Raw genomic sequence first — 72,089 nt, 5'->3', positions numbered from 1 at the left:
TATAGAATCAAGTCTTAATAAACATCTTATATACTTATTTTTAAATGACGCTTTAGTTGAAAGTTTTCCATTACACTTTAATATGCATGATCAGTTAACAATTAGACCATCTATAGATTCTGATTTAAAAGAAGGTAAGTTATTATTGATTATTATGTATATAGAAATAGAAGATGAAGGTGAAAACGAATCAAGTGATGAGGATGATAATGTTAAAAGTATAGTATTAGGTAGTGATAAATTTTAATTTTTTTTCGTTGATTTTCTATACAATAAATAATGATGATGTATTAAGTGTGAGAAATTGACAGATGCGGAGAAAGATACCATTAGGATAGAACAAACAAAGAATGGAAGATATCTAAAGAAAGGTAATTGTTCTGTATGTGGTGTTACTAAAACTCAATTCGTTAAAAAGCCTGATTGACTAGAAGAAGGTAAAGGTGTTAGAGAAGACATTATAGAAGAAATTCACAAACCATCTAGAAAAAACTTTGACAGATTAAGTGTAGTTATAAAAGGTATCGATGATCTTTGGCAAGCTGATCTTGTTGAAATTAATAGTGGAGTATTAAAAGGTGTTTCCAAATTAAATAAAGCTTATAAGTATCTGCTAACGATTATAGATGTGTTCTCTAAATATGCGTTTGTTGTTCCTGTTAAAGATAAAAGTGGTAAGAATGTTACAGAAGTATTCGAATCCATATTAAGAACAAGAATACCTAGTAACTTACAAACTGATCAAGGTAAAGAGTTTTACAATAAAGAGTTTAAGAAGTTAATGGAGGAAAAGATGAATAATCATTAATCAACCTATAGTGGTAAGAAAGCTTCTGTTGTTGAGAGATTTAATAGAACACTTAAACAAAACATGTGGAAAAGGTTCACAACACAAGGGAATTATAAATGGATAGAGATATTACCAACATTGGTTAGTGAGTATAATAATAGAGTGCATAGAACAATTGGTTTAAAGCCTATAGAAGTTAATAAGAAGAATGAGCGAACAATATTGGAGAAAGTGTATAAGAAAGAATATAAGCGTGTTAAACCCAAGTACAAATTAGGTGATCATGTTCGTATAAGTAAGTCGAAAGGGTTATTTGAGAAAGGATATAAACCTAATTGGTCAACAGAAGGATTTGTTATTAGAGAAGTTATTCCATCTAATCCACCAACATATAGAATTAAAGATTTAGAAGAAGAGGATGTACAAGGTAGATTTTACGAACCAGAACTATTAATGACGAAACATAAAGATGAATACTTGGTGGAAAAGGTGTTAAGAAAGAAAGGTGATAAAGTATATGTTAAATGGCTAGGATTTGATGATTCACATAATAGTTGAGTAGATAAGAGTAATGTTCTAGTGTAAATATAAATGTTGTCTTTTATGGTTATTATTCCATAAAAGGCTAAAAATCAACATTTTCTATATAATAAATATGAGTACTATTGATAATTCTCTTAGTTTAAATAATATTTGTTATGAACATATTAAAGATAATTATTGGTATGGTGTTTTTGGAGATTTTAAACTGATTATAGATAAGAGTACAGGATATTTCAATGCTACTAAGTTGTGTCAAGATGGTGGAAAAGAATTTAAACATTGGTTAGAAAATAAAGAATCGAAAGAACTCATAACATATATTTCCAGGGTCGGTATTCCGGCTGTGGAAATTATTAAAAAAAGTAGCAGGTGGTAAAGGAGAAATATGGAATGAAATAAGAGGAACGTTTGTTTGTAAAGAATTGATTCTAGATATATCACGATGGTTATCTCCAGAGTTTTATCTTAAATGTAATAAAATCATTATTAACTACTTTGTTAAAGACTTTCAACAGCTATACCTTACTAACAACGATCAACTTCAAACAAGACTACAAGAAATAGAACAACAAATGAATGAATTACGTATAAACAACGAGAAACAAGGAAAGGAAATAAATCATCTTAAAACAATCGCAGCACCATATACAGACGATAATTTAAAAGATAATTGTCTAATCATATATAAAAAGAACAAACCTAATGATCCTTTCCCTTATTATGCTATCAGATGCCAAAAGAGAACTCTATATAAGCCTCTTAATGAAGCAGAAGAAAAATATCCTAGTCATGTAATAATATATGAAAAGTTTAGAGATCCTAACAGTATTAAGCTATTCAACCTAATGCAGCAAGAACTAGATATTCGTAAAGGTAAGGGTAATGAGTTTTGGACATCACTATCAGAAGAAGAATTGATTAAGAGTATAGATCAATTGTATGATAGGTTATTATCTGATAATTAAGGTTACGACTTTTATGATATAATAATTAAGGCTGCAACTTTTATGATATAATAATCATAAAAGTTAATTAGTTAAACATTAAACAAACCAACCGTTGTAACATCGAATGCTAAATTCAATATACCACCTAAATCAGGATTATTACGGTATTTCCATATTATTACTCTCCAATCTACGTAATGTCTAAATAAATATATAAACTCTACAGAGAGGTGTTGATAAATTGAGATGTTATGTCAATGAACTCTGTCTTTGAACTCTGCAATAAATCCTTCTGTTAAATTTTGAAATATTGAAATTATTTCCCAATCTACTTTGTCAGCGTAATCTCTTATAAAGTTTTCTGATAATTGTTGAGTTCCAGATAAGCGTCCCCAAGAAACTTTATCTGCATGTTCTCGTATAAAGGCTTCAGAGAGTTTGTTTCCATAAGATATAGCATCAAAATCAACTTTATCTATAAACTCATTAATAAATTCTTCAGATAGGTTTTGATTATATGATACTTCTTTCCAATCAACTCTATCTGTAAATTCTCTTATAAAGTCTTCTGATAAGTATTGGCTTCCTGAAATAATCTCCCAATCAACTTTATCAGCTAATTCTCTTATAAACTCTTCCGATAACTTTTTCCATGAACATATTTCACTCAAATTAACTTTCTGCAGATATTTGCGTATGAAATCTTCTGTAATGTGATCATAGTTATATTCCTCCTCATAATCATCATAACCTATATATAACCATTGTTCATCAGTCAGTGAATCTAATATTTCATCAGACAAATTCATAACATTTGCATAGAGAATGTTTTGTATAAGAAATGAGTTGTTTTCTTTAGTGGCTTTCTTGAACAAATGATCTAACATACCTATGGAGATGCTAAAATTTATTTTGTCTTCATCATTATAACCACCAATATCTAAATATTTACATACACAATCAAATATAGGTTTGTAAGATAATATTTCCTTAGCACTAGTCATATTTACCCGTTCGTTTTTTTCTTAGATTTTTTAAATTTATCTCATTTTCGTTGGTTTTCTATATAATAAATATGGAGAATAAATTTGATTTATTACATGATAGACTTAAACTAATTCATCATGATCTTAAACTCTTAGCAGCACTACTAGAGAAAGTTTACAAAAATGATTAAATTTTAATATGCGTGTATGTGACTTTGATGGGTTATTCTCATCAAAGTCGTGTTCTAATATAACGTGTAATATGTAGACATTGGCATTAGTGTACAATGTTATGTGTTTTATTAGGATAAATGGAAGTAAAAATAGTACAAAAATGAACAGAAATAATCCAGCGAAGATAAAAATTGAGTAGTAAGATTTTCTATATAGTAAATAAAATGAGTAATTATAGTAAATTTACGGTAATAGAGTTAAGACGACAATGTAAAGAAAAGGGAATCAGAAGATATTCCCGATTAAGAAAAGCAGAACTAATAAACCTTCTTAAACAATATGATGATGAACAAAGCAGAAGAGAGATTAGAGATATATTCCCATTTAAACAAGAAGTAATTGAAGAACCGAAACCAACACGTATACCTATAAAAGTAGAATTAGAAGAAACAGCATTAAAGAAGCGTTTACAAACCATTAAAGTTGAAAACACAGGAGGATATAAAGACCCAATAAAATTTTTAGATACAAGTGGAAGAGTTCCTATTAACAAAATCAAAGAGGAATTAAAATTTCACCCTGTTAAAGTTAACCTTGTTTTCATTTGTGACTATATTAAAGATAAAGAAATACAAGAGCGCAATTTTAAAACATCAAACGAGAGAATATTAGAATCAACTGACTTAAGTGAATATATACATCATGCAAAACATAAACTTCGTAGAGAAATGGAAGAGTTTGAAGGTAGAGGATCAGGATGGACATTGCATCAAATTAAATATTTACAAATCAGATTAAACAAGTATGTACCATTAAGAGCTTCTTCCTATATTGAACTTCCTAAACCAATTAAAGATAAGAAAGCAGTGATTAATATTAAAAATAAATACAACAAATGTTTCTTGAATTCTATTGCAAGCTATTTAAAACCTATAGACAGATGTTCTCAGTATCAAAGACCTTCACATTATAAACAGCTTGTTAATGAGTTGCAAAAGAAGTATTGTGATAACATTGAATTTAATGTACAATTAAAAGATATTCCAAAATTTGAAAGAAGAAGTAATATTTCTATCAATGTTTACAGCTATGACAAGAACTATAATGTATATCCACTTCAAATCACAAAAACAAAGCAAGAAAAACATGTTAATTTATTATATATAAAAGATGATCAAAATAATAATCATTTTTGTTGGATAAAAGACCTATCACGATTAATAAGAAGTCAAGTGACAAAACATACCGAGAAGTTATACTTTTGTGATAGATGTTTAACAAGACACTTTCGAAATGAGAAGCAGTGGAAAAACCATATGCTATATTGTAAAGAGCATGAGGCTGTTAGAATAGAACTTCCAAAACCATACGACAATCAAATAGAGTTTCAAAACTATAACCGCTCATTAAGTTCCATTTGTCATATTTGCCGAATTTGAATTATCTTATGTAAGTTAAAAATAGAGCATAATTGTAGTAAAACAGTAAAATATCAAAAGCATGAACCAATGAGCTTTTGTTAGTATGTCAAATATTCAAATGGGAACTATAAAGCCCCTGTTACTTATATAGGTCCAGATGCTGCGAAAGTATTTATTGAAATGTTGCAAAAAGAAGCAATAGAAATTATGGAAATATATAACAGGGTAGTTGATATGACTCCGCTTAGTGAGGAGGAAATAGCAGCTTATAACAGTTCGGATACTTGTCATATATGTGAGAAAAACTTGAATGAGTTACCACCAGCTGTTGAGAAAAATAAATATATTAAAGAGGAAAATAGAGTTCTACAAGGATAGAGATGATATGAGTGAAAAAATAAAAGAATGGAAGCATGACTTAAGAAAGTGTTTGTATAAGATAAATAAAAATAAAGCAAAAGTAAGAGATCGTGATCATTTAACTGGAAAGTTTAGAGGTGCAGCTCACAGTTATTGCAATTTAAATTATAAAAATCCCAACTTTGTTCCTGTATTTCTTCACAATTTAACTGGTTATGATACCCATTTGTTTATTAAAGAGTTAGCTTATGATACACAGAAAATTAAACTAATCGCAAATAATGAGGAAAGGTACATAACATATGAAAAATATGTAAAAGCAGGACCAGAAAAAGATGGAATAAATTTAAGATTTGTTGATTCATTTAGATTTATGCCAAAGAGTTTAGCAGAGTTAACTAGTAATTTAAAACCAGAACAATTTCGAGAAACGTTAAACTTTCTCCCGATTGATAAACTTGATCCAGTTAATACTAAAGGTGATTATCCATTTGAGTTTGTTGATTCATTTGAAAAATTAGAAGAACCCGTTCCACTATCTCCAGACAAATTTACAAATAGATTAACAGGAGAAAAAATGAGTCCTGAACGTCATAAGCTTCATGTACGAGTTTGTAAAGAATTCGATCTGAAGTTAGTGAGGGACTTAACTGAACATTATAACAAAACAGATGTCCTCCAATTAACAGATATATTTGAAAACTTTAGAGATGTGTGTTTAAAGGCATATGGATTAGACCCTGCTTGGTATTATACAGCACCTGGCTTATCGTGGGATGCAATGTTAAAGATGACTAAAATTAACTTAAAAATGTTAACTGATTATGATAAAATACTAATGCTAGAAAAGTGTATACGAGGAGGAATCTCACAATGCAGTAAAAGATATGTAAAGCTAACAACAAATATATGAAAGATTATAATAAAGATGAGTAATCAACATACCTAGCATATCTAGACGCAAACAACTTATATGGATGGGCTATGAGTCAATACATGCCTTATAAAGACTATAAGTGGATTAAACCTTACATAGATATAATGAACATTCCAGATGATTCAGAAACTGGTTACATATTAGAAGTAGATTTAGAATATTCGAAGTATTTACACAACAAACATTCTGATTTAGCATTAGCACCAGAAAACATGTGTCCACCAGAATCTAAACAATCAAAATTATTAACGACACTTTATAATAAGGAAAGATATGTAATTCACTATAGGAACTTAAAACTATATATGTCACTTGGAATGATATTAAAGAAAGGGCATAAAATATTAGAATTCAAACAATCAGACTGGCTAAAGAAATACATTAATTTAAATACAAATATGAGCTAGTAAAATGAAACTTGGCATATAAACTTTCCTGTTTAAAGAAAAACTGAAAATTTAACACATAAAAGGTAAAGAGCAGAGGAACCACTTTTTTATATTCGAATTCCCAATTACTTACTCAGAAAATATGTAAATAAATTAAGGAAGGATTTGTTTGAGCTAGATGCGTGAAGCTCGGTATTTGAACTTTTAACTAATAGTAATAAAATATTATATGTTTCAGCGTCTTAAAAATTACACTTCTAAGGGGGAGGGTCAGTTTCTATAATATTAAAATATCCCACTGCTTATGAGATTTGGGCAGAAAACTCTTTAGCCCTCGGTTCATCCACTTAAGTTAAACCTAACGATAGTACTAAGTGGCTGATTAATTAGGTTCTTTTAATTATTTTAACATGTTGACGTAGTTTAATTCTTTTAAAATTGTATTCTTTCACATTCTATTATAAACATCCTTCCTTTGTTTTAATTATTAAACACGTTTAATAAACATAAAACAGACTAAACCCCGGTACCGGTCAGGAATGTGTTTTTGGTGTTAAGCCATCATTTGCCGTCCGTAACATAACCTTTGATTTTAACTTGACGTAATATCAAGACTCAAGTCTCAGAAATGTAGCATATATGAAATGTACTACTACTACTACTACTACTACTATACTACTACTACTACTATTACTACTACTACTACTACTACTACTACTAATAATAATAATAATAATAATAATAATAATAATAATAATAATATTAATAATAATAATAATAATAATAATATGTACTTCTGAAATACGTATGTATCTATGTGTTATTAATTCTTTCATAATCTTGAAGGAAACTTTTGATTTGTTTTTAGTTTGTAAAAATCAAGGCCCTCTAGAATAACTTCCTGGCTACTCCCTGAATGACCATGTATTGGTTTCTGTACACGTATTGTGTTATCACTTACTAGTCTAGTGTTATTTGTAGAACAAGACAATGGTGCTTGTCTTGGAATATTTCTAGTTTGGTGTGGCAGTACAGTGATGGAGTGTGACCTATAATTTAATTTCTCTGATAAGCCCCTGCAATTCCATTACAAATAAAGACCTTTGTTAATATAACGCTATTAGTTCTTACAACCTTTTGTTAATCTTATTTAACAATTGCAAACTGGAATAAGGGAGAAAATATATAATGATGATGATCGTTTATTTACATAAGGTATACATACAACAAAAGGGAATCTGTTGGTCACTACTGCGTATCTGCTAAACCAGGGTCAAACTCTGTGTGTCACAAAAGTTAGTTTATCAGAGTTTAAAATAATATATATTTTGTTTGATTTACAAAGATTATCATATTAGCAAAATGATTTAAAATAACACGCCAGGCATAAGATAAGCCTTAGGCTATATCGCTTAGAACTGTTTTAAGAGTGAATCTATCATTTATGCATTAAATCTCATTACTGGCTACTTACACGTTTCGGCCTCATATTGGAAGTCAGCTTCTCGTGTTCTTTTCCTATCTCACGATAACTGTTTTAATTGCACACTAATTATAGGCAATACATTTCATTAGATGTATCACGTATTCCTCTTCCAAGCCTAGAGTAGCGATCAGGTTTGAGCCCACTACAAACCTCTTTGTGTGGCTACGTAGTCGGGATCGAACTTTTGACCTCTAAAGACAGCTTCAGTGGTAGCCCACAACAAACCTCTTTGGGTGGCTATATAGAACTGTATGGATCTCAGGATCTCTGAGGTAGGCAACAGTCACAGCCCTTAGCAAACCTTTTAGCGTGGCGTATGGAGCTAAATAATACTGAATTTAACTCTGGGCCTCTCTCTTCCGAAATCGAGGCAGCCTGTTAATCAAGAACTCCTCGGCAAACGTGCAGCACCTTGGCCTTACACTCCGAGAAGGACCTCCGTGACCTCAAAACCCGAAGTTTAAATACTCCTTACTGTTCTTGGTTTTTCAGGTCACGAACTATTTTCTGTAACTAAATTTTACTGGGTGCGGAATTGATTAAACGTAAAGTTCTTGTATTAAATAAATTTATTTTAATTATATATCTTTCTCATTAATTACAATTAAGTTGCTTTTCAAAGATCCTCTAAAATTTCAGTGACGCACTATGGGCTATAAGCCATTAACTTCTATGGCCACCCTGCTACAAACTGCAAACTTAAATAATCGATAAAGCATTTCAGTAGTATGTAGTTGCCACAATACCAATATGAACGTATTTAATTCCAATGGTAATAACTATCTTAGTAACACTAAAATTATTATTAATAATGATAATGAGTAAGGAGTAGTTAATTTCGAGTATGACAATTATTTAGTACAGAAAGACTTCTGTACAAGAAATATATGTGTAAAAATAATTTAATTCAAAACAACACAAGGAAAGCAAAATTTTTGACGTACATAAATAAAACAATATTATGTTACTAATATGAGGTCAATGGTGTGGGAATAGAGAAAAACAGACATTATGAAAGATCTGGGAATCACATTTGCTAGGAAGTTAAAATTTTGTCAAAATAGAAATATATCATGGAAAGAGCCAGAAAGGACAGTAAGTAGTAGAAAATGGATCGATCTGGAACAGACCTGAGCCAGTTTTAGCCAACTCACAAGCCACTGAGAAAATGACCACCGTGCACCGTGAGCCCACGGTCTTTTACGACCTCCATTTTAGGGGTGAATTCGTTCTCTTTTATGACCACTTTTTGGGGGGTGTATTCATTCTCTTTTACGACCTCCATTTTAGGGGGTGTACTCATTCCCTTTTATGAGCATATTTTTCAACTCATATGTTAATTACGAACACATAGAAGAGCACATAACACTACGTAACACACAGAAGATCAGATAACAGATAAGAATATGAAACATAGAAGGGGTGTACTCGTTTTCAACCCCTATTTTAATTACGAACACATAGCAAAGCAGATAACACAGCAGAGCACATAACACTTTTTCAAGGGTGTATTCATTCTCTTTTATGAGCATATTTTTCAACCCCTATTTCAACATGACAGAGACTACGAAACATAGCAGAGGTGAACACACAGCAGATACATAAGACTTGTTCCACCCTTCCAACCCTATTTGAACCCATCATTTTAAGGGGGTGAACTCGTTCTCTTTTACGACCTCCATTTTAGAGGGTGTACTCGTTCCCTTTTATGAGCATATTTTCCAACCCTTATTTTAACATAACATTATTTTCTTTTACGGGGGTAGCAAGACCCCCAACCCTCCTCCTTTCTCATCCAGGGCTTGGGACCGGCAATGGCGGAGTTTAAAAAAATAACATCATCATACTCTCATAAATGAATAAAGCATAATATCATTAGCATCAATAGTAGTGAGTGAGAATTTGTTTAAAAAATCCTGCATCGAATAACCAGATGCACGACATGCTAAATATAGAAAACAGTAATGTCCACAAAATTGAGATAAATCACCTTGAATACGTCTATTATTCCATGTATAATACAGACAGTTTCGTTTTAAAAACCTTATATGATGTTGTATATAGGGAGGTATACCATAGCTATCGAAATACTCTCCCACACACATATTAGATATATAAACAGCAACCCAATGTTCACCAGGCTTATCACTAGAATCAGTGTTTATAATTATGGCGGCTGGAAATGTATGAATAAACAGAGGTAACTCATCGGCGGCATACACACCAATAAAATGATCTTTAGGCAGATTTTGTTGTAATGCTTCATAAAGCTCAATTGTATTTAACATTTTCTTTAATTAATATATACTTTTCTCTGGAAATCAATTTCTAATTCTGAAGAGAATTCACCATAAATAATTGTTGTTACAGGAGATGGCAGTGCTTCTTTAAAATGAACCTCTAAACGTACACTTCCTTGCCGTTGTGGGCTAGTATGAAATCCAGCACTAGCACTAGAATCGGGAGTTAAATCAAACACCAGTAGAGTATAACCATTAGGATATTCGGCTAGTGAAATATTATTACCTTGATTAGAATAATAAATACCTGAACCTGTAAATAACGTGGAATATGCTTGTATATATAGCTTATTATCAAAATCAGGTTGTAGTGGTTTGGAAGGCACAGCTGTTCCATCAACATACAGTGTAAAAAATGACATATTAAAATGCTGAAAATTGAACGGATTTGTCTGATAAGTACCATTAAAAGCAGTATTAGTAACAAAACCAATAATAATACGTTTAGGCACTATGCCTGAAAATAGATCTGGAAGTGTACTATCCATAATTCCTTGTGGCAGCGTTTCAGTCTTCACTTGCACTTTTGTTATAGGATATTTTACTCTAAATTTAGGATTTTGTAATACTTTATTTTGTGCTATTTTAACTGCTGGTGATACATCAACCTTTTTCACAAGCAATGTTGCATCGGTAATTACAACTTTTCCATCAGCATCTGCGTCACCCATTAGACAGAATGTAGGTTTAGCTGGAATTAGTTTAATGCGCAGTTGTACACCATTCAGTAAAAATTTCTCCTGATTAAATATATCAGCATGAATATAACCCAATAATTCAAATGACTGACTTAAAGTAGTGAGAAGAAAACGTTGTTTAAATCCTACATTAGCATCGGCCACACTGTCCATATGTCCTGCAGTATCTTTAAACCACATTGATGTTTGAAGATGCGTTGATTTAGCTTCAGCATTATAATTTAGTAGTTTTTCAATATACGCCCGATATGGATATGTGTGTGAAGAGTAGGAAATAAGTTGATTATTTAAATATAATTGCAATTCACTGAACATTGCATTGAGAAAATCATTTACAGGGCCGATTTTCTTATCGGCAGAAGTTAAATTAGAACCATCTGATTTAGTAATTTTACCTTTAATATAAAACATTGTGTGCGATAAGTCAATATAGTCATCCCCATGACCGGGGACAACAAATTCTATTGGTGCATTATCAGCTATCGAAGCCACAGGCTTATATGTTACTATTTTATTACCTATAATACTGGTTTGAGTGGGTAAACCAGCAAATAAATCTAATTCTGATTTCATACACTCACACTGCATTTTTTTTCTCTCTATTAATATACACACATGGTAAAATTTATAATACCGTATTACGTTTGCGAAAATGTAATTTTACACATACACTGCCATGTTGGAAAGGAAGTGGATTACCTGTACTATCTCTTAAATCAATAATAATTTGATCAAATTGTTTACGTTGCACGGAGACATAGTGAGGATTGTCAAAAATATGTACATTATTAATACCATACTCTGTAATATTTGTATTTATAATACGTAACAATGGAGCTACTGTGTCACCCACCATTTGTGGTTCTACAATATCACTGTAAATATACATAAGTGTAGGTAGCGATTTTTGTAAATCAGGTGGATAACGAGCATGATGCACAACTGCAATATCTTCTTGTTGTATGTGATCAAAACCTAGTATTCTGGCTAGTTCAGGAGATAGACGTACTTCTATACGCCTCTCTTGATCTTTTATTACTCTACTGACTTCAATTCGTTTTACTGATGCTTTAACTTTTAATTGTAAATTTAATATATCACTTTTATGATTAATTTGAGATAGAATATCATCGACATTATAATGGTGTCCTGGTAAGATTTTAGTTATGTTCCAGCTTTCTGTATTCATGAGCCAGTAATAAATATTATTAGTATATTTGGAAACATTCTGAAATGAATTTGTATAATGTACTTCAACAACTGCCGTCTCCCACTCACCTTTCTCTAGCACCAATGGATGATATAATTTGGTGGTATAACATGACAAAGTATTTTGTGGAAAATACTCCATAGAACTGTTACTCGGTAGTGTAAGATAAAAGCTAGTCTGTTCCATATTAATCAAAAATATCACTCTTCCTTTTCTTTGTACCACCAGTCGTCTTTGCAAAATGAACTTTTCTCCGTTTTCTTCCAGATCCTACCAACACTTGATTTATTTTATTTTGAGCTTTAGTTTTTAAATTATTTTTAGCTTCTTGCCAACGTGATGTTAAAGCTTCGTCAATAGGTCTATTATCACCTAATACATCTCCAGCTACATTAATTCCTGTACGTAACAATTCTTTACCAACAGTTTTTGCTCCTTGTTTAATTAACGGAAATACACTTCGAAATAAACCACCTAAAAAACTTCCAATACCATAACCTTCTTGATATGGTGCACCTCTATACACGTTATAACCACCTCCTGCTTGGTGAGAATAGTATTTAAAGTATGGATCATTCATTATTATTATTTTTTCCTATATATACAGATATAACAGTTGTTTATAATATTGTATTGTGGCTAAATGTTTTTTAAATGTGACACAGGAATCCATGAATTAAAGGAAGGGGGATATCCCCGCCAACGAACAAGTACACGTTTACCTTTAACTTCACAAACTTTAGGCAGAGGCACTCCTTGTAATTCCTCCTCGTAACATGTACCATCAATTACTTCACCATTTAAGTCCTCCAACACATAAACCACTTTCTTTTCCTTATGTATCACCTGTTTTATTTTAAATATTTCTACAGTCCACTTTTTTTTTGTACCCTTTTTCAAAATGCGCACAGTATCACCTTTTTTATATTTTGCAATGTTAGTATGTGGCATTGGTTTTATTAATTTATTCCAAACTTGTTGAAAAGTGTCCTGGTTCACACTGGCGGGTGAGCCCTATGTGGTCTAGAATTATATGCCTGAACAAGTTTCGATAGCACATCTATGTATCGGTAAGTCTTCTTGGCTGTAAAATATTTCCACATTCGTTCCACTACACTTGCTTTAATATCGGCGTTCTGTGTTGTGAAGAATTACTGAAATGGTCTATTAACAAACTCTGTTTGTAGACGTAATGGTCTACGACGTGTAGATGCAAATATCTGCTTAAATGTTTTCACCAGTTTTTGTACGTACAGGCACAGCCCAGGCATAACGACTAAACAAATCAATCACTGTTAAAATATACTTTTGCAGACTGTGCATATCGTTTAAATCCGCTTGCCACTGATCGTCAATATTGAACACTAAATAGGAATTACGTGGAAACTTTTTACGTACTGGCTTATGCAGAGTATAAGCCGACTGTTCTTTTACCCACTGTTGCACTTTGTGTAAAGGAATAGATTTCTTCACAGCTCTCCATAATGACGTTGCGGTTGAAAACGAGGCAGGGTGTGAAGGGTTATAATAAATATCGGCCAGCTTCTTCATATTTTATAATCACACCATCTGTTGACAACTTTACGTTTACGTGGTGGCTCCTCCTCCTCCTCTTCTTCTTCTTCCTGTTTTGGATCAGCAGCAGCGGCAGATGATGATGTCAGCTTACGAATATATTCTATACGCTGTGGGTTGCCTATATACTCTAAAGGTATATTGGATTTTGCTAACAGTACAGCGAAGGGTTCCCAGCCTCTAGGGGGAATATTTTTCTTGCGATACCTGACAAAATCTGCTATTAGATCTACTATATTAGCTCCAGGAATTAATTTATTATTAATATTCACATTTCCATTATCGTCCCAATGAATGTTGGAATTTTGTTTTAATCTACGTAATAAAGGTCTTGCTTTACGCAGACAATTTTCGGGAAGAGTAGATAGTATTTCATCCTCTTCCTCCCCGTCCTCCTCCTCCTCCTTCTTAGTACCAACACTAGTTGATGTTGTTGCAGTAGGTTTTTGCACAATGTGTAAATATTTTTGTAACACCTCTTTATAGCGTATCCATTTTTCTTCAACACTCATATTTTTATTATTTAAAATATTTTTCATCTCATCGTCTAAATTAGATATAGTTTGATATTGGTGCAATTTTTCTGGTGCAATTAAAACAAGCTTTTGTGCATGCTGCATAATTATTTAATTAAAGTAGATAGTATACCTCCAATAATAGGTGCAAGCAAAGCAGTAAGAAACCCACTTTTTGTACAATTATTCGTTTTTTCTTTTGTTTTAACGATGGCCCCTTTTTCGCTAAATACCTCAATTCCTTTCTATACCTTTTTAATCTATTTTTCTCTTTTTTATTTAACGGAACATTTCCTTGTAATACGTTATAGGAACATTCACAAATAGAACGAATTAATTCGGGATCAGCATTTTGTAAAATTGTTTTGCGTACTTTGGGTTTTGCCTTTGCTAAAAGTTTTAGTAAATGTGCACTCTCTTTGCTAATCATTTTTTTCTTTTTGTAGCTATTATATTAAAATTGAGTATTAAGATATATCAGTTATTGAGATTATTTTTTTTACCGGTACATAAACATAATTGTAAGAATCTGAGGGGAAAATTTTTGTTCGAACACGATGTTCGTCGGGAGTGCCCTGTTTTAAATCAAAAACCAAATAACTATGAGGATCTTGTGTTGCGTCCTGATAGGCTTCCTGTACAAATTTTGTGTTACCAGGATATAATTGGCGTGCTAGATAATTAATTTGAGCCTGGTCTCTGGGGTTTTTAAAACATATTATATAATGGCAATTTAATGATATGTCTCGCATACCTTTAGCTTGATGAAACATATTTTGTGTTATAAAAATAACACTTAAATCTCGGTGGTGGCTACCTTTAGTAAAAAAGTCAACAATTCGTGTATCACATTCTCGCATTAAATCGTCAATAATTACCAGATGGGGGCCAGCTTGTGCTGGAAAATCATCTATTTTGGGGAGCCCTTCTTTAAATGTACAACCTGAGGATAGAGTTTCATACAGAGGTTGCCACTCACCATAACACCATACTATATTTTTCCATTTTTCGGCATAATGTTTTAAAAACTCTTTTACAAAATATGATTTACCACACCCAGTGGGGCCAGCTATAATACAAGTAAATGGGTGTTGAAACTCCATATTCTGTTACACCACAAAATAATTATGAATATAATAACATATTATTATTATTACTTTTCAGGCATGTTTACAACTTTACATAATTGAGAACAAGTAATTATGGTTCGCTGAATGCACGGCAAATGAAGCTGGAGTTTTCGCCATGTACAAACACTGAAATTTACCTGACCATTACTATCGTCATCTGACGATTGAATAAAACACTGACGAATACCGTTAAGAGTATCTGACAATGATATTTTATAATTTTCACTAATGAAAAATTGTGTAGGCAATGAAGAATTTGTATCAGCATTAAAGTAGTTTTCAATATATGAATAATATGAAAGAAAAGTATACCACTCATCAGGTGAAAGACGAATACGATCATAGTAATTATGTAAAATGATAATAACAGAAAATTCTCCCTCACCATCGTATGCTAGACCAACACATACCTCGATTTCATCGAAATAATAATAATAACGATTTAAAATTGGATTATCCATTTTTTTTACTCTCTACTTAATTAAAAACTATCGTTTCTACTAATACTGTATTTACCCTATTCGATTTCTTTTATAACCGTAGGGAAGTGTATCAAAATTTTCTATTCCATCTCTATTACAGATATATTGCATTTATTTTAAATAGCGTTTTTAAATATTTTGCTTTCTTTTCTCCTTTACATAAAAAAAACAGCGTTTGTGGAAGAACAAATTTGATTTAATATACTTTTTACTTGTGATACTGATAGACCTCGTGATGATGATGACAATTTAACTAAGCAACGAAAATTCACCTTTTGAAATTATAAAATCTACAAGAAAAACTTGTGACGACATGCTTCACCTATAAATTCTTGACTTCTCTTTTTTTTACAATATAGTATGTTTTAAATCAATCCAAGAATTTTCACTTTTTGGCAGACCTAACCATTTCACATAGGCCTTATTATTTTTCTTTCGCAACACTTTTTCAATTAAATATGTGTTTGGAAATTTCGTTAATTGTAATTCGTGTCCGTAAAATCGTCCTTCAATAGGTTTATTATTTGAGTCTACTAAGTGATATGTCGGAGGATTAGTGAAGAAAACTTTAGCAATTCGAAAAATTTCTGTACTCCAATTGCGTGTAAAACCTCTATCAAAACCAGGACGCTTAAGTTTACTAATTCTTACATATTCACCTATCTTAAATTTACTTTTTCTTTTTATCACAGAAAACTTTTTGCAATAGATGTTTGTCAATAGATGTTTTTCATTTTCTTTTTTAATAGCGTCGATAGGTTTCATTTTAATAGTGGAATGAATAGTATTATTATATTTATGTAGTAATTCCGGCAGAATGCCAATCCATTTATAATTTCCCTGCAGTGTAAATTTTCTCCACATTAAATTGCGTAACGATCTATTAAATCTTTCAATAATACTTGCTTTCACATCACTGTACGTGGAATAATGTTTAATGTTATTTTGGTTCATCGCCTTCTGAAACTCTGAGTTATAAAATTCTCGACCCCTGTCAGTTTGTAAAAATTTAGGGCTTTTGTTTGCTTTTCTCATTACTGTTATAAATGCTTGTGTAATTTCTTTCCCAGTTTTATTTTTCACAGGAATAGCCCAAGCATATTTAGAGAATGTATCTATCACAGTTAATAAATATTTGAAATTTCGATTAATTTTTGCTAGACCTTTCAATTTTCCACTATTCATTTCAACTAAATCAGCTTGCCATAAATCATGAATCCCTTTCGTTATAACAGGTATTCGAGGATAGTTTCGTCTTGCACTTTTATGTAATTCTGCAACTATTTGTTCTCGAACTGATTGTGACATATTTTTTTTTTAATACTAATATATCCAAAAAAAATTTATATCGTATTTACAATATACAAATCGTACATTTTACATCTTTATTATTATAATATCCCCAAGGAACAGTGTGTATATTACAATTTAAAATTTTTCTTTTGTCATCATACGGATCTAACGCTAATTTTGTCACCTGATTTGTTGTTAAATTATGGTATTTACTTTTAATTTCAAATTGTGTTTTATAGATCGTTTCGTTTTTAAATATACATGATTTATAATCGTCAAACGTAATTTGTTCTTTAACTATATTTTTCTTGATCCCTTTACATTTTTTCAATTCTTTATTTTCACCAGTTTTTATAGCATAATTTTTTGCTCGTAACCCAACATATTCAATCATAGGAACTCCACCTAATTCGTCTTTCATTTTACCCAAAACGTGTTTATTTTTTGTGCTATATAAAGAATTATTTTCAGGATAATTTGAGGTGTCAAAATACTCATTCATATCTTTTATATCGTTATAAATATTGTTAGTTTTAATTTGGTAAATGAAAGAGTCAGTATCCATATATGCAATTCTAATTTTATCTCCATATCGCGGTTTCATTATATTATAATGGAATTCATACATTGCTAATTTTGATAATTCTAAAACTGTTGCTCCTACGTAAATTGGTTTATTAAGGGTTACCGATTTTTTTACCATATGAAACAATGCCAAATTATCAGCCAATTTTACCCAATTTTCAAACTGATTTTGCGCTACTAATTTTTTACACTTTTTTTCATTGTTAATTAATTTTATATCAATTCGTTTTCGTACATTCTCCATTGTCTTTCCGTATACCGAATTATTTAATAACTTATAGAAATCTTTTTCAAATTCAATTGTAGCATTTGCACGGCGTTGAGTATTTTCTTGAATATAAGATGCAAGCCATTTAGATTGACGAAACCATAATATTTTATGTACTTTTACCAATATTAAACCTTGTTTTAGATAAAATTGTAATACTCTATAATGCAAAATATAATTCGATTTCGGTTTAAGTGTCAATAGTAATTTTGAATATTTACCATTCGGTGGAACTTCATTAGTTGGAGCACACGGAAAATCAGAATGGTATTCGTGTAAATCAGTTGGATACTCTAAGTCCATTTCTAGAAAAAATCCCCATTCACTATCCGTGGGCCAATTGATAATTTTATGTTTGTCTTGCCAGTTGTCAATTTTATCATCCCACCGAAAACCACCATATGGTAAATAGTCAATCATTGATAGTCCGTACAGATTGTTCATGTCAATATACAGTAAATAAGATTTTTCTTTTTCCGCATCAAAATCATGTACGTAAGGATTATTAGCTTTGGCATACCTTAACACAGCTTGAGTAATACCTCCGCGAATCGATTTTTCTACAAACATATACATATTGATATCTGATAAAAGTTCAAGTTCAATTTTTGTTCTATATAACATGGCTTGCCATGCCAACCCAGGTGCAGTAAAACAATTAATCGGATCAATACAAAAAGCATTTAAACATGTCTTTCTAAAATTCTCCAACACATCTGCTGTGAGAAGTACATCACATTTTAAATATAGATCGTGGTAGTCCCCTAAATTTTCACATTTAAACACACGCCAAATCAGTTTTGCATATTGATAATCAGTCTCGGAAATTTGTGTTCCATTCAATTTGCTACTAAACGCCTCTCTTCCAGGAAATTCAGTTTCTTTAAATGTATCTAAATTTGTTATGTATTCATAAAAATAAATTCCCTTACGGAGAATTAAAGGAAACTTTTCATCGGAAAAATATTGCTTTGTGTAGACAAATTGCTCAGGTTTTAATTTTGACACCAAATTTTCGAGACTATACGGTAGGAATTTAAATAAGTCTACAAAACGTAACTCGATAGGTCTACCATTAAAATTAAAGTGCTTAGAGAATGTTATGTATTTCTCAGTGCTTTCAGCAATTACAAAAATATTTCCCGGGGTGCAACCTAATTCTTTCACAAATAAATGTGCATCATACCCAGACAAATTATGGAAAAAGACAGGGATAAAATTACTTTGACGCTTAATTTGTAAATTACACTTGTTGCACACCGTGGCAATAAATTGACCAGTTAAATGGTTATGATGTTTAACTTTTCTATTGTCACTCGTATATTTACTATCACAAACTGAGCATTCAGTGGATAGGTTAAACTCCTGTAACTGAGAACTAGTTAATGGTATTAATGGTTTTTCTTGATCTAATATGTTTATGATTTTTCTTAATTCATTCTCCATAGCAGACATAAACTTCATCGATACATTTTCTCCCCGATAAATAACTAAATCTGATTTCATATAGTTGTTACTCCAACATACAATATAACCAAAACTGCATGGTATATGTTGGTGAATTTGTACTGTATGAGATCCACTTTGTTTATTTATAGGTTTTAATAAACTTTCCATATCTGCAATTATTATCACATCATTCTGTAATAACAATTTCAATTTTCGAAATTTTAAAACTTCTCCTTGTTTCGGCATGTTAATTTTGGTTGGAGTGTGTTCTTTACATAATTTGTCATGTTCATCTAATTTTGATTTGTTATAAAAAGATATTAAACATCGTCTACAAATAAATGTTTGATGACTACCTAACTGATGTCTGACTAAACCATTTAAATTTGTAATTAAACAATAATGAGAGTTTAAATATAATAAATCAATATGTTTACCTACAGCTGCGTTTTCGCTTATATGTAATGGGAAAAAAAGTTTCATGATCATAATTAATGCCATATATATTAATGGAAATTTGTTCTTTAGGAAATACGGAATTATACATATGTTCAAATTTCCTTATGTGTGCTATTTCGACTGGAAATTTTTCAAATAACGGTAATAAAGTATTACTATATTGTATGTAATTATTCACACGATGTGGATTATCTTTTGTGGGATGCAATGCAGCTAGAATACTATACATAAAACTTCTATTATCGTTATTTTGAATATTTAAAACACATTTTGTGGATAAAATCCATTGAGGCAATTTTATATGACTCTTCAATAACGCATTGATATTTTTTATTAGACAATAATGAGAGTTTAAATATAATAAATCAATATGTTTACCTACAGCTGTGTTTTCGCTTATATGTAATGGGAAAATAGTTTCATGATCATAATTAATGCCATATATATTAATGGAAATTTGTTCTTTAGGAAATACGGAATTATACATATGTTCAAATTTGCTTATGTGTGCTATTTCGACTGGAAATTTTTCAAATAACGGTAATAAAGTATTACTATATTGTATGTAATTATTCACACGATTTGGATGTTCTTTTGCGGGATGCAATGCAGCTAGAATACTATACATAAAACTTCTATTATCGTTATTTTGAATATTTAAAACACATTTTGTGGATAAAATCCATTGAGGCAATTTTACATAAGTTTTCTCTTTATGACTCTTCAATAACGCATTGATATTTTTTATAAGACAATAATGACTATTGCAATTTTCTTCACAATACAGTAAATCAATATGTTTACCTACAGCTGTGTTTTCGCTTATATGTAATGGGAAAATAGTTTCATGATCATAGTTAATGCCATATATATTAATGGAAATTTGTTCTTTAGGAAATACGGAATTATACATATGTTCAAATTTGCTTATGTGTTCTACTTCGACGGGAAACTGTATATTGTTTTTTTCAAATAATGGTAATAAATTATTACTATATTGTATGTAATTATTCACACGATTTGGATGTTCTTTTACTGGATGCAACGCAGCTATAATGCAGTACATAAAACATCTATTATCATTATTTTGAATATTTAAAACACATTTCTTTTTGGATAAAATCCATTGAGGTAATTTTATAAAAGAAGAAGCCGAAAGCGGATCATATTTACTGATTTTAATTTCTAATTGATGGTTTGGTTCAGAACATAAAGACCACCCTGATTTCTTAATTGCCCTATTTTCTTGTTCAACTAAAATTTTATTAAATAGTTTTTCAATTATAGAATTCAAATCTGTACTCGGCAAAATAATTTCGTTACCACTATTTACAAAGAATCTACATGTTTCTAAATCTACTGGTTTTACAAAAGTTGTACCCAAAGAAAAATTTACTTTAAACGATGTCTTAGTTTGTTCTTGTTGTAATATATCTAAACAGTCTTTTCTTTTATTCTTTAAGAAACATCCCACTATCCTCATTTAATTCAGTATCACATTTTAAAATAATTTTTTTTAAATTATTATTAAATAGAGTATCAGAATTGATAATATTTGATTTAACCTTTTTTGTTGCCATTTTTTTAAAAAAACTAACTCCTCAAAGTTACTATAATAATTTTGAACTGAGTTTTTATAATATAATATGAATACTATTATTATAAAATGTCTTACTTACAAAAGAAAACAAAACCACACTATTAATAAACCACACTACTAATATAAACGCACACACATAAAAAATAACTGAACTTTACGCTTCGGATGCTGAACAGGAAGTGATTACAAAAAACATGTCGGGCAGTCTTTTATACCTGTCTGACAGCATTGCGCAATAGTATGAGTCATCCTCTGGGGGATTCCCCTCTTTTTTTTTATACCTTTGTGATTGATTACATTACGTTCAGGGATTCCTATCGTTGAATGACAAGTTATTGTCTGTTAAAGAGAAAACTAGGTCAATGTTTTTTAAAATCCGGATAAATGACGTAATGAGAATTATCTACATATGACGGAAGTTATTATGTAACTGATAACAAAACACAGAAGTTTCGCATTCTTTAAATAATCATCTCTGCTATGTTCAAATATAGGTTAGAACCATTGCTATAGAGGTCGAATGTATTATCTGTAATGTTCAAATAACCCAAGCCCTGGATGAGAAAGGAGGAGGGTTGGGTTGAAAACGAATACACCCTCATTCTCTGCTATGTTCAAATAAGGGTTGGAAAATATGCTCATAAAAGAGAACGAATACACCCTTGTTGTGTTATCTAATCTTCACTATGTTTCGTAGTCACTGTCATGTTAAAATAGGGGTTGGAAAATAATCCATGTTCTTTTATTAACTGTGCTATGTATTACCTGTTCTGTTGTGTGTTCATAATCTCAGTGTCATTTCTGTTATGTTAAAATAGGGGTTGAAAATAAGCCATGTTGTTTTATTAACTGTGCTATGTATTACCTGTTCTGTTGTGTGTTCATAATCTCAGTGTCATTTCTGTTATGTTAAAATAGAGGTTGTAAAAGGGAACGAGTTCACCCCTAAAATGGAGGCCTGCTATGTTATGTAGTCTTCTGCTCTTATGTGTGTTCGTAATCTTATGTTACCTACTATGTTAAAATAGTTCTATGTGTTATCTGCTATTCTATGTGTTATCTGCTATGTTCAGAATAGGGGTTGGAAAAGGGAACGAGTTCACCACTTAAAATGGAGGCTGTTGTGTGTTACGTAGTCTCAGCTATGTTAGGAAATAAACCATGTTCTTTTATTAGCTGTGCTATGTTAAAATAGGAGGAGTTGAAAAATATGCTCGTAAAAGGGAATGAGTACACCCCCTAAAATGTGCTCGTAAAAGAGAATGAATACACCCCCTTAAAAGTGGTCATAAAAGAGAACGAATTCACCCCTAAAATGGAGGTCGTAAAAGACCGTGGGCTCACGGTGCACGGTGGTCATTTTCTCAGTGGCTTGTGAGTTGGCTAAAACTGGCTCAGGTCTGTTCCAGATCGATCCATTTTCTACTACTACAGTAGGCTCCTTATTTATTATTTCAAAACGGTAGAATATATATTTATACAAATAAGTTGTAAGAACTAAGGTTCTGTAGTATGAAACAGTACGGTATATCTAAAACTTTGACTAACAGATTGACACCATCTAACAAATCAAACGAGCAGTCTATAATTGAAGGAATATTAAAATCACCAACTATAACAATATTAAATTGTATTTCAACTATTTGTTTAATTTTTTCAAAGAATTCAAGATATTTTTCCACTTTAGAATTCGGTGGAAAGTATACAACAATGACATAAATATATTTAGTTGCTATTTTAACTTGTATGCATGATGCTTCAACATAATTTATAGCAATTGGAATTTCAGTAACACTATAGTTCTTTAAAATTGCTATAAGTGCACCTCCTCCATCTTTGTGAATTCTATCATATCTAAATACATTATACTTTTCGTCAATAAATTCATTATTATATATACCGTCACACAACCAAGTTTCGGTCAAAAGTATTATGTCGAAATTAGTGGCTGCAATACCCGTGTACAGTTTATGTAATTTGGTTCGAATACCCCTAACATTTTGATAATTTAAAAGTAACGTCTGATCATTGCTGTTCATATTTTACGTTAAACTTCTGACTTCATCAATAGTAGTGAGAGTATATACAAAGGAGTCATCAGGCTTTTTCCTTAATTTGATATTACCCGCATAGTCAACCCAGAGGAAAACAGTTTTTCTCTCTCTTAACTTTCCTGGCCTCACTAAAGATTATTCTACGGTGTAATGTTAAACCCTGGTTGACATAAATAGTCCCACCCTCTGACAGACCCACATCTTTACAATTGAGATTTCTTTTCACTTTTCTTTTTGCAATAAATTTATCCTTATCTAATCTCCTAACAAATCTAACAATAATATCTGGTTCTGGTTGGCTGGGAGATTTCTTCAACCTATGACATACATCTATCATATCATTAGTAACAGTTATGTCCAATGCAGTACCTACTCCCTTAATTATATTATTAACATCTTCATTTGGTAAGACAGGTATACCTTGTATTTCAATTGTGTTCCTTCTACTATACTGGTCCAATTCATCTACTTGAACTTTTAATTTGTCAATTGGTTTTTAACGATAGATTTTGATTCTTTAATTCGTCAATTGTATTCATGCATTTATTCAATTCCTCAGTTTGATATTTGATGAGGTTACAATTCTGGTCAAGTTTTTCATGGATGGTGTTTAAGGAAGCACCTAACTCATCCTCCAATCTTTTATTAGAGCCTTAAATTTCGTCGACTTCCTTTTAGATTGATAGTAACAAATTGTGTACTACAGACAAAGTGGGGAGTTTTTCAGCCTTATCCACAGAACTGTCACCAGACATGGATTTCCGTCGGGCCTTCTCACAATCTTTACATCGCCATACATGTAAAATCACAAAGACCAACACTAGTAGCAAATATTTTTAAAAATTCGAAAGAATATAAAATGTAAATAAAAATGGTAAAATTGTCAAAATTATATTATGACTATAGGAATCCTGCTTCTTTATCTACTATTAAAACATTACAAGGAAAACAAAATTATCGAAAAAGAAAATTAAAATCGGTTAGCATCTCAAGATGCATTTACATTACGTGCACCAGCACGTAAAATGTTTGCAGGTAAACAATATTATATTAGTGCACCAATGAAACATTACAAATGGATTTAGCAGATATGCAAAATATTGCATAGTATAACAAAAATTATAAATATATATTATGTTGTATCAATATTTTTCACGGTATGCGTATTGTGTTCCCTTAAAAACAAAAAGATGTCCTGAAATGACAAAAGCAAATAAATTTTTTTTAAAAAATTTAAACTACCCGAGTTTAATGTACAAAGGATTTAGTTAGAGAAAAAATAATCGATACGTAAAACGATTATTTAAAGAATGCGAAATTAATCATTATAGTGTACATTCAGAAATTAAATGTGCATTAGCAGAACGGTTTATAAGAACATTAAAAGTAAAATTGTATCGTTATTTTACTGCTAAAAATACAAATCGTTATATAGATGTGTTAGATCAACTTGTAAAAAATCATAATCATTCGTATCATAGTAGTATTAAAATGGCACCGGCAGATGTAAATCATTCTAATGTTGACCAAGTTTGGAATATGTTGTACGGTGATAAAATGAATAAAAAGAAATTAACATGTAAATTTCATCCTGGTGATTATGTGCGTGTTAGAAAATATAAACAAATTAGAAAATGAATATTAACCGAAATGGTCACAAGAAATTTTTATTGTTGATAAATGTATTCCGACAAATCCTATTACAGTTTAAATTAAAAGATTGGAATGACGAAGAAATTAAAGTGATATTATACACAGAGGAATAACAAAGTAAATGTAAATTTAAACAAAACATTTTTAATTGAGAAAGTATTAAAACGAAAGAAAGATATGATGTATGTAAAGTGGTTGGGATATCCATCAAGTATGAATTCATGGATTAAAACAAATTCTGTTCAGTCTTCAAAATGAGTTCGATGATAGAACATGATTTCTATGTTACTCTTTCTTCAAATGCTAGTAGTGAAATTTTTACTAATAATACAACTTCTTCATTTATAGTAAAGTTAACACAACCTATTCATTTAAGTGAAGGAAAATGGAATGTTGCCGTAACACAACTTAATGTCCTTTTTGGTTTTTGTAATGTTCGCCAAATGAAAAAATGTAATTGAAACCATCATTAATGATGAACTTGAAATTGCACACGTTGATATTACACCAGGATACTATACTTCTATTCCGTCCATTTTAGGTATGATTCCTAAACAATTATGCATGTTAAAATATTATAAAAATAAAAATCAGGTTGGAATAAAACATTCTTTAAAATTAAAAGATTTCTGTGTTACAGCAATAACTCGTGGATTACATTTACTTGATTTATAAATGAAAATACAACCTAGTTTACAGATAATGTTTTTCTAAAACCGTTAATGAAGATGTTCCAACAATAACACGTGCAAAATTTCCATGCAATTTAGAATATAATATACGAAACATTCTTAATGTTTGTGTTGATATTGTAAAACAACAAGAAAATATTGGACCACTACTTCGTAAAGTTAGTGCATATAATATTGAGCATGGAGATGTAAAATGTTTTCTATTTGACACCCCACAATATGTTAAAGTTGTAAAATCTTATTTTAACACGATTGAAGTAAACTTAAAAGATGAGCGCGGTTCAAAATTGCCATTTGGATTTGGAACTTCAAACTTAACACTTCACTTTAAACGAAAATGATTTCTGAAAGTATTGATGATAGTTTTTAAATTACACTTGTATCAAACGCAAGTACTGATGTACATCCTACAAGTAGTCCAACAAATTTTATTAAACAACTAAAAAATAATATTCAATTATCAGAAACCGATTGGTATGTAGGATTAAGTGAATTACATGTTCCTTTAACATGTTATAATGTTAACGATGGAGAAAATGTTATATGGTATAAAATAAGAATGAAGAACCACAAAAAAATAAAAATTGTAAGTGGATATTATCACTCCGTATATCATATCATTGATGAATTAAATATTGTACATGTAGATTGTAATGATCGTGTTGTATCAGACTTACTATCACCAACATTAGCATTGTAATTAGGATTTCGTCAAGATCTTGTTTTGTATAAACGTGGATTTAAACAACCATATGTTGATATTGAGTATCCACATCAAATTTTTATTAATACTGATATCATACAATATCAGTTTTTAGGTGATACAAAAGCACCTTTTTTACGTATTGCATCAATATCAAATGTAAAATACGGTAAAGTGAAAACATTAACATTTCAAGATATCCATTATCTTCCACTTGCAAAGTTTTCATTTAACCGTATTGAAATACTATTAAAAGACCATGCAGGACGAAATTTGTCATTTCGTTCTGGGACACTAAATGTTACACTTCATTTTAAGCGCTCTCCTAATAAAAATTAATTAATTATATTTTTAAAAAAATGACATTTAGACGACATTACGGACGTGGTATCCCATACAGTAGGGTACATATGTACGTTCTGCAGACAACTTTCCCCTCAACCCCCCCTAAATGTCCAAAATTTATGAAGCCACCACTAACTATTGTACTTTAACACAGAGGGATAACACAAAGTGAGATTGAATATGCTTTTATCACATTTAAAATCAAATTAAAATGAGCTAACTATTTCGGATATTTTATATTTAATAAATCATGAAAAAGTGTGTAATTTGTGGAGAACTAAAACAATTCCAAGAGTTCGCTAGAAATGGAAACAAGAGGTCTTATAACTCTAAAAGATGTTATAGAGCAGAGAATCTCAATAAAGAAGTTGAACAGGGTTTAAAATATTCTGGACCGTTGATAGATTATTCACTCTCATCAATAGAACGAGTGATGGAAATACATAATAAAATGTTAGAGCATGACTTTATAAAAATAATGTATCTTTTCTTTAAGGACATAGACACACAATTTAAGATTTTAAGACCAGCTACATTATCAGAATGTAAGTTTGTAGATCCAATATATAACCCCGTAGGTTTTACATTACCGGCACCAGAAGTTATTTTATTTAAAGATATAATACGTGTTGGTTTCCCACCATGTTTTACTAGAAGGAACGAAACTACATCTTGTTATGACTTAACTAATGAAAGAAATATTAATAATAAATGTGTTGTATGTGGAATTCCTGCATATTATAATGAGAACTTTTGTTTCATATCCCATATAAAACTACATGATTGGATACAAAAAAAGATTGTCAGAATTTAAAGAAAAGGGATATATCATCACTAACTACAAATCACCACTAGATGACTAACGTAATTACTAAGCACTTTCTTTGAATATTTCTTTTGCTTTAACATTAGTTGACTAGCACATAAGGGCACAAGAAACTAATGCAAAGTATTCCCATAACTACAACTTTAAAGGGAGATCGTATAGGCTTTTATGAAATTTAAAATCATAAAAACTTACATCTAAAACTTATAACTTATAGTGCTGTCTTTGATTGAAAAAGTAGGTTTTGTTTGATCGAAATCGGTCCACAGATGGCTGAATGATGAAAAGTTAGCTAAGTATGTTGATTCGCTGTTACATACTTTATATACACTTATACGAGACGCACATACATATAATCAGCTTACAAACCAGTTTCAGTTGAGAGAAGCAATAACATATATGTACATGAAATTATAGCCTCTCTCTTTTCTTCTCCTCACACCAACAGAACTTCCAGCTGCAGTAGACACCAGATGGAGCTGTTATGACGTAATCCCACGGGATGGGACTACGAAATAACTATGACGTAATCCCACGGGATGGGACGACGTATTAACTATGATGTTAATAGATATACAACATATATCCTTCCACCTCCAGCAAGAAAGAGAGAGAATGACTTACATATAGCTCAACATGCTTTCCTCAAATAAAAGAAAGAAATTCACAATTGTCAAATTGTACATGATGTTCTTTCTAGATCTTTTTTTAGAATCAGCGTCTCCAACTCAATATTTTTTTCGGAACGTTCCAGGATTTTAATTTTTCAAGATATCGCTTTAAAACATATAGGGATGAATTCAGCCCATTACTAATAAATATGATAATTGTTAAAAGTGAGTTGGCAACACTGGCAGCCTCACCTTAAAATAACGGTAAAATTCAATAGCTCGGTCACTAACTAACCGATTTCAAAAATTCAAACGGCAAATGAATACTAATAACATAGCCAATTTTATAAAATGCACAAATGGTTGCATAACCCAGAGGATATTTTTTCCCTTTTTCAAAATCTACAGAATTTCATCAAATGGAAAAAAAACTACCATAATTTAAATACATTTTTACGACTTTTTTAAAGAATAACATTTTCCAGAAAACTCAAAAATAAACCCGTAAAAAATCCCGAAATTTCGAATTTGCTATAACTACATCAAATATTAACCGATTTTCAAAATTCAAACGGCAATCAATAGAGAAATAAATTGGCTATCTATTGAATGTCTTATAAATTGCATAACTCTAAGGATGTAATTACAAAAAACTCAAATAAATCCCTTATTTATACATATATCTTTAAAATTTAAATGACATTATGTTCTGTGTATCCAAAGGTCTTAGGTTTTTATAGTCTTGATACTATAAAAAACACTTATACACTTGAAACATCCTGAAAATTACAAGTTTGGATATTGATAATGAAACCATAATAACACTTATACACTTAAAACATACTTAAAATTACAAGTTTTATTTTTGTTATTTTTTGGATTCATTTCTAAAGTAAAACTGATGTATTTTATAACCATTATCTAAATCTTTCAAACCTTCATACTTAACAAACAGCTTATACTTTTACAAATCTTTCAGAACTTGTTCAGTTTCATCATTATATCTTTGTGGTAATAACGTCTTATATTTCTCATCTAAATGTACTAAAACTCTTTGACCATAACGCTGTGTTTGAATCAATTTCCATAATGTTATCTCGTACGCTTTACCTTTTGCTAACTCATCTATGCGAAGGAATCTCAATGCTTTAACGTCATTTTTTATTCAAATAATTAGCCATAGTTTATTTACTATAAGGAAAATGTTCGTTTTATTCGAAATTCATAAAAACCGATTCTCATTTACATACAGGAAATTTACCTAAAATTTACATACAGAACTCAACAGTTGGATAATTATCTTTTAGACCAGTGTATTTGATTTTTATTCCATCTTTAACGATCTCATCAATCATTTTAACTGTTAAGTGTTTTGTAAATCTAGGTGGAAGAAACACCTTAAACTCTTCACACTCAACTAAAATGCTCTTTCCAAACTTAGTTTTAATCTTTTCCGTTTTCACAATCTTATGTTCTGTATTTAAATCTAATTCTCTTAATCCAATAACTTGTTTTTTTCAAGACTTCCAAGTTTATTTAAAAGCTCAATATGACTCGACATCGTATTTATTATATTGAAAATCAATGAACACTCTTCAATTTTTATCTTCACCAAAAATATTTAATCATTTTTTATCAATTTCTTTTATGGAAAAACTTCCATAAAACAATACAAACATACGTTTAACTATCTAAAACTCTTCTACTACTTTCTCATTCTTGGGATCATATGTAAAGTTCTTTGTCCAATTAAAATGGCATAGCATATAGTATTAGCAGCCACAGCTTCTGCAAAGTTTACTACAATCTTTATGTTTGTTCTCTCATTTACTGATACATTCTTCCTCTTACGACAATTAATCACATACATTGGTCTGTTATTTATAAACTCTTTAGGATCATAGTACATTTCGGTATTGCCACATGTTATTCTCTTAAATGCAGTATAATCTTCATACATCTTAAAATAATCCCTGTTAGCAATATCTAAGTTTCTTGATTCTTTTGGAAATACCTCATTCCTCCCATTATTAAGATAGATATTCTTTACCTTACAATGATCAAACTTACTTGCATCTGCTGTTTGTTTGCCACTTCTATCAGTTTGGAACATTACAACTACGAAATGAGGCATATCAAATTGTCTAGAATTAAATTGAGTAGTAACATCAAACTCCAAGAGAGAACCTACAACACTCTTCTGAACACATTGATAAGTATGGAATGAAAACATGATTTTAGGTTCTTTAAGAATATTCAACTTTAACTTGTTTTCATAAGTAGATTCGTATTCAACAATAGGCATTCTTATCTCCATACTTTTATTGTTATTTTTCCATCATGAGGAGCTGCTGCACCTGCTGCTGATCCAGTTTAATTGTACAAGACATCGTTATTGTTGTTAGCTTTTGTAAATGTTATTCTCAATCCATCTTTCCACATAACCTCTTTATAATCACTTAAAAAGCCTGGAATTAATCTTAACGGGTACAAAACACTAAAGTCCTTTCTTAGACCAAGCTTATCATCTGTTTCAAATCCTGTTTGTTTTAAATATTCAACTTCTTATTTGGAAATCTTTAATGTTCCAATAGCTGTAGATGTTATTCCTTGTAGCTCAATCTTATCTATAACAACATCATGCTTTCTAACCTCAATTTGAGAAAAGAAGAATGGTAAGAAGTTATCTACAAGTTTTATAGTATCGTTTGCCCCAAATATATATCTATAACAACATCATGCTTTCTAACCTCAATTTGAGAAAAGAAGAATGGTAAGAAGTTATCTACAAGTTTTATAGTATCGTTTGCCCCAAATGTTCCTCCAACTGATGCACCAACAACTTCAAAAGTCATGTGACAATCTGCTTTGTGTGGTTGTATAAAGCCATGCCCCACATCGAAATCAAACTCAATATCTTTGTTAGCTTCAATCAAATTATTAAGTTCTTGTGTTAGCTTTAAAGCTCTGTAACTCGTAACTCTCAACACTATCCATTTATTATAAAGAAAATCTTGAAACAACGCTTTTATGGGATATAACCATAAAAGAATCATACATAATAACAATTAAAAAACTTATAATCCCCATCCTAACTTAACCTTAGCATTCATAGCAGTACCAACCACAAAAGCAGCTAATCATTCACCAATTGACGCATCAGTACTAAATGCTCTTTTCCATGCTTTAGTTTCTAGTTCCTTATCTGCAATATGTCTTGACTCTGTGTCTTTATTGTCTCTATAGTATATATCGTGTTCTTTACAAGCCTCATCTAATACCTTCATCACCTCTCTCTAACCTTTCTTGAAGCTTCGTAAAAGGCCCGCAAAATCTGAAGCCTGGTATATGTAGCTCCGGTATTCCCTTCATGTTTAAAATCTTATTCATTAGTCCTTTTCCAAGCTTCTCATCATTCCAGAATCGTGGTGGTAATGTATTTAAGATCTTAATCAAATACCCTATATCTTTTGGATCATTAGGAATAAATTGTGAAAGCTTATTATTAATCATACTCACTAAACCTACTTTCTCATTATAAAAGTTATTATTACCAGCCTTTTCTTCTCCATCTATAACTATTAACCGATCAATTAACTTTCTCACATCATCCATCCATATATATTCTTTAGGTATCTCTGTATATTGTTTAATTCCTTCACCAGTCCTTTTAGGAGTTGGAGGTAAAGATGGTTTAATATAATTATCCCAAATAGGCTTGATAATATTAATGTACTTAGAACCTCTATTAGATGCTACTTTTATCTCAATTATATTTTTGGAAGGCAGCATCTGATTCTATTATTATTTCTTTGTACTGTTCAAAATCATCATCATCATAATCTTCAATGGTTTTATTAGTATTCATCGTTAATAATTCCCATAGACCTTCTGTTCCTTTATAAGTTTTACCATTAATTATCAAATAATCACCATTCACTTTAACTTAAGAATTTCCTATCTTATTTACTATTTTTCCATCTTCTTCTACAGTTCTTATTCCAAACACACTATCATTTCTTTTCTATAATATTTGTTGCAATCTTACCAAATGATTGCGCTGTTGTTAAAGGTTCTACTCCTTCAACTTTGTCTTTAATTTGTTTTTCATTTGTTTTATTTCACCCGTTATAGGCGTATCACTACTACTTGGAGAACTATCATAAGTTATCTTTTTAGGTGTTTCTAGTAGACAAGGATCTATTGAAACCGTTTTATGTACAACTGGAACAAGTTCAGTTATTAGATTTTTATTTTGTTCTGCTACTTCTTTGATCTCACTTCCCAAGTTTTGAATAGCATCAATTACAGGTTGTTCTTGCATCTTAAATTTGTCCTATACCTGCTCTTTTTTCTTCCAAGATTTGAAGCCCTTTATCAAGAACTCCTTTAACTTGATATTCTTATTAATATCTTTCTCATCCATTTATTCTATAGAAAACGAACAAACGTCAATAAACTTCAAAGAACATCAATAAACGTAAAAAAGTCAAACGTTTAAGAAATGTTTATCTTTTTCCTATACTTACCATTGTTCACCTTCCTTGTCATATCAATTAACATAAAACCATAATCTTCTTGCCAACATTTTGAACATATCTCTTTAAATTTATCGCTGACATATCTCCTCCAACAAACTCATTATACACATGTTTAAGATTAGTATCATCTTGTCTGAATATGCATAGGAAGTTAACGTTATCTCTTATAAGCTGTTTAGGTACCTTTGAATATGTTTGTGCAAGATAGAAACAGTCTAAATGTCTATGTCTACCTCTTGTAAAGTAATTTCTAAGAGTATCTTGATTCTCCAAAATGTAATCGTCAAACACAACTATAGAGTATTTTTCATATTCATCAATAGGTACAATAGAATCATTACCGCTTAAGAACGTTGCTATTGGCTTCTTAAACTTTAGTTCTGCTTTTTCAAATCGATCTTTTAACTGCTCATACTTTGGCTGATACATGCTTTTAGAATATATATAAAAGTAATTATTGTTTAACCAACCTGGCTGTAATAAAAAATTAAATAGCAAAAAAGTTTTACCACACCCAGATGAACCCACTATAAGACATCGAATATCATCAGGTATAAGCCCTCCATTTCTTTTCTTAACTGTTGTCTCTTTTATCATCCCTTTTACATCCAAATTAACAGTTTTCTTACTCATTTATTATAGAAAATATCATCACTTTTTATGATCTTATATCTTTAAGTTGTTCTCTGTAACCATTTTCCCTCTCCACCCCCACAACCCACCCAAGACAAAATTGAATAGATCCAAACCTGTATTGGAAAGCAAGTCGTAAGGCTAGAGAGACAAAACCGCTACACATCTGGATGAGTTATTTAACTTCCCGAGAATCTAATTTGGTTTCTGGCCAAAATACGTATATGAATTCTATATACTATTGAGGTTATACTGCTGGTTTTAGAAATATAAAAAGTCAAAAAATTAACAATTGTACATATAATCTTTAATTATCAAAAATATTCAACAAGAAACTAAACGCAATTTAGTTTTGTCAACTCTAAGTTATGGATATGTAATATTTTTAGTTTTGTTCAAAATTACCTTAACCACGAGGACACAATAGTCCTTCTCCTTTTTGTTACAAAAATGGCGTCAGCCAAAAGATTAAAAAAATGACAAATAATTATAATTATTATGTATGAAAAATGTATGAACTAATACTCGTAAGATTCACATAAATATATGTATATATTTTAAACTTATCTGTAATACGTATATTACTGGCAAGACTCGATTATACTGTCACAAAACTATAGATAATTGATGAGCTATAAAAAAATGAAGTTAACTCACCAGGCAATTACGTCAACTGAAGCATTTGAGAATTTTACATGGCGAGCAGCAAACTCCCAGCATGCTCCAGTTGATAACAAGTGAAAAATTAAATTCGTAAAAACAAAACTACAATGCCGTAGTAAAAATAATAACCAAAGCAAGAGAACAATAACGTAATAATAATAATAACAATAATAATAATAATAATAATAATATTTTATAAATGACTAGATTCTGAATACATTACATATCACCCTCCTCCGTCTGAAAAAGTTCAGGTGATCAGGCTGAACTTTTTCAAACCCAGAATGATACCAACCTTATTCAGAAAATAGATCATTAAACTATATAAACCATAAATATATATATACAGTAAATGAAACAACTGCCAAATATATCAAAATGAAATAAGTATTACATATAGGTAATTTTGACGTTTTTGTGGCCACAAAAACAAATTATAAAGTGTAATTAATACAACAAAACCAGAGTAAGCTATTTATATATGTGAATTTTATATATCTAGTAGTCATGCCAAACCTTCTTAAACCTTAAGGATCATTAACATGCATCCGAGGTAAGTAGCGTTTTAATAACGATACATGATAAGGAAACTTCCTATTTTGAGATTCATTGAATAACAAAGCTGTGTTTTTACTCAAAAACGACTCAATGACCACGGGCCCAACCCATAAGGGCGACAAGGATATATTAATCGCATCTTTCTTAGACGACAGAATATGAGAGCGATACAGCACTTTATCCCCTTCTGAAAATGTTACTGGAGTTACTCGTTTATTATAAATACGTCTTCGTTCATTCCATACTTTTTCCATATTGTGAAATACCTTAGACCAAATATCCTTGGCCTCAGGAGCTACAATATCGTTATCAGAAATATCCCACCTAGCCATTAAGGGATCAATGGGTTCTCTTCCCATATACAAACGAAACGGGCTATATTTAAGTTCTGAATGAATTGCCGCTTTAATGCCAAATTGCAATTCTTTCAAATAACTCGACCACTTGTCTTGTTTGTCATGAAAATAACTTCTGATAGCCGTTTTCAAAACCTGCACGTATCGTTCCACGGCGTTTCCACCAGGAAAATAGGGTGAACTACGTATGTGCTTAATACCTGAGCCATGCAGGAAAGACCTAAAGGTATAACTTGTAAAATAAGAAGCCCTGTCCGTAATGGGAGAAAACGCGAACCCAAATTTACAAAAAATGTTATATAATTCGCGTGTAATAGTAGTGCTATTGGCCTTCCGCAATGGAACTAAATGCAGAAAACGTGTACAATTATCAAGTACCAATAACACATAAGAATAGCCAGAACTAGTTGGGAGAGGACCAGCCAAATCGGCAAATAGATGCCCATTAGGAATCTTATTATATTTAGATATTAATTCCCCTTGTGGTTTGGCTAGTCTAGGTTTCGAAATTTGACAAGTATGGCAAGTGGTCACAAAAGTCCTGATATCAGCCATCATATTCGGCCAAGTGAAAAGCCTACGAATTTTACACAAAGTTTTAAAATAACCAATATGATTGCCCGTTAGCTGAAATTCGTGATAGTAACTCATGATCATATTTCTCAAACACAAGGGTAACAATATTTTATACTGAACATTACGAGCTTTAGTTCGCTGGTAAAGAATACCATTTTCTATTCTATAATCACCCATCTTATTTCCATTATTAGCCACTTGTTGATATAAGTCTTTCGTGTCAGATTCAGTTTTTTGATAATTCCTAATATCACCATAGGCTAGAGGCAAATCTCGCAAACTACATATAAAATTCTTAGCATAAACATCTTCATCCAGTGGTTCATCTAACACATCATACAAATTGGTGTCATATATACGAGTGAGAAAATCCGGTATTAAATTCTGTCCCGAGGTAATATGTTCAATTTTAAAATTGAACTCAAAAAGTCTCTGAATTATGTTACCATAACGAGATACTTTCTTAGGATTGCGTAACATATGTACCAAACTCATATTGTCAGTAAGGATAGTAAATTCATTTACCAAGAACTGCTGAAATCTAATCACCGCATTATAGATACTAAGCAGTTCCAGTTCAAAGATTGTACGATTAGCGTCAGCCTCCTTTAAACGTTTAGAGTAGAAAGCAATAGGGAGCATTGAACCATCAGTTGTCTTTTGTGAGATTGTCGCAGCCAGACATTTTAGAGATGCATCTGCCTGAAGATAAAATCTCTTATTAAAGTCAGGAACCTTTAATATTATATTTTCTTCAAAGGCTTCCTTTATTCTTTTAAAGGCATCAGCCTGCCTAGGCCCCCACTCAAATTTTTTTCTTAGGAGATTTTAACTCCGTAATAGGAGACATTATTTCCGCATAATTAGGACAATGTTTCGCATAATACCCCAGAGCTCCCAATAATTTCTGAACCCCTCTCCTACAACGGGGGGGGGGTGGCAATCGATGGATCGCCTCAATACGCTCAGGGAGTAATGAAGCATTACCATCAGAAAACAAAAAACCCAAATACTGAATAGAAGTTTGAAACAGCTTACACTTTTGAGGCGAGACCGTTATCCCTCTAGAACGCAATCTAGAAAATACCTCAAGCAACAAATTCTTGTGAGATTCTACATCAGAAGAAGTTAGGACAATATCGTCAATATAGAAATCAACACCCTTTCCTTTTAGATCACCCAGCACATCATACAAAACACAAGTAATTGCTTGACTTCCTATCTTTATTCCAATAGGGATTCTATTCCACACATAGGTTTTCCCCTCAAAAGCAAAGGCCGTGTAGGCCCTACTACTTTCTGCAAGGACAATTTGATGAAAACTCCGCTTAGCATCAATATGTGATATTATCTTAGCGTTAGCTAGTGAAGCCATACACTCTTCTACATTAGGACAGATCATATTATCACCCATTAAATGCTCATTTAATTTCGCGTAATTTAAAACTACTCTCGCTTCACCTTTGGAATTTTTAACAATGAAACAAGGAGAACGGTAATCAGAATTCGCTTCTTGAATGACCCCATTACGCTTATATTCTTCTATAAATTTTCTCATCTCATTTCTGTGAGCTTTCGACAGCGGATACTGTTTTTCACAAACAACAGTGTTATCCTTTAATTTTAAGTGATATTCAAAATTGGTCACCTTACCTATTTTATCTGTAAGAACTTCTTTAAATTCATCATACATATATTGAACAAACGAACTTAATGTAGGATTTGAAACAAGCAACTTTTTATCAACACTATTTATAATACTATTCGTATCAACACTAGGAGCCAAGTTGGCTGCATTATCAACACTACAACAGTACATTTCATATTCCACTGGTTGAATGTCTGGCACAAACAGGTGTATAGGAAAACAGCTGTTATTTTTCTTTTGTCTTTTTGTTGATAAACATTCATTTTTCGCTGGCAAATGATAAGCACTCGCTGAACGTGTGGACTCTCGATTCTCATAATTATCAATAGATAAAGACCTCACCTGCTGTTTTTGAATGTCAGTGGCGTATCTTACCGGGACATCCACCTCACTAGAAACACCAGGAATCAGGTTCCCTTCAGATAGCCGAGAATGTGAATCCTTCCACTGTGCCCCAGCAACAGAATAAACAGATGTAGCCTTAGATCGACGATCCTCTGCATTGTTAAACATTCGAACAGCGCAGGAAGTATCTGAGGTGACAGCATCCCCAAAAAGAGCGTGTATTGGGTGCCCTTCATCGACAGACTTCCTGCAAGTAGAATCAAAGGCACCAGTATCCATGTTGGAAAAAGATCCAGGGGAGGGTGGGGGGAGTTGAGTTGTTATTCCCGTAAGTAGGGGAATAGACAGTTGATAGCGTTGAAGTTTTAAAGATTTACTCTTAAAGTCCATGTAGCACTGAGCATCATTCAAAAATTCCAAACCCAATAAAACAGGAAATTCAAGTTCTGGATAGACAAATGAGCGCACACTAATAAGTTTGTTTTGTATTTTAAAACTGAATCGTACACACTTGTCTAACACAAGTTCGGTATTATTAACTGCCTTTCCTTTAAATGTTTTAGGAATAATTTTTAAGTTCATTTTTGTTTTCAAAAACTGAAACACCTCATTATTTATTAAATTGATTGAAGATGCTGAGTCTATACAAGCATGATATTGTTTATTAAACAGTTTAAGCAAAACATAAACACCTCTATTAGTCTCTTGTGAAATGGTACTGAAGCGTCCCTGGCCTTTGTTATTATAGGAATGTCCTTTTGTGTTCATAGAATTAAAGGAAGACGAAGGCAAGCGCGCAGCACTATCTTTATTGTGAAAATTTCTACCACCTTTTGGAGAAAAATAATTCCCCGATCTAGATTTATGAAACGAGGGGGAAGCACATTCAGTAGCAGTTCTCGTAGAAGACGATGTGGGTTGAAACGAATTATTGAATTGCAGAGAATAAAGTTCATGCTTCATATACTGTTCCAATAATTGTTCAAAGTCTCTCATAGATTTAGGCATTCCAGCATAGAATAATTTCTCCCTAACACTGGGAGTAACACCCGAAGCAATTGCACGCAATATACTTTCTTCACCCACTGTAAGATCTAAAATTTTTACACTAGTACACACCCTCTTTACATAATCCTTAATACGTTCACGTGGAGCTTGGGGACGATAAAAGTTAGTAACCATAAGGTGATGTTGAGCACAGTCAGAAATTAACTGCCGAACAACGTGCCTACATACAGGGTCCCAAGAGCTAGCTAAAGAACAGGCTTCAATAAAAATGTCACTAAGAGGATTTCTCATCCTGGATCTCACTGCCAACATTAAACATTCGAAAGAAAAATGTTCAACTCGTCCAATTCACTCAATTGGACTAAAAAGGCATACAATTGGTCGGGCACTGTGCCATCGCACATCGGAAGTTGATTCACATACATATCAATAAGTTTCAATTGTACATTTTGTTCTAATTTGCTATGAGGGATTGAACCCGAACTCTCATTCATATGAGGTAGTGTTTGTCCGCCTTTCGTATGTTTACTAGTCCCACTATCACCTCCTGACACAAAATCGGTTTGAGTAACTTGTGACTTCGCCTCGGGTTTTGAACCCCATACCTTTCCGGAACGAGTAAGTTGCAAGTCCTTATCTTCTTCAGATTCTGACATTATAAATTATTACAAATATTTGTTGACAAAACAAATAAATGAAGTTTGTAAGACCTTAAGAGAATATAGCTGTCGCTTTTTTTTCTATTAAATAATAGCACGTACCTGTATTCGTAAGTTCAAGGCTACACACCAGCAATCTACACCTGTTGTTTATAATCCAATTGATAACACAAGAAACAGACAGGTTTCTTTCACTATCAAGCAAATACAAGTAATAGCAAAGACTAAATGCCCCCGAGCTACTTCGATTAAAGGCCAGAAACAAAAACATACGAGAGTGAGTTGACGTAATCTATTATATGTAACCATTTTCCCTCTCCACCCCCACAACCCTCCCAAGACAAAATTGAATAAATCCAAACCTGTATTGGAAAGCAAGTCGTAAGGATAGAGAGACAAAACCGCTACACATCTGGATGAGTTATTTAACTTCCCGAGAATCTAATTTGGTTTCTGGCCAAAATACGTATATGAATTCTATATACTATTGAGGTTATACTGCTGGTTTCAGAAATATAAAAAGTCAAAAAATTAACAATTGTACATATAATCTTTAATTATCAAAAATATTCAACAAGAAACTAAACGCAATTTAGTTTTGTCAACTCTAAGTTGTGGATATGTAATATTTTTAGTTTTGTTCAAAATTACCTTAACCACGAGGACACAATAGTCCTTCTCCTTTTTGTTACAAAAATGGCGTCAGCCAAAAGATTAAAAAAAATGACAAATAATTATAATTATTATGTATGAAAAATGTATGAACTAATACTCGTAAGATTCACATAAATATATGTATATATTTTAAACTTATCTGCAATACGTATATTACTGGCAAGACTCGATTATACTGTCACAAAACTATAGATAATTGATGAGCTATAAAAAAATGAAGTTAACTCACCAGGCAATTACGTCAACTGAAGCATTTGAGAATTTTACATGGCAAGCAGCAAACTCCCAGCATGCTCCAGTTGATAACAAGTGAAAAATTAAATTCGTAAAAACGAAACTACAATGCCGTAGTAAAAATAATAACCAAAGCAAGAGAACAATAACGTAATAATAATAATAACAATAATAATAATAATAATAATAATAATAATAATAATAATAATATTTTATAAATGACTAGATTCTGAATACATTACATCTCTGATCTTAAGCATCGTATCTTTTATATATTCGTTATCCATTTCACCATTTAATGTTATTATCATCTCTAACTGTTCTTTAAATGAATTAATACAAGTAACAATGGTTTTATATTCATCTTTTCTTTTGCTTATGTTTAACTTAGAAGATAAACCTGTTATAATAGCACATCCAGTTGCAAGAGACGTTGTTAATATTGAGTAATTTGTTACAGGTATAAAAATATTAATAAATCCAGTTGTTGCCGAAAGTATAACCGATAACGTAATCAAAGTGTAGTATGCATAACTAACAATTCGTAGTTTTCTCTTTTTCTTCTTTAAACTGTATTCTAACTTTTGAATGATATCTTCTATTAACTTGATTACTTTCTCTCTTGGAATATCTCTAGGTAAATCAAACTCATTCATTTATTATATAATAAATGGCTAAAGTATTTAAGTTAACGAGTGATACTTCTGTTTTAAAGATGAAACTGCATTACGAATTAGACAACAGTAGCAACTATTTAAGTATAGGACTAGTTGGGTTTTACACAACATACTTAACTCCAAACATAACAACAAAAAAGCAGTTTCTCATATGGTGTTAGACAAGTTTTTATACCAGAAGGGCAATATAATTTAAAATCACTTAATGAGTATTTAAAATCTCAATCCATCAACATAACATTATCAGAAGATCATTTAAGAAATAGAGTTAAAATAGAAACTGATAGTAATGATGTTACAATTGGGGGTATAGGTACTGTCCTCGGGTTTAATGTTCTTGAAGTTTTAGAAAAAAACTAAACACATATTGGAAGTAAGTTGCCAAAGTTTCACCCATTCGATACAATTAATGTTCATTGTAATATAGCAGATGGTATGTTTGTTAAAGATACAGAATATACACATAGGGAAACAGGAATTATAGCATCATTCAAAACAGATGCCGAGTTTAAACATAGTATTATTTATGAGCCTACTTATCCATTATTTTTCCCTATATCTAAAGACAAGTTTGACAATTTTGAGATAAGGATAACAGATGAGAATGATTCCTTAAATGAATTTGGTGGAGCAACAACAACTGTACTTTTACAAACTAAGATTTTCTCTTAAATAAATAGGAAGATGTTCTATTAAAGGTTGTATGTTTAGTGTTCCTTATAACGAACTAAAGGATTAAAATATTGATCATGTATTAACAAAAAAAACTTAGTGATAATTCTAAGAAAATTAAAGAAGGCAAAGGAATGGATTTAACTTTAACTACTGCACAAATGAAAAAGAGCATAGGGGTGGTTTTATTTTTACAATTCCGGCCATTTTAGCAGCTTTAGGAGCAGTTGGCTCATTAGCAGGTTGTACAGCATTAGCGATTACTAAAACTGTACTGGATGCTAAGAAGAATAAACAAGAACTTGAAGAACCAAAAAGGTACAATATGGCTATGGAAGAAAAGCAGGGAGCAGGTAAACTAAAGAAGTCAAAAAACTAAAACCATTTACCAACTTCGATATAAAGAGGTTGGTTAAAGAATTAAAGATAAAACGATTTAGAGGTGTATTTATGAGTGATGAACTTCCACAAAAACCCTATGTAAATGAGTGTGGTGTAGTTAACTTCGATAAATCAGAAAACATTGGTACTCATTGGATATGCTATTGGAAAGACAAAACATAAAGTACGTGTTCGATTCCTATTGTGGTATTCCTCCTAAACAACTAGTACAATATCTTGGTATCAAAAACTTATTTTACAATGATGAACGAATACAAGACTTTAATTCAGTTATATGTGGTCATCTTTGTGTTAAGGCTTTAAATCTTCTAAATCAAGGGTATTCTTTTAGTGATGTTATGTATATGATTAAAAATGATTAAATATTATTAAGTTTAAGTACTTTTATGGTTTATATCCATAAGTTTTGTTTTAAGATTAATATGGAAGCTATAAACAATAGATTTTTAGATTATTTTGAGAAGCATGAGGATGAACTAGATGAACTAGTTAAATATAAATTTAATTGGTATATTCGGGATGTTAGCAAGATGGACATAAAAGATAAAAACAACGCATATACAGTTGTTCAGTTAAGGAAAATGTTAATACCTAAATTTTTGTACACGGAAGAATAGTTGGTAAAGTTATATCCAATAATTACCTTAAAGGATGTTATCAAATTATAGTTCTAAATCATTAAACTGCAGTAATTCTGGTAGTAAGTCATTAACAAAAGTTATGAGCAGTTACATTTGTGATTATTGTTTTGTAGCGAATGGTTGGGTTTACAGTACTTGTGAAGGAATGAGAGCTGCTAGTGTAAGAAAACTATGGTATGATACTATAAAAATATTTAGAATTATTCCTGAAGAGGTGTTCAAGGTGTTAAATGATGAATTTAGAGATATATCCAAAGATATAATATCAATAAAAGATGTTCTAGAAATACTAAAGAAAAACAAATACACAAAATATTATGATGATGTTTATTTAATACACTATCACCTTACCGATCAAAAACCATTAAACTTACAAGAAATGGAGGAAACACTTATAAATGAATTCGAAAACTTTAAAGAACTGTATCCGAAAAGAGTATTGTTTATTAACTTAAAATGTGTATTGTACCATCTGTTGAAAAAGCACGATGTTCATGTTGATATTGATCTTAAACACTCATCTAAACAAATAGAGATGTTAAAGAAATGTTTTGAAAAATTAGGATCGACATTTTCTGTATTATAAATGAGTGTGGATATATTTGGTAATGTTAAAGATAGAAAAGATAATGTTGATATTAGTGAAGAAAAATTAAAATTGTTGGAGAATTTAAATGATGTTGTTAGCGTAAGTCAACTAAGATCAATAGAAGCTCAATTAGAGAACGATAGAAAACGATTTGAAGATGCATTAGAAACGTTACAAGACACATACGTCAAGAAAGAAGATTTTCAAAAGGTTAGGATGGATACTACTAAATTGATTATGCAGAAAGAATCTATACCCCTATTATATCGATTAAAATCTAAAAACGTTAAGGAGCCAATCTTTAGAATATTTATTTTTTTAATTTTTATAAATTTCTCTATAATGGGAAGATAATGCACATGGAATTAAGTTTAGATAAATATTTTTAGACATATATTTAGGTGATACTTTGATTGAAAATATACCTTTTAGCTTTAACAAGAATGATATAATTACAATCAAACCAACTAAAAATTCAACTATGGAAGAGGGTGAATTATTGTTTGTTGTGATGTACATAGAAAGAGAACTTTCCTAAAGACGTTTGCTATATAATAAATATGGATATTTTTGGTAATGTTAAAAGTATAATAGAAGAATCTAGAGAAGTTTTTACATCCTGGGTTGATTTTAAGAACAAAAGATTGGTTAATGTATCTAATGCTATTGATAAACAAGATGTTGTAACATTAGAACAGCTTGAATCAGTGAACGAAGAGTTTAATTTACTTACAAGAAAAGAAATTGTTGAATTACCATGTCGATTGGCAGAAGATGATCTTGGGAAACCAGCCTTTTTTGTATATAATTTAGCTGCTGCCTACAAATTTCTTTATAGAGGTAGGTTAATGGATATAGAATCAAGTCTTAATAAACATCTTATATACTTATTTTTAAATGACGCTTTAGTTGAAAGTTTTCCATTACACTTTAATATGCATGATCAGTTAACAATTAGACCATCTATAGATTCTGATTTAAAAGAAGGTAAGTTATTATTGATTATTATGTATATAGAAATAGAAGATGAAGGTGAAAACGAATCAAGTGATGAGGATGATAATGTTAAAAGTATAGTATTAGGTAGTGATAAATTTTAATTTTTTTCGTTGATTTTCTATACAATAAATAATGATGATGTATTGTGTTAAGTGTGAGAAATTGGCAGATGCGGAGAAAGATACCATTAGGATAGAACAAACAAAGAATGGAAGATATCTAAAGAAAGGTATTTGTTCTGTATGTGGTGTTACTAAAACTCAATTCGTTAAAAAGCCTGATTGACTAGAAGAAGGTAAAGGTGTTAGAGAAGACATTATAGAAGAAATTCACAAACCATCTAGAAAAAACTTTGACAGATTAAGTGTAGTTATAAAAGGTATCGATGATCTTTGGCAAGCTGATCTTGTTGAAATTAATAGTGGAGTATTAAAAGGTGTTTCCAAATTAAATAAAGCTTATAAGTATCTGCTAACGATTATAGATGTGTTCTCTAAATATGCGTTTGTTGTTCCTGTTAAAGATAAAAGTGGTAAGAATGTTACAGAAGTATTCGAATCCATATTAAGAACAAGAATACCTAGTAACTTACAAACTGATCAAGGTAAAGAGTTTTACAATAAAAAGTTTAAGAAGTTAATGGAGGAAAAGAAGATTAATCATTATTCGACCTATAGTGGTAAGAAAGCTTCTGTTGTTGAGAGATTTAATAGAACACTTAAACAAAACATGTGGAAAAGGTTCACAACACAAGGGAATTATAAATGGATAGAGATATTAACAACATTGGTTAGTGAGTATAATAATAGAGTGCATAGAACAATTGGTTTAAAGCCTATAGAAGTTAATAAGAAGAATGAGCGAACAATATTGGAGAAAGTGTATAAGAAAGAATATAAGCGTGTTAAACCCAAATACAAATTAGGTGATCATGTTCGTATAAGTAAGTCGAAAGGGTTATTTGAGAAAGGATATACACCTAATTGGTCAACAGAAGTATTTGTTATTAGCGAAGTTATTCCATCTAATCCACCAACATATAGAATTAAAGATTTAGAAGAAGAGGATGTACAAGGTAGATTTTACGAACCAGAACTATTAATGACGAAACATAAAGATGAATACTTGGTGGAAAAGGTGTTAAGAAAGAAAGGTGATAAAGTATATGTTAAATGGCTAGGATTTGATGATTCACATAATAGTTGAGTAGATAAGAGTAATGTTCTAGTGTAAATATAAATGTTGTCTTTTATGGTTATTATTCCATAAAAGGCTAAAAATCAACATTTTCTATATAATAAATATGAGTACTATTGATAATTCTCTTAGTTTAAATAATATTTGTTATGAACATATTAAAGATAATTATTGGTATGGTGTTTGTGGTGATTTTAAACTGATTATAGATAAGAGTACAGGATATTTCAATGCTACTAAGTTGTGTCAAGATGGTGGAAAAGAATTTAAACATTGGTTAGAAAATAAAGAATCGAAAGAACTCATAACATATATTTCCAGGGTCGGTATTCCGGCTGTGGAAATTATTAAAAAAAGTAGCAGGTGGTAAAGGAGAAATATGGAATGAAATAAGAGGAACGTATGTTTGTAAAGAATTGATTCTAGATATATCACGATGGTTATCTCCAGAGTTTTATCTTAAATGTAATAAAATCATTATTAACTACTTTGTTAAAGACTTTCAACAGCTATACCTTACTAACAACGATCAACTTCAAACAAGACTACAAGAAATAGAACAACAAATGAATGAATTACGTATAAACAACGAGAAACAAGGAAAGGAAATAAATCATCTTAAAACAATCGCAGCACCATATACAGACGATAATTTAAAAGATAATTGTCTAATCATATATAAAAAGAACAAACCTAATGATCCTTTCCCTTATTATGCTATCAGATGCCAAAAGAGAACTCTATATAAGCCTCTTAATGAAGCAGAAGAAAAATATCCTAGTCATGTAATAATATATGAAAAGTTTAGAGATCCTAACAGTATTAAGCTATTCAACCTAATGCAGCAAGAACTAGATATTCGTAAAGGCAAGGGTAATGAGTTTTGGACATCACTATCAGAAGAAGAATTGATTAACAGTATAGATCAATTGTATGATAGGTTATTATCTGATAATTAAGGTTACGACTTTTATGATATAATAATTAAGGCTACAACTTTTATGATATAATAATCATAAAAGTTAATTAGTTAAACATTAAACAAACCAACCGTTGTAACGTCGAATGCTGAATTCAATATACCACCTAAATCAGGATTATTACGGTATTTCCATATTATTACTCTCCAATCTACGTAATGTCTAAATAAATATATAAAATCTACAGAGAGGTGTTGATAAATTGAGATGTTATGTCAATGAACTCTGTCTTTGAACTCTGCAATAAATCCTTCTGTTAAATTTTAAAATATTGAAATTATTTCCCAATCTACTTTGTCAGCGTAATCTCTTATAAAGTTTTCTGATAATTGTTGAGTTCCAGATACGCGTCCCCAAGAAACTTTATCTGCATGTTCTCGTATAAAGGCTTCAGAGAGTTTGTTTCCATAAGATATAGCATCAAAATCAACTTTATCTATAAACTCATTAATAAATTCTTCAGATAGGTTTTGATTATATGATACTTCTTTCCAATCAACTCTATCTGTAAATTCTCTTCTAAAGTCTTCTGATAAGTATTGGCTTTCTGAAATAATCTCCCAATCAACTTTATCAGCTAATTCTCTTATAAACTCTTCCCATAACTTTCTCCATGAACATATTTCACTCAAATTAACTTTCTGCAGATATTTGCGTATGAAATCTTCTGTAATGTGATCATAGTTATATTCCTCCTCATAATCATCATAACCTATATATAACCATTGTTCATCAGTCAGTGAATCTAATATTTCATCAGACAAATTCATAACATTTGCATAGAGAATGTTTTGTATAAGAAATGAGTTGTTTTCTTTAGTGGCTTTCTTGAACAAATGATCTAACATACCTATGGAGATGCTAAAATTTATTTTGTCTTCATCATTATAACCACCAATATCTAAATATTTACATACACAATCAAATATAGGTTTGTAAGATAATATTTCCTTAGCACTAGTCATATTTACCTGTTCGTTTTTATTCTTAGATTTTTTAAATTTATCTCATTTTCGTTGGTTTTCTATATAATAAATATGGAGAAAGAATTTGATTTATTACATGTTAGACTTAAACTAATCCATCATGATCTTAAACTCTTAGAAGCACTACTAGAGAAGCACATACTGTTAAAGGAAAAAGAATTACTAATAATGCAACAAAAACATCTGATTTGAGTAGTGATGATGAATATAAATATGGTAGTGATGATTATGATGATGATGAAGAAGTTTACAAAAATGATTTAATTTTAATACGCGTATATGTGACTTTGATGGGTTATTCTCATCAAGGTCGTGTTCTAATACAACGCGTAATATGTAGACAATGGCATTAGTGTACAATGTTATGTGTTTTATTAGGATAAATGGAAGTAAAAATAGTACAAAAATGAACAGAAATAATCCGGCGAAGATAAAAATTGAGTAGTAAGATTTTCTATATAGTAAATAAAATGAGTAATTATAGTAAATTTACGGTAATAGAGTTAAGACGACAATGTAAAGAAAAGGGAATCAGAAGATATTCCCGATTAAGAAAAGCAGAACTAATAAACCTTCTTAAACAATATGATGATGAACAAAGCAGAAGAGAGATTAGAGATATATTCCCATTTAAACAAGAAGTAATTGAAGAACCGAAACCAACACGTATACCTATAAAAGTAGAATTAGAAGAAACAGCATTAAAGAAGCGTTTACAAACCATTAAAGTTGAAAACACAGGAGGATATAAAGACCCAATAAAATTTTTAGATACAAGTGGAAGAGTTCCTATTAGCAAAATCAAAGAGGAATTAAAATTTCACCCTGTTAAAGTTAACCTTGTTTTCATTTGTGACTATATTAAAGGTACAGAAATACAAGAGCGCAATTTTAAAACATCAAACGAGAGAATATTAGGATCAACTGAGTTAAGTGAATATATACATCATGGAAAACTCAAACTTCGTAGAGAAATGGAAGAGTTTGAAGGTAGAGGATCAGGATGGACATTGCATCAAATTAAATATTTACAAATCAGATTAAACAAGTATGTACCATTAAGAGCTTCTTCCTATATTGAACTTCCTAAACCAATTAAAGATAAGAAAGCAGTGATTAATATTAAAAATAAATACAACAAATGTTTCTTGTATTCTATTGCAAGCTATTTAAAACCTATAGACAGATGTTCTCAGTATCAAAGACCTTCACATTATAAACAGCTTGTTAATGAGTTGCAAAAGAAGTATTGTGATAACATTGAATTTAATGTACAATTAAAAGATATTCCAAAATTTGAAAGAAGAAGTAATATTTCTATCAATGTTTGCAGCTATGACAAGAACTATAATGTATATCCACTTCAAATCACAAAAACAAAGCAAGAAAAACATGTTAATTTATTATATATAAAAGATGATCAAAATAATAATCATTTTTGTTGGATAAAAGACCTATCACGATTAATAAGAAGTCAAGTGACAAAACATACCGAGAAGTTATACTTTTGTGATAGATGTTTAACAAGACACTTTCGAAATGAGAAGCAGTGGAAAAACCATATGCTATATTGTAAAGAGCATGAGGCTGTTAGAATAGAACTTCCAAAACCATACGACAATCAAATAGTTTCAAAACTATAACCGCTCATTAACAGTTCCATTTGTCATATTTGCCGACTTTGAATGTATCTTATGTAAGTTAAAAATAGAGCATAATTGTAGTAAAACAGTAAAATATCAAAAGCATGAACCAATGAGCTTTTGTTAGTATGTCAAATATTCAAATGGGAACTATAAAGCCCCTGTTAGTTATATAGGTCCAGATGCTGCGAAAGTATTTACTGAAATGTTGCAAAAAGAAGCAATAGAAATTATGGAAATATATAACAGGGTAGTTGATATGACTCCGCTTAGTGAGGAGGAAATAGAAGCTTATAACAGTTCGGATACTTGTCATATATGTGAGAAAAACTTGAATGACTTGCCACCAGCTGTTGAGAAAAATAAATATATTAAAGAGGAAAATAGAGTTCTACAAGGATAGAGATGATATGAGTGAAAAAATAAAAGAATGGAAGCATGACTTAAGAAAGTGTTTGTATAAGATAAATAAAAATAAAGCAAAAGTAAGAGATCGTGATCATTTAACTGGAAAGTTTAGAGGTGCAGCTCACAGTTATTGCATTTAAATTATAAAAATCCCAACTTTGTTCCTGTATTTCTTCACAATTTAACTGGTTATGATACGCATTTGTTTATTAAAGAGTTAGCTTATGATACACAGAAAATTAAACTAATCGCTAATAATGAGGAAAGGTACATAACATATGAAAAATATGTAAAAGCAGGACCAGAAAAAGATGGAATAAATTTAAGATTTGTTGATTCATTTAGATTTATGCCAAAGAGTTTAGCAGAGTTAACTAGTAATTTAAAACCAGAACAATTTCGAGAAACATTAAACTTTCTCCCGATTGATAAACTTGATCCAGTTAATACTAAAGGTGATTATCCATTTGAGTTTGTTGATTCATTTGAAAAATTAGAAGAACCCGTTCCACTATCTCCAGACAAATTTACAAATAGATTAACAGGAGAAAAAATGAGTCCTGAACGTCATAAGCTTCATGTACGAGTTTGTAAAGAATTCGATCTGAAGTTAGTGAGGGACTTAACTGAACATTATAACAAAACAGATGTCCTCCAATTAACAGATATATTTGAAAACTTTAGAGATGTGTGTTTAAAGGCATATGGATTAGATCCTGCTTGGTATTATACAGCACCAGGCTTATCGTGGGATGCAATGTTAAAGATGACTAAAATTAACTTAAAAATGTTAACTGATTATGATAAAATACTAATGCTAGAAAAGTGTATACGAGGAGGAATCTCACAATGCAGTAAAAGATATGTAAAGCTAACAACAAATATATGAAAGATTATAATAAAAATGAGTAATCAACATACCTAGCATATCTAGACGCAAACAACTTATATGGATAGGCTATGAGTCAATACATACCTTATAAAGACTTTAAGTGGATTAAACCTTACATAGATATAATGAACATTCCAGATGATTCAGAAACTGGTTACATATTAGAAGTAGATTTAGAATATCCGAAGTATTTACACAACAAACATTCTGATTTAGCATTAGCTCCAGAAAACATGTGTCCACCAGAATCTAAACAATCAAAATTATTAACGACACTTTATAATAAGGAAAGATATGTAATTCACTATAGGAACTTAAAACTATATATGCCACTTGGAATGATATTAAAGAAAGGGCATAGAATATTAGAATTCAAACAATCAGACTGGCTAAAGAAATACATTAATTTAAATACAAATATGAGAACGCGAGCTAAAAACAAGTTTGAAGAATATTTTTATAAGCTCATGAATAACTCGGTAGAAGTAGAAAAAGTAGAGTAGAAACATTAATTGAAAAACCTAATTTTGATTACAGAACAATATTTACAGAGAATTTATGTGCTATACATATGAAAAAAGAGCGATTGACATTTAAAAAAACAATATATGTTGGTATGAGTGTATTAGAACTATCAAGACTGTTAATGTATGATTTTCATTATAACACGATGAAGCCGAAATATGGAAACAATATAGATTTATGTTATATGGATACTGACAGCTTTATATATGAGATTGAGACTGAAGACTTTTACAAAGATATAGCAGAAATAGTTGACTAGTTTGACACGAGTGAATACAAGGAAAATAACATATGGACTACCACTAATAAACAAAAAAGTAATAGGTAAGTTGAAAGATGAGAATAAATTTAAGATAATGACAGAGTTTATTGGATTGAGATCAAAGATGTATGCTTATAGAGTAGAAAATAAAGAAGAGAAAAAAGCTAAATTGATCACTAATGAAAGTGTCACCATTCATCTCAGCGACCGCAAAAACTATGGATTTGACACTAATATCGGTCATTTTGTATTACTTTTACATGCTTCGGTATCCCCACCCCCCGCTGACGCCCCACATACAATGGTAGCTGAATTAGCAAGTGATCACTAATGAAAGTGTCACCATTCATCTCAGCGACCGCAAAAACTATGAATTTGACACTAATATCGGTCATGGTGGATTAATTTTACATGTTTCGGTATTCCCATCCCCCGCTGACTCCCGGCCCACATGCAATGGTAGCTGAATTAGCAAGTGATCAGTAATGAAAGTGTCACCATTCATCTCAGCGACCGCAAAAACTATGGGTTTGACACTAATATCGGTCATTGTGGATTAATTTTACATGTTTCGGTATCCCCACCCCCCGCTGACTCCCGGCCCACATACAATGATAGCTGAATTAGCAAGTGATCACTAATGAAAGTGTCACCATTCATCTCATGGACCGCGAAAACTATGGATTTGACACTAATATCGGTCATTGTGGATTAATTTTACATGTTTCGGTATCCCCACCCCCCGCTGACTCCCGGCTCACATACAATGGTAGCTGAATCAGCAAGTGATCACTAATGAAAGTGTCACCATTCATCTCAGCGACCGCGAAAACTATGGATTTGACACTAATATCGGTCATTTTGGATTACTTTTACTTGTCTCGGTTCCTCCCCCCTCCCCGCTGACTCCCGGCCCACATGCGATTGTAGCTGAATTTGCAAATCATCGTTAATGGAAGTGTCACTATTGATCTCATAGACCGCGAAAACTATGGATTTGACACTAATATCGGTCATTGTGGATTACTTTTATATGTCTCGATATCTCAACTCCCCCTTCCCGTTGACCCCCGACTCGGTGCCGCATAGCATGAATTTGGAAGTTAATGCGATCGGAGTTTCACCATTGATTTCAGCGACCGCAAAAACTATGAATTCAACACTAATATCTGTTACTTTCTACTACTTTACATGTCCCGGTAAACAACCCCTGAGACCCCCCTGGTTCGAATTTTGACAAAATCGTTTAACTCTGGTCTGGAGCCTGGACCAAGGTATTCGTGACTAAAATTTGGTAACTGTCGGTCAATTTGTCTGGTTCCCAAGCCGATTCCGGTAAACGCCTCCCCGTGAAACTCCCCTGGTTCGAAATTTGAAGACAACTTTTCGTCTTGATCTCGGGCCTAGGCCAAGGTACCCCTGACCAAAATTTGGTAACTCTCGGTCCACTCGTCTGGTCCCCAGGCCGCATAAAGACAGACAAACACACAAACAAACTGTTTATTTTATTTATATTAGATTAGATAGATTCTTGGAAATTATACCAGATTTTCATAATATCTTTCCGAACTAATTTTAAAGACCCGCTCCTACTTATCTTTATATGTATACAGTATATCTATATTTATATCTATATATGTATATAACAAACGCAGGAATTACCCCATAAATAACGCTCCTGGAGGACCCCTTTCTCAAAGAAATTGCTGGGGAAACACTTGTACAAACTTCAGTTTTCGTACCGGATGATTACCGAGGCCTGGTGGAAAAAAAACTGCTTTTGCGTTCGAATTTAAAAAAAAAATAGTTCTCCTCAGGTTAGTATTCACTGATAATATTTTTATAAAATTTAAATTTGATGGGTAAATCAGTGGACTTTGAATACATCCACATCGTATCCACTGAGTTGCGAAATTGTGTACCTCCAGACATGGACGGCCGAAGAAAATTTTCTAGGGGAACATCTTCAATGTTTGCTATATTAGTCTGGCATTTAATGTGCATGGCTTGTTATATTACGTATATATTTTCGTGAGCCAGGGAGGTTCATTCTTATCAAATTTGGAGATTATGAAGGAGCAGATCTACTGTACAAAATATAATAAAAACATCTCTTTCGGATTTCTATCATCCCGCAGTCCAACCCCGAGACGGAAACATAAGAGATAGGCTTTTTGTTTTTAAACAAGATAACGTGTCTAGCGAATGCCTTACATTGTGAAGATAATATTAGTGAAAATTAAACGAATATAATTTTACAACTTAATATACATATTACTAAATGTTTAGCTCCCCGTTGCTACGTTGTTAGCGATGCGCCTTTCTCGAACGAGGTTTGATTCATGGTAGGAGCTCATGTGTTTCAAATCCGACATTAAACTGTACGTTCACGTCTTGTAGAGCTTTGCTCCTAAAAACGACGCTAAACTATAATCTAATTTAATATTATTAATATTAAAAAATAATGACTTATCAATGTGACGTCAATTTGGCAGTCATCAAATCCATTTTATACTTTCACTTAATCCAGTGGATATTAATATAACAATTACGATACACACGCGCATATAAATACTCAGAAACAAGCACACACACACGTACACATACACAAATATGAACACTACAAATCTATTTACATGTGTTGGACTGCACTGCATCAAGTATCTTCTCATGTATCTGCATTTTCTGATTCATCCACAGATTTGTTATTTGTACGCATCAATCATTTTAGCATTTTCGGGAAGGTTCAGGGTTCGTTCTTCATTTAAAGAGTCGGTTCTCTGTATTGGAAACAGAATGAGGGGAGGGTGGGGGAATTTATACTTTATGAATGGATAACATTTTAAGAAATATATACAAAACATGCCGCTTCCCACGCAGCACTAAAGCATTTCTTTTAGCGGTGTACTACTAGTGGTACCCTGATGATAATACCCCCTCCCCTCTCAAGTTGTGAAGTGAGAAGGGACAGAAACATCCCAGACACTCAGGGTTCATTTGACAATAATAAAACTATGGGTATGTAAACATCTTGTGCAGAGTCACGTTTTGCTTATTTTTCAACATTTCTGTGAAATCAACAATACAACAGCGGAAATACTAACTAGTTTTATTACTCCAACCATCGCTTCAACAAGGGATAATTCCCAACAGTCAGTGTTCTCTTTTTCTGTCCTCGTTCTTATTCTCCACATCTTTAATGAAGTAGGGGGCGCCCAACCCCTCGACATTTCGACGTCTTTTCCTCTTGGTTTCGCCACTTGTTGAAGACAATCACCACAGCACTCTTCTAACACCTGACAAGTCCTGCAGTTTCCGAAATTCTCGTGGCGAGTGTTTCTGAGCGAGTACTTTCTTGAAAATAATATTAAAAATTATAGAAAGATTTTCGAGACATTCGAGTCGAGTCGAGATTTTTACCAGCTGTCTCTATTTGACTCGAGTCTCGACTCGAAAATTCGAGTCGAGAAATACGTTTGTCTCGACTCGTCTCGAATTTTACAAAGAGTGTCTCGACTCGAGCGCATCCCTATTCTCAACGTCTAACTTATGCTTCACATCAACGTCTTCTACAAACTGAAGGTTCTCCATCGCTAACAAAACTATACATGTCTATTTTTTAAAACCAATATTTAAATAAAAATTTCAAACGACGTCACGCTCTCGCGCCCGCGCACGCCGTTATTTTCCGTTTGCGCCCCGCGCATTCCCGCGCCGCGTCCGCTTTTACGGTATCCGCCGCCGGCTTAAAAGTCTTTTCATAAATATTTCAAATATTGGGCAATGTTCTCTTCAAATTCCATCACATCAACATCTGCTATTATTCTCTTCTTTTATTTATAACAATCTAACGTTGTTCAGCAACTACATTATCATTATCTTTAAAACATACAGCTGCAAGGTTTCTGTTTTATTATTCTTTTTCTTTTATTCAAAATTGTTTCCATGCAACTATAATGTATTGTGTACTTCTATTATTCTTTATAACAATTTACCATTGTTCAACAAGTTTCCATGCTTTTTCTTTTCTATTATTCTTTTCTTTTACTAATCATTTATCTTTACAACTTTGACATCTTTTATTATTCTCTTTTATGTAACTCCTACACATACAATAGTACCCCACCCATTACCTGTCATCATATGTCATTTAAATAATATTGTATTTCTATACTTCTAAACTCTCTATCCATTGTCTGGGGGAGATCGCATGGGGCGAATTTTGGTTAAATTTTCCTATATCAACTACTGACGACCGGTAGAACGTAACACAAAGAAACTAAACTACATAATCCGTGAACGGATATCGGGAAAATCCAAATTTCTTTCTCCGGAATTGAACATTTGGGCGGATCAAGATTAGGGATGTTCCCGAAATTTGATCTAGCGTTTGAATATAGATGGCAAGCAATACCTAAGAGTGTAAAAATGTAATATATATGTTAGATTATTGTTTTAAACAAAATAAACATTTTAAACTTTTTTTGTTTAAAACAAAGTACTTTGTTTTAAACGTTTAAAACGTTTTAAACAAAATAAATGATATGTATATATCTATATCTATATATATATATGATATGTATTAATGGAACGTAAAACAAATATTAAAACAGAAGAAAACAGAATTACAAAATTTAGATATGGTATTTTCATGTGGAAATTCCAGATTTTCACGTCTGGTTCATACTGTGGAAGGTAGGAAGAAGGAGTGATTCATACTCAGAGTGCATCAGGTGAACCGCCAGACGTCCGCCCAGTAGTGGATACCGTTTGCTGGATTTCGGTAAGTTTTCATGCAATTTTATAATTATTTCATGTCATTGTAGATATGTTCAGTAGCATGCCTAACCTATATATAATAAGTGGTTGTAGTTCATTACACAATCAAAACTTTCGGCGTACATAAATTCCAGTGTTGTGCTCGGTAGGATTATAAACAAAGCGGCAGGTAATTCTATTGATATATGATTGCCCATAATAGATGTACGTAAATTTAAAAACGGGTAGAGCAATGTGGGGAGCGTTGCGTTAACTGGTCCTCCTTCCTTATAGGTTCGATAAATTTATGTGAGTTTGTTTCAGAAGTGGTAAAATAAACACATATGGTGTCAATAAAACTTGCAAAACTTTACCGTGAGATGCGCACGATACGCGCCGTTAACGCGATTGTACCAAGTAATTTCGGAACAGGTTTACTTTTTTGAGCACGGTATCTTAAAAGAATGCGATAATAGGTCAGATTAGCTCCTGTCGCACATCGTAGGCTATGGTGCAAATCATCGTTCTTTATTTAATTGCCAGTGATGTGCATAGTGCTAAAAAGGGTGGCATGCAGTGTGCGTGTATATGAGTACAAAGGCACACATAATTTCGGCAATGTGTCCTTCCGTGCAGAAGACAGAGTTGGCTATTGTGCAAGTTATCGTTATTTCGACTAGTAACGTCCAGAGTTCAAAAAGGAGATATATTGTTTGGAGTTTTGAGTGCAAGGTCACATTGCCAAAAACGTTTATGTGCCCTTGTACTCAAACATACCCTCTTCATCACCCATTTTAGCATTGTGGACATTACTACCAACAAAATAACGATAATTTGTACCATATCAATGCTGTATGACGGAAGGAGCAATTCTGGCAATATTTTACATTAGCCACTTCTCTCATATATGTAGCTTATGATACAAATCAGTGTTATTTTGGTTGCTAATAAATGTGAAAAACACAAAACCCAAAGAACAAACCTTAAAAAGGCTGGGGGAGGTACCCCCATGTTACGAGCGCGCTATACACTGTCCCGCTACTCCCAAATAACGCTATTTGATTATTAATTATGTCCACAACCGTGCAAGCATCAGTAACTACCTAATTGGTATTAGTTTACATTAGCCTCTTCTCACCCTTGTACAACGCTAGCTGGCATGAAGCTTTTAAGCAATTGGAGTTGCCAGTTAAAATGATCTACCTTTATTTGATTACCACAGCCAACTCTGTGAGCGAGAGAAGATGGTTAAGTGTCTTATAAGGGTAGGTCCTTAAAGGGCAGAGACGCGGTGAGCGTACATGATTTGTACAACTGCTCAGTCTCTCTTCCCACATAAGTAAGCACGAAATTTGATATTCAAATATCGCACGATATGCAAGATTCGGCGATTTAGGTACTTATTCACGGCTATATCGTGATTCACTTTCATTTGTTTATTGTATTTCTCGCTAAATTCGTTTAAATTTTTGTTACAATTCACTGACAGTTGAATTACGATTCAGTGCTATTCTAGCCCAATGATGACATTTGGAATCACTAACTTTTTATAATCATAAATCTAATATTAATTCATGCAGTTTCCTCAGGTAATCATAACACTCTTCTTTCGGGTCAGTCTCATAATTTGGTACCACTACTTACTAGCGGTGAAGCAAAACAGAGGATCTAGGACGTGGCATCATTGCAACAGGAAATACTACGAGCATATGTTTTTCCAACACACAAAAAAATGGGGCTGGAAAGGGTTAACTCATTTCTCCTGTAAATCTTCCTGTTTTTGGCTAAATTTGGCTCCCAACTTTTGCACGGACTACGAAGTGGCTAGCGTCACATATTACCCAATCGGTTACCAGTACATTCTAATAATATACAAACCCTGTGAGACAAAAAGCAAAGTTTCTTGTAGGTGGTGGTGGTGGGAGTGATTGGGCATGCAACGTTCGCTCTTCACACGGGGATGATTTTCTCTCCAAGTGCATTTATTGATGTTTGTTTTTTGTGTTTTGGATTCTAGACATAATTAGTAATCAAAAGAGAGAAAGATAATAGCGGCATAAGCAACACTGTATAAGTTACTAATCGTAACAATTACCTCTGATTGTTAACCGCCCATTTTCAAGTACATTGGCAGCACCGAGCATAGATGGCCATTATCCATTGGGCTCGCGCTCACTTCTCTCAACTGAGCTCGCACTCACTCGGGCTCGCGCTCATCTCTCTGGATTGGGCTCGCACTCACTCGGGCTCGCGCTCACTTCTCCTAACTGGGCTCGCGCTCACTCGCGCTCGCGCTCATTTCTCTTAATTGGGCTCGCGATCACTCGGGCTCGCGATCACTTCCCTCAACTGGGCTCGCGCTCACTTGAGCTCGCGATCACTTCTCCCAACTGGGCTCGCGCTCACTCGGGCTCGCGATCACTTCTCTGAACTGGGCTCGCGCTCACTCGGGCTCGCGATCACTTCCCTCAACTGGGCTCGCGCTCACTCGGGCTCGCACTTACTTCTCTTGATTGGGTTAGCGCTCACTGGGGCTCGCGCTCACTAATCTCAAGTGGGCTCGCGCTCACTCGGGCTCGCGCTCACTAATTTCATTGGGGCTCGGGCTCACTCGGGCTCGCGCTCAATTATTGAGCCCGAGCCCGGTTGAGCGTGAGTGCCGAGCTCACGAGTGTCGGGCTCGCGAGTTTGGACACCTATGATACAGACACGGACAATGACACGGAGAACCAGTCGTATTAACAAATGCTGAAACAAATCTTCAATTATGCGCTTATTCACCTAAAAATCACCTTCACTAACATGTCTGCTCACTAGGAGCGAATCCCCAGCATGTACGTTAACATATACTTACGAGAGAATACCTATATCTCAGATTTTGAGTACAGTTTCAAAAGTTAATTTCCGTAAGCTGTAAAGGCACTAATTGCTATGCTAATTATCACAAATTAAATGCAACTTTTGAGTTGCATACACACAAACTACCAGGGAATGAAGAGCATGTACTAACAAAGAGTACACTGGAAAATGAAATAACATGTTATAACAAAAATTAAAATAAGATGATAATCGATACAAATGTAGAGGATAAATATGGCATGTCCGAACTTCGCTAAGTATGGTGGAAGAAGCTATTTGTTTACTTCTTCTTGACCAACCGCTAAGAACATTTATAAATCCATATGTGGCTTTGTTATACGCAATTAGTACATTCAAATTCACGAACGATAACGAACTGAAGGGTACGAAGGTGCAGTTGCAAGTAACAACCATAGTCATAATAATATAGTTCAACTAAACAACGTTGAAAATAGTGGATAATTAGGTTGTAAGTAGAAATGACCAAAACTGAATAGTTTGCATCGATCATTCCGAAGAAATTTGGAGTTACACTGAGCATAGTTTGGGGGGGAAGCGAGCATCCCCGGTGGGTATACTTCAGCTGACTTCTTTGGGGGAAAGAAAATGTGATTGAGGGGGAAAATCCCCCTCATCTCCCCCGGTAATTCGCACCCTATATATATATATATATATATATATATATATATATATATATAGATATAGATAGATAGATAGATAGATAGATAGATAGATAGATAGATAGATAGATAGATAGATAGATAGATAGATAATTGGCTTAGGGCAATATAGTGCTAAGCCGCATTTGTAAAAACAAAATCTACCCGTTGCTGTTGACAAATTTGCAAAAATTGAGATTAGATGTCAGTAAATATCGTAAATGGTGTTCTTGCCTTCATTAATTTGTATTGTAGTGCAGCGATAAATTTCGTTTTTTTTTTTCGGAACAATACGTATAAATGTGGCTTAAAGTTATATTACTCCAAGCCCTTTATATATATGCAAATTAGTTGGAAACCTAGGGCCCGTAAAATAGTGTTTCTAATCAAGTCCCACGTCTTGTAAGTCCATTAGGTTTTCCTTTCTCTCTCACTTGAAGAAAGAAAACTTTAATTTTTTAATGGTGACTTCCCTCCGGAGGAGCCTCTACTTTTAATTATGTGTTTGCTGTTTGAAGGCATATTGTCCTGTTACAATACAGTAAATATGAACATTTCTTAATTTAAGTCAAATTTAAGAGTATTAAAACTGAATTTTTGAAATTGTGCGTTGATTATAGCCTGTAATTTGTTAAAACAACACCTATCAAAGAAAATTACAAGTTAATGAAAGGTCAAGCAAGATGTTTGTGAATATGAAACTTACGTCATAATATCACTTTGAGTCAAGAAGTTATATATGATAAGCATAATGATAATGATAATGATAAGCATAATGTGGTTCTAGTTTTCGATTCATCTTTACATTTCTTTATGTATATAAATGCCAGTTTTTAAATCGCATAACATAACGGAAAAAATAGTAGCTACATTATATAAAATGAGGTAATTTTACGAACTGCATTAAAACAAGAAATACAATTATGTTTAAATATTGAGGTAGTTTGGGATCTCTTGCCTGTCAGATGTCAATTAACAGATTAATAACTTCCTTCTATAACAAGCAAGACTTTATTTTACATGAATTAAAGACCAAATACAAATTCAATTTATGCTCTTTCGCAGGAGACCAATCCGACAAGCTTGGAGCCTTATATAAATGACAGTAAGTTGGTACAAATGAAAAATACAATTTACGGTATAAATGTTAATTTTCGACCCATGTTGTGTAGATGCTGGTCGATTACTCGACGAGATGCTGGTTGGTTGTTGAGATGATCCTTGGTCCTCTCCCTTACCTTTTTATATTGTATAAATTTTGTCAGTCAGACCCTGAGGTTCTCCATAACAGCCTTGTTTGTTCACTTTATTACCTTTTACGCTGCGTGACTGCCGGAGAACCTCATTAGTCCCCGATAAGTGTGACTGTTTATCCAAAATTCTTTTGTGACCTCATTTAAGTACACATACACATTTTTTTTACATATAATTACTAGAAAACAATGTTAGTTATGCGACAAAAAACTTTTTTTGATATATTCCTTTTTGCAATATGTTGAGCTTTTTTTTTCTCAACTCATGCCATAGTTCCATTACAGTCCCCCACTGATGAGGAACTGTTCGTGAACATCACCGTAGTGTGTGTCACTCCTTTTTTTTCTCAACTCATGTCATAGTTTCATTACACAACTGTGAGTTGGAAAAAAAAGTGACACACACTACGGTGATGTTCAGGAACAGTTCCTCATCAGTGGGGGACTGTAATGGAACTATGGCATGAGTTGAGAAAAAAAAAGCTCAACATATTGCAAAAAGGAATATATCAAAAAAAGTTTTTTGTCGCATAACTAACATTGTTTTCTAGTAATTATATGTAAAAAAACTGTGTATGTGTACTTCAATTAGGTTACAAAAGTTTGAATAAACAGTCACACTTATCGTGGACTAATGAGGTTCTCCGACAGTCACGTAGCGTAAAAAGTAATAAAGTGAACAAACAAGGCTGTTATGGAGAACCTCAGGGTCTGACTGACGAAATTTATACAATATAAAAAGGTAAGGGAGAGGACCAACGAGCATCTCAGCAACCAACCAGCATCTCGTCGAGTAATCGACCAGCATCTACACAACATGGGTCGAAAATTAACATTTATACCGTAAGTTGTATTTTTCATTTGTACCAACTCACTGTCATTTATATAAGGCTCCAAGCTTGTCGAATTGGTCTCCTGCGAAAGAGCATAAATTGAATTTGTATTTGGTCTTTAATTCATGTAAAATAAAGTCTTGCTTGTTGTAGAAAAAAATTATTAATCTGTTAATTGACATCTGACAGGCAAGAGATCCCTAACTACTTTACTATTTAAACAATTATGTCAATTGACGAAGCTATCGTAAAATTTAGGATGTTTTGTGTTTTTTTTTTTTTTTTTTTAGCAATTAGTATATGATACTTCATTTGTCCGGAAGACGAGACTACATACCACTTAATCACATTAAATCAATATGAATATAAATGCCTGGTAACCCTTAGCTGTTTCGTTAGGTATGTGCTAAACTTCACTGTAATATGATCTGATAAATCCGTATGAAAATATTGTGACAAACAACACCAGAATCGAGTAGTGGCAAACTGAATGCTATCGTTTCAGAGTAGATTTCGAAAAAAAAAAATAAAAAGACTTTAAAGGAAGGAAGTGTGTGTGTGTTTCCTTAGATGATGAATTGCAATCTTTTTCCCCCCATTGATTTATATGAGGATAATATATATATATATATATATATATATATATATATATATATATATATATATATATATATATATATATATATATATATATATATATTAGGGTGGTCCTTAATTTTTGATTTCCGAATTTCTTTGGACTCACCCCCTAAAATGGTTCCATAGGACTAAATTAATCCAGGAGAAAAAAAATAGCTTCATTGAACAATATTAAATGGTGCCCCAAGCGACCTACAATTTTGAATCCGATTACAGTACATAGTATATGGGAAAAATCTGGAATAAACTCATGTAATTTAGAAACGGCTAAAGGGGATGCGAAGATACCATGGATAATAGAAATAGAGGAAGGAACATACCTAATTTTGTATAGTACTGTCATAGTGGCCATCTTGAAATCCGCCATCTTGGATTCAGGTCAAAATTTTTAAATAGGAAGAGGGTCATATGACTTATCATTTTGATGTAGCGTTTTACCAGAAGCACAAATCTGGCACTATTTTAAAGATAGCTTTAGTAATGTAAGAATTATTACCTGTGAAAAGATTTCTCTTTTTCACAGGTAGTAATTTTTACACGACTAAAAGTAAAGACATGAATTTGGCGCGAAAAGAACTAAAGGGATATGCACGGCTTCGCGAAGGAATGCGAAAGGAAATGCACTTCTGAAAAGTATTTCTTTTAACTTTATACACCAAAAGACATGGAGCAATTCAAGTAATGAAGAGGAAAACCCAGTTGAGAATGTTAGACGAAATGTAAATTTGGATGCGTCTGTGCCCGGACCCTCCAAGAGATGTAAAAGGGGAAAAACTAATTTTATTACTCAGAGACTGGTGTTGTTCTTGATCGATAAAGGGTCACTGATAGAGCAGCAATACATACGAGGCCTGTCTAAAAAGTATCCGACCTTAAGTTTTTCCACGCAAAGTAGTGATTCTCAGGCGGCGCCACCGTGCACGGTAGAAGGAGGAACCTTAATGCGCATGCTTGAATTTTTTCACCGCGTTCGCGTGTGCCAGTCGTGAGCTGGTGGTCGCGAAGTGAGGTGCTGTTGGTAGTGTTCGTCGGATTTAGTGTTTCTCGCAAGATGACTGAACGAATTGAGCAAAGATACTGCATCAAATTCTGTCAAAGGCTGGGTGATTCTCAAAGCCAAACAATTCGTAAGATTCAGCAGGTGTTTGGAGAAGATGTGATGGGTGTAACACAAATTAAACAATGGTTCAACCGATTCAAAGATGGCCGCACATCAGTCGAGAGTGAGCAGCGTAGCGGCAGGCCCCAAACTGCTCGGAATGCAGCTGTTGTTGAGCGGGTGCGAAATTTGGTGATGGCATATCGCCGTTTGACAGTGCGGGAGATCGCAGAAGATGTTGGAGTGAGTAAAGATTCTGCACATGCAATTTTGCGTGACGATTTGAACATGAAACGAGTGGCTGCTAAATTTGTACCCAAGTTGTCTCAGGAACAAAAAGACACCCGTTTTGACGTTGCACAGGACCTTCTGGACACCACCAACACTGATCCTGGGTATCTGAATTCCGTGATAACTAGAGATGAGTCATGGGTGTACGGGTACGAACCAGAAACAAAACAACAATCGTCTCAATGGAAGCATCCCGATTCTCCAAGGCCGAAGAAAGCGCGGCAGGTGCGAAGCAAAATCAAGGTGTTGCTGACTGTTTTCTTCGATGCCCGTGGAATTGTGCATCACGAGTACGCACCGGAAGGACAAACAGTGACAAAGGAGTACTATCAAGATGTTCTCAGGCGACTCCGTGACGCAGTCCGGCGCAAAAGACCAGACATGTGGACAGCGAAGAACTGGCACGTCCATCATGACAACGCCCCAGCACATTCATCCCAATTGTTCCACACGTTCTTAGCCAAACATGGAATTACAACCGTTCGCCAACCTCCCTACTCTCCAGACCTGGCTCCTTGTGACTTCTGGTTGTTTCCAAAATTGAAGACGCCTCTGAAGGGATCCCGTTTTGAGAGTAGAGAAGACATAATGCGGAACACGACGACGGAGCTGAACAACATTCCAAAAGAAGACTTCCAGCTTTGTTTCCAGCAGTGGAAGGATCTGTGGGCTAAGTGTGTGGAAGCAAAAGGGGCCTACTTTGAAGGGAATTAGGGTCCCAAATCTGTTTTGGTATTCGCAACTATTTTTCTGGCCAAAGGTCGGATACTTTTTAGACAGCCCTCGTATTCTGACAGCGACGGCAGAAGCATTAGGCCATAATGCAGAGGAACTAGTAAAAAATGGGTCTTGCATTCACCGATGCTGAGAGAAAATCCATAGCGAAGTTGTACAGAACCACAAAAACAATTTCAGAGTGTATCAAGTGCGTTAGTTGTGCATTGGAATGGATAACTACTGCCTTATTTGACTGGCAGAGAGACTGCCGACAGGTTATCAATAATTATTATAGGAGATGGTCATGAGAAGCTAAATGGTGTTCTCATTTTGTCATCATAAAGAGAAGAACATATTACTTCTACTATAGTACATTCGCTTGAAGAATGGAACTTGGTAAAGTTCGTGCAGTCAGTTTATGGTGACACTACTCCCTGTAATATGGGTCATGTCAACGGTGCTTGCATTCTGCTAGAGCAGTAGCTCCAAAATAACCTTCTATACCTTCCTTGTAGACACCACGTTTATGGATTAGTTTTAAAATGTGTATTTGATATGTGAGGCGTTGGATGGCAAAGTGGCGTAAGTCATTTTTTTTAAAGAAAATTGAGATGTAGTCATTTCTGTGAACTTCAAACCATAATCTATTGGATGGCAACGCTGTGTATCTCAGAGTTAAAAGAACAGGCCATAGGCCAAAAGATGGCAGAACAAAGAACCGATTTTATCCGCTTTTACTATATCGATTCTAATAAAAGTCTCAACATCTCACAATGTCTCAAAACTGACTTGCGCCACTTGGCCACCCAATGCCTCAAGTCTTGTGTTTCGTTTGCATCTGGACCAGATATTCTCCTATTGAAGTGTTTTCAGAACGAGTGGTCTAAAATAGACTGCACTACCTTTATTCCAGGAATTGATGGTGATGATGTAATGAACAATATTTCCGATGTAAGAAATGAAGTGTTGAATTTTGCTATCAAACTTGTAGAAGTAGGACACCGCAGAGAAGATTACTGGGAATTCTTAGAACTGACCATCATATTCTTGGGTGGCATACCTTCTAAGGTGGATGGGTAAAGAAATGTACTATTTAAAAACATATCTCTTTCGCCAACAATTTCGTTTAACGAAGCAAATAGAAACGGGTCTTCGGAGAGTATTGACTTCTCCAATCAGGCGTAGATACTTTAGTTGAGGCACTTATTTTTACACCTTTGAGTAACATAAATAAACTATGTCATTTTTGAAGAATTTAGATTTAAATATTTATTTATAAAATAGACATAAAATCGTCAGAACATTTTTGAAAAATCTACAATTTTCAACTTTACCCATCCAGTAACCTACATTTTTTTTTTGAAGTAAAAAATTCTAGGAGACATCCTCCAAAACAGCATAAAAACTTACGTTTTAAATTAAATGTCGATTGGTAGCGATGGTCACTTCGCTAAATCACACGAACGGACATCGAAAAACAAATTTCTCGTCATGTAAGGGGCATAAAATGTTAAAAATCCGTCGAAATCTAGAATTCAAATAATTTCAGTAACACAATTCAATATAAAGCAATTTAAAGTAGACAGTAAACAGTAAAAATGATGGTAGACAGTAAAAGTACGTTCTACACAAAATTTGAACTTCAAACTAATACGCTCATTTATTCTCAAAGTTGAGTTTTTAATAAATCCTACGGTCTACTACAACGAATCTTTTGTAGCGAACATGCGAATAAAATGGAGTGAATTATACGTTTATTTTAACAATCATCTTTGAGTATCAAGAAATTCACATTTCTTGCGTGAAGCTGTAGACATCAAGTACGATTTCAGTACAAACTGTTATTCTGGAAATAGAAACGAAGATGTCACAGTAACACACTTTCCCCAGATTAAAATTAAAAACCTATATGAGTAAACCAGGATGCTTATTCATATATAAGCCCAGAATTAGAAAGTTTACTCGTCCAGTCTTATCCATTTCACACGAGTGAATAGTGTGTCAACGCCGTCGCCACTAGGACCCGGCGCCAGTCTTCAGGGATGTAACTTCAAGAATCAGAGGTCCAGGCAGCTGATCCGGCCAGTCCGAGTGTCCAGAACCGTCTATGCCCAGGACGACCTACAGGAAGGACTCCAAGGTTTCAGTCCAGATCCGCTGAAGGTAGACGCCAAAGGACAGCCGCCAGCCGAGTTCGAACCCAGGACTACAAGGTTCCAAGCCGAGCAGCGAGATCAGCGAGTCTGCGAGGCAACGCCATTGAGGAAAGAAGAAGAGGATCCAATTTCCCCGGCGGGTTTGAACCAAGGATCTCGTCAACCGAAGACAAGTGTTAGTGCGTCGCTTAAACGTTCCAAAAGCAATAACAGATTCGCAAGCAGTAGCCAGTTCCTTGGACAGCATCAGGCAGTGATATACGTGAGTAGGCAAAACCATATTTGAATTGTTTTCTCAAAGAAGTTCATTTGAGGAAAAAGGAAGTCATCACTCTATGACTACGCATAGCCTTGCATTGGTATGTTTTAACTTTCCCGTCTCGATCTAGCCTTCAGCTAACGAGACACCCGGTCATAAACCGAGACCCTTCAGGTCAATGTGTAGACCGGTGTAATCAGAAATTTAAATTCTTCCCCTTTGTTTAAGGAACTCCGGATCTTTCAGTTTAATCATCCATTTTACCATCATCATCAGCTATTTTATAATAAAATATAAAAACCAACCATTTAATCTTTTATTTACGTGGCAGGCATCCCACTGATGCATAATTAACTTATCATAACGGCAGTCAGAGCACCTAAGTACCGTTATATGGCTCCCCGCATTAATTAATAATCGAGTATTTTGGCTTCTTTTTCTTCAGATTAACACGTAATCCTGATTGTATGCTTCAGTAATCTTGCATTTTACTGTGCTACTGTACTTTTGGAACTCCTTTTTTTTCTCTCAACAATTTTATTGTGTGTTGCATAGTTTTTTTTATTAGAGAGAATTATTAGAGAGAGAAATTTTAGAGATGTCAAGACATAGGCAGACATCCCCACATCCCCCACAAACAACGACGGTTGTTCTGCCGTCATCGCTCCTTCCCACCTTTTCAGCGTTAGAAACTGAAGATCCCCAAGATTTCATCGATTCATTTAATAGCCTTTCTGAATTGCACAATTGGGATCATCAAAAACTTCTAAGCGTTTTGCAATCATCTCTCCACGGTCCTAGTAAGTTTTGGTTTTTGGCTCATAAAGAGACCTTTCGCAATAAAACGTGGGATGAAATAAAAACAGATTTTTTGAATGAGTTTGGTGCAACTCGCAATACAATTTCACGTTTCCGTGCTTTCAGGTCCCGTGTGCAGAAACCAGGAGAACCGTTAACTTTCTTTCTATACGAAAAGAAATATTTAGCAGATCTTTTGAATAGAAATATGCCAGATAAAGAGTTTATCTTAGAAGCTGTTTCTTCTATGTTACCGAGATACACACAGCAGTTCGCGCAGTTGCCTATTAATACATTTGAAAAGCTTATTTCAGAAGCTCGCCTGCGGCAAGCAGCCGACGATTTAGGTGCAGATCAGAAATTAGGACAGGTTTCTTTCCCCTCTCCCCCTGCTGTTTTAACTCAAGACACCAGTGAAACCCTGAAAGAAATAGTTTCTCAAATCCAGCACTTGCAACTACAGTTCAACAAACATTTTGAGTCGCAGGAACGGGTTCACTTTGCTTCTAGTAAATCAGATAAGCTTGATAGGAAGTATGAGACTTCCACTACGCATCGAAGCCGTTCTGCATCCCCTCAAGCTACAAGAACTGTTCGTAAGCAATCACATTCACCTATTTCGCGCGCTGTGTCCTCTTGCTGTGATTGTCGTTGCAAGAGCAATACTCCTTTTTCTAAGCAGCAAAGTGGAAATTCCAACAGCTCTCAGAAAAAGAAAAACGAGAAACGAAAAAAGAAAGGAAAATTTAACAGAAACAATCAATCTTTCCAGCACGCCATGGCGGTGCAAGCACCTTTCTGGCCTCCACACCCCTGTTTTTTGCCAAATTTCTCAGGTGTCAATACATTTGGTGCAAATTCCCTCCCAGCGCTTCCTTCACAAACTTCTTCTTCAGTTCAGATTACTGATCCAAAAAACTTGTGAAGGGGGGTCTTGGACCCCCTCCCCCACCACCATCGACTATAATGCACTCTGCCCAGAGTCCACCCGCTCCTCCGGCCTCCGTAACAGTTGCTCAGGCAGGTGAGTCGCTCACTTCTCCTCCAGCCAACGTGCATTTTCCCTCCCCGCTTTCCCCTCCACACCTTCCTGTTCATTCTCCAGCGAAAACAACCCTTCCTTCTCGTGACTCTGTTTCCGGCACACAGCACATTCCTGCTTATGTGCCCCATGCTTCCCTTGACACTCCCGTTAGCGAGACGTCTAATAATAATAACAATAACAGTAAAGAACAAATTATCTTACCATTAGTACACAGAGGCGACCTAATGTTTATTCAGGGAGATTTAGCAGGTAAACAAACAATGTTTCTCCTCGATTCAGGCGCTGAGTCGAATATTTTGAGTTACTACAATTTGCCTCCTGGCGCGAAACCTTTTGAGATGCATACTACCTTGTTTGGCATTGCTAATACTCCGATTCATATTTCTCAAGCGTGTGTCATCCCGATAAAACTTAATAATAGATCTTTTTCAGTTTTGTTTCGGTTAATCCCTATTAGAGATTTTCCGGTTATACTTTCGAATACGTTTCTAAAACAACAATCCGCGAGTATAAATTATGAACGTAATACAATTACGTTGCAGCATCACGGGTTCCGGCCCACTTACCAAAACAGTTCGGTTGCCATGGAAACGAAAGTAACTAATTTGCTTTCTTTTCACGTTACGAATAATTGTGATTTTGTTTTAAGTACTCAACGTACAGTTCTAATTCCACCCCGAACTGCCATGTTAGTTCCTTTGATTTTACCACTGAACATCACTGCAGAGGATTTGTACATTCACTCTCCAATTGAACGAAATTTGCATAAATGTGTGATCGTGTGTACTGTAGCGAAAACCACACAGCTTTTTATACCAGTGGTGAATGTGTCACCAGTGGCTCGTTATTTTTTGAAAAACACGCCCATAGCGCTAGCAAAAGTTTTTGATAAACAAAATGACAAGCGTGTTCAGGTGAATACAATTAAGAAATTGTACACCCCCACCCCAGAACAGGTTCGAAAAGCTACGCGTGAGAGATGGAACAAAATAGCGCATTTCGTGGATCCATCCAAGTTTAACATTGACAATACCCTACCACTGAACCAACAGGAACAGTTACGTGAGTTGCTAACACGTTATGCAAATGTGTTTAAATGGCACCCAGATGACTTTACATCCATTACTGCATTTGAGGCGAGTCTAAATCTCAATTCTCGCGAACCATTCCAAACACCTCAATTTTCAATCCCTCACAGGCTTAGGCCCAAGGCTAAAGAACAGATTCTCAAACTCTTACGTCAAGGGGTTATTGAGAAGTCGAACTCTGACGTTCGAAACAACGTTCTGATTGTCCCGAAGCCTAACTCGCAGGATACGAGACTGGTCCTTGATCTTCGCCGCCTTAACCTTCAATGCGATTTAATATCGGACGCAATAACCTCAGTTTCGGACACAATAGAGAAATTAGCAGATGCTAAGCTGTTTGTATCCTTGGATCTCCATCAGTCTTTTTTCCAGTTGAAATTAGCTGAAAAAGATAGGAAATTCACTGCATTTTCGGTACCGTCTTTAGATCTTGACCATTCACAGTATCAGCTAACCGCTGTACCAATGGGTCACAAAAATTCTGCCATTAATCTACAGCGTGTGATACGTCAAATCTTTGAAGACGTTTGCCCCAAAGTTTTAGCATCCTATATTGATGACCTCTACTTAGGTTCGTCAAATTTCGAACAATTGTTGCAAAATCTTGAAAAAGTACTACAAGCAGCTCAGCAATATTCAGTTCTTTTTAACCTCGAGAAATCAGTTTTTGGTGCACAAGAAATTAAGTGCCTCGGTTTTAAAATTAAGGATGGTAGCATTCGCCCCGATGAGAAAAAGATTGAGGCAATTTTGAACATTCCAAAACCTAAAAAAAAGTCAAACAATTACGTAGTTGGTTGTCTTCAGTCAACTACTTTCGAAACCATTTTCAAGATATGGCCACAAACCTAGCACCATTATATGAGGCTTTACGTGGAAAACCAAAGTCCTTAGTTTGGAATGAGGCCCGTGAAGCAAGCTTCAATTGGATGAGAAAGGAACTTACTTCCCCTCCTCTCTTACAGATCTATTCAGTGGAAAACACTGAACACGCAGTCGCCGTCGACGGATCCCTGCACGGCGTCGGTGCGTGTCTTTTACAGAGAAAGATAGGAGAAACCGAATATCATCCTGTGATGTATGCATCCAGTCGACACCCCGAGCGAAAAACTCAACCGCCCGTGTATGAACTCGAATATTTTGGCGTTTATTTTTCTTTGAAAAAATTCTATCGCTATTTAGTGGGTAAAAAGTTCACAATTTTCACAGACTCCACAGCTATAACAGCACTAAAATCTTCAAATTACCTCCCCCCCAAACTACAACGTTGGAGAGCGTATGTCCTCAGTTTTGAATTTGATGTTCAACATGTCAAAGGAATTCTAAACACAATACCTGATCAATTGTCGCGTCACCCCCTCCCCCTCACAAGAGAGACAGAACGAGAAGCGAATGAAGAACCTCATGCATTTCAGTTGCTAGCATTAGACAGAAATGTTGATATCGCTGCCCTACAGCGAGAAGACCCGTATTTTTCTGTTATTTGGCAAGCGTTGTCAACAGATGACAAGGATCACCCACAATACAAGAATTATACCAATAATTTTGTGTTATCTAAAGGCATCCTGTACAAAAAAGTCACTGCAATTTCTGAAAACCGGTTGTTGTTATGCATTCCAGCTAAGTTACGAGATGCAGTTTTTGATGAAATTCACGTGCATTCTCTGACACATCCAGGTTTTTGTAAGATGTACAATATCTTGAAGATTAAATATTTTATACCACAAATGAAAAAATGGCTTTACCATCGGTTAAAGCGGTGCACTGAGTGTGCGATCTTTAAACGACCTCAACCAACTACTGTTGACGCCGTACAAAGACACCCGAATTACGGTCTCTTTGAGGCATGGTCAGTGGATCTATGTGGTAAATTAATACCTTCTGAACCTGAAGGATATCAGTACTATTACGTTGCAGTGGAGCACAGCACAAGTTTTTGTGTCGTTCACCCCATAGTCACCCCAACTTCAGATGCTTTCATTTCTTTCCTTATGGAAGAAATAATCATTCCGTACTCATGCCCTTAAGTTTTATTCACCGATAGACAATCTAGCCACACGTCTACGAAAGCAAAGCAGTTTCTAGACGCATTAGGAGTGCAGGTTCGATACACCTTACCAGCAAATCATCAGACATTAGGGTTTTCTGAGAGTCACGTGAAAACTACACAAGACGCGCTCCGTTTTCTGACGAAAGAAGACCATAAGAAATGGCCAACATTTCTTAAAATGGCTGTCGCCAGTGTGAACAAAACTCCGCTTACATCCGTTGCTGTCTCTCCTTTCCAACTCCTGTACGGTGCTCAACCTATGTTCGCGGTTGATAGGGTACTCCAAGCCCCCGTGAATAACGAGGCTCTACAGGACAGACTCACAACGCTAACCG

Source organism: Thermobia domestica, chromosome 7 (assembly GCF_964235325.1).
Source record: "Thermobia domestica chromosome 7, izTheDome1.hap1.1, whole genome shotgun sequence".
NCBI lineage: Eukaryota > Metazoa > Arthropoda > Insecta > Zygentoma > Lepismatidae > Thermobia > Thermobia domestica.
Note: the sequence above shows the minus strand (reverse complement) of the source record.